The following is a 72,089-nucleotide window of genomic DNA, read 5'->3' on the forward strand; positions in this document are numbered from 1 at the left end:
AAATAGCATAAAAATTATGTATATTGGTGAAAGTTTGAGGAAAATCTGTTAAAGATTAAGAAAGTTGTTAGTATTTTAAATTTTGGATTTGGGATGTCATATTATGGAGCAGGTGCCCCATATATTAAAATAAGGTAACATAAAATGCATGAATTTCATTACTTTAATGGCTCCTGATAACTTATTTTTGTTTTCCTTGCATGCCCAATTTTGTGGAATAGCCTTCCTGAAGACATAAAAAAATGTACCTCTGTCAAAATTTTCAAATATCTTCTAAAAACTTTTTTATTCAAAGGACAAGTCCACCCCATCAAAAAGTTGATTTGAATAAAAAGAGAAAAATCCACCAAGCATAACACTTAAAATTTAATCAAAATCGGATGTAAAAAAAGAAAGTTATGACATTCGCTTAATTCACAAAACAGTTATGCACATCCTGGTCGGTATGCAAATGAGGCGACTGATGACATCATCCACTCACTATTTCTTTTGTATTTTATTATATGAAATATTCGAATTTTCTCCTGATTGTCAAGTGAATCAACGATTAATTCCTCACTGCCTATGTGGAATTAGCATTGTTTAATACTATATGGTTCAGTCAAGTTGGTCCTTATTGTGAAATCTGTAAAAAATTAAATAATGTATAATCCAAACAATAAAAAACAAAAGAAATAGTGAGTGATACACATCATCGACTGTCTCATTTGCACATCACTAAGTTGTGCATAACACAGTTTTGTGAAAAATAAGCGATACTTTAAAATGTCATAAATTTCTTCTTTTACATCCGATTTTTATGAAATTTTCAGCATTTTGCTAGTTTGATTTTTCTCTATTTATTCAAATCAATATTTTTCTGGGGTGGACTTGACCTTTAACTCTTAGCTCTTTATGCGCCTTGAGCACTCTACAGAGCGGATTTGGCGCTTTATAAGTCACATTATTATTATTATTATTATGAGCGGATGTAAATCATTTGTTTATTGTCTATTGATATATATAGATACATTAAAAACCATTTTCATTTTTCTGAGAAAATGACATTTCATTGATTTAATTTTTTACCACTCCCATGTTGCTGTTCGCATATGACGTCACAGATCAAATAGGCCTAATCAAATTTCTAATAACTCAAACCTTCGGCTATATCATTTTCTGCTATTTTCACACAAAAATTTGTCAGGGTGAACTTCCCGGCCCTTAAAGGGGAATCCAACCCAAATAAAAACTTGTATTTATAAGGAAAAGAAAAATCAGACAAGTTGAAAGGTGAAAGTTTGAACAATATTGGACAAACAACAAGAAAGTTATGATTTTTTAAAAGTCATAAATATTGGTAATCACTATACCCATGGAGACTTTGAATTGGCCGCATATGGGAAGTCATAGTGATGTAAGGCAAGGACTACTCTTCCATGTACTCCAATACATATTATGGCTAAAATGTCATTTTCCCCAAGAGTTTTATTTCAAATTGTATTTTTCTTTCATGAGGACATAAAACAATATACTACCTGGGTTATATTTAGATTACTGCCCCAGTGGAATGGGTACTTAGGAGAAAACCACAAATCCCTGATAATAAAGTACATGGCCTATGAGAAAGATGTCCTTGCGCCCCTTGTCATAATTTACTTACTCAGTTGCCAATTTGAAATCTACATAGTATTAGTGATCTCAATTTTAAAGCAGCTATAACTTTCTTATTGCTTGTACGATTTCTTTCAAACTTTCACCATTCTGTTTAATTTATTTTTCTCCTTCCCAACACAACATTTTATAGCCAAGGCTGGATTCCCCTTTAAGTTAAACTGACCGAGAAGAATAGGGTCAAAGTTCACTATGTTAGCTCTGTAATATGTGGAGGAGAGGTTGTGTGCATTTCCACGTTTGATCAGCTGACAGCAATATCAATGGTCACATGATGCCTTCACAATCTGGAGTTGGACTAGTGAGTGACGAACTTCACGAAGTGTAAGTTAGTTGCGCTAGTTTTCCGCATTCTTATTTAACAACTTTAATTACTAGAGGAAGAATAAAGCTGTATAACTAAATGTGTACTGACTACTGGGCAGGTGCAGGCCGACTACTGCACTGGGTCTGGGCAGTTCCGTGTCGGAAAATTGTGGCCGGGCCGTCAGCGCACAGACTGCCGTGCAGAGTCGGTACCCGGTACCTTACGGTAGCCGGTGGGCTCAGGGGCGGGGCGGCGAGAACGTGAGGTTCTGGCAGCGCCCGAGGCCGAGTTGGTTTATGGTGGATCAACGTCTTCTGTTCTGTTATGTGCCTGCTAGACACGTGACTAGAAGTACGATAAAATGAATAGGTCTATTTCTGTCAGGGATTAGACAGGAATAACCGTCGTTTACGTTTCTGGGGATTTATTCAACAATTTCTGACATTTTACTGTAATCCCCATTTACCACAGACGGTAGGGTGTACGTGTGGGCTCGCATGTGTTCTCATTCCCTCCCTTTTGTCAATTCACAGTCCAAAGTTTGATGTAATTTTACACATCGAATTTACAATCTAAGGATGTATAAACAACAAATTTTGAACCATGATATTTCAATATTTAAATACTTTAAACGATATAGATGAAAAAGGCATGAAAAATATACTTTACCGATGTTTAATTGGGTTGAACACGATAAAAATGGTCAAAATGGCAGCCAAACTATATTAAAATATTTACAAACGAACGTCAACAATCACGAATGTGATATCGATATTGCTTTCGATATTATACGATCTGCTCCATATGCGAACGAAACCGAAGATAAACGATACTAGTTATACTAGTACTAGTACTAGTTATAATCGCGATATATCGATTCGAGACATTAAGTTAATAACGATAATGACGTCATTCAAGATGGCAACTTGCAAGAAAAACCGTCAGGTCAGGTGAAAATGTCTTAGATGACAGATTTCTCAATCATCCAGAGGATTTTTTTCAATAACTCCGGCCCAAGGTATGCAATTACTTAAGTTATTTATATTTCCCTGATAATGGAAACCATAAAACTTTCAATTTTGCTTAAAAAACAGTTTAAATCGCGATCTATAAAACGCTAGTTCACTATACGTTGGCTGTAGGTACAGGGCCCCATCCCCTTCAGTCTATGTATGGTGAGTGGAGCCAACGTAGTTCAGCGGAACAACCAAAATACAGAGACTGAAGCTTTTGGTCTAGTCAGGGATATGCTCTGCTGCGCGCTGAGAGTGAGACTTTGTCTGGCTCCGCGTGGCCGCGGCACCCCCTCGTCAACGGACGACAGATTTATTCATTGGGCTCGTTTAATGGTGGAGCAAACAACCGCTGCTTAACTACAGCGTCTCTTATATGGAGAAAGGGTGTGCTTTTGCACCCTCCTCGATTACTCCTAAATTTTGCTTTTTGATGGGGTAAAAGAAGAAATAATAAAGATAAATTAATAGATATAGATCTAAATACATTCAGCTTAATTACCACCTCTCCGAAAAATATGCTAGAAAATAGCAAATTTTTATGACAGACAGAAAAGGATCAATCAGGTTCTTCTTCAATCGCCGTCAGCGCAGCTTCAGCTGAGCGTACGAACGTGCCAGCCAATCCAGTGGCACGTCCGTTTGCTTAGCTGTAGCTGACGGCGATCGAAGAAGAAGTTGGCTGATCCGGATCTGTTAGTCATCAAAATTTTCCATTTTCTAGCATATTTTTCAGAAAGGTGGTAAGCTGAATGTATTTGATATAAATTTATCTCTTTCATTTTCCCCCGTCAAAAAGCAAAATTTCAGAGTTATCGAAGAGGGTGCAAAAATGCACCCTTTCTCCATAGACGCTGTAGTTAAGCGGTGGTTGTTTGCTTCACCATTACGATCCCAATGACCGTCTTCCATCTGTGTAGGAGGACGACATAAAAAATCAGAAAATGTTGAAAAACTCTGAAACGGCGGATTTATCAGTCTACTGCCAGACATGTCAGATGGCCAGATGTGGGCCTCCAGAGTTAGGACTCAGTATTTTAATATCTGGCTATTGTTTTTAAATCTGAGTCAAAATTATATTGAATTTTATGAATTGGCATAGAAATGCAGCTTTTCTTATCAAAATTCCTGAATTGTGTTTAGATCTAGACTAAAGTGAAAGTGTCCACAGGCATTGGATTGGGCACCATTGTTTTTTTTTCAAGCTGAAAATGACAGGCCACAGTTTTTGAAAGCATAGCATTTATTTTTCTCATGAGATGTTTGGTACATGTATCTGCTCATAAAATATCAGCAACAATATTAAATGAAATAATTTTTTAATTTAAAAAAAATTAATATTTAATCTTCAGTTCAATTTCTAGGTGTACAGTCACCCCCCCCCTTTCATGCATAACTTTGTTAACACTGCACATTTTATTTTTTTATATCAAACATAGAGATATGCTTTAGGAATCATCATTGCTTGAATCCCATCTGGAGGCTTCAAAATTGAAAATCAAGAAGACTTTGTTTAATGAAATTTAGATATATCTACAACTATAAAGTATAAGTGAAACATGGTCATTTGAAGTTGGATACAAACATCACCACTTTGGTTGAAGTTTTACGGATTCAGGACACAACTTACTCTGACCAGCACCTTAATTTGTGATATCAATAAACCACTGATCCATATTTCAAAATGAGTCGGAGCAGCAAGAGACTTTATGCCAACAGACTGAATGACTCGATGGATGCATCGGGTTATGAATCCAGTGAGAGCCAATCCTTGTTGGGCAGTGTGACAGTACGGACTCATCCTGCACCGGGAGGAGAGACGTCTGTTCTTGGAGCAATGTTTATCGTGGTGAATGCCTGCATTGGGGCGGGGCTTCTCAACTTTCCATTTGCATACCAAACTGCTGGAGGGATTGCCGTTAGTGCTATCATTCAGTTGGTAATAAGTGAAATTATTTGAATTATGACTATTGTCGTTATAATATTATGTTTGACTAAACAGTATTTTTAATACCATTTTTGTGCTTCTCAGTGAAAATTTCATTACTTTAGCATCATCACTTGTTTTGTCCTTTGTCAGATCACAAGAGTTATTGATATACATGAATGAATAGATTGGTGAATAATATATAATTAATAACAATAATATACATTAATATAGCAAATAATTGAATTTGAATCAATCTCTTAATTTATGAATGAATAGCTAGATTAGAAGATAAAGATTTATAAATTTGTGATTGAATTTATATTAATATATTTATTGCCAAATAACATTCAAACTTACCAACAAACTTTTCTGGTTTTTCTTGTTGCCTTGTTTCTAAGGTTTCTTTACTAGGTTCCCTGCAAATAAATGGATATGACATTTGATATATAATCATGTCATATAAAATGAATACTGTATATATGATAATGACTGGATACTTTTATTCTATTTGACAATTTATCTGTTGCAGGTGCTAGTTTGTATAATCTCCACCACTTTGCTGATTTTGGCCCTGTGTTCTGATGTGCGTCAATCCAAATCTTATCAAGGCGTCATTCAGGAGATGTGTGGTCCCATAGGAAGGGTTATCTGTGAGCTGTGTATCATTGCATACTGCTTTGGAACATGCATCACATTCTTCATCATCATAGGAGACCAGACTGATGGAAGTAAGATTCTAATAAGAACCTATGGCCTGTATTCTGAAGTCAACTTTAACTTAGACCATGGTCTAAAGTTAGATAGTTCAGACTGATTTGAGATTTAAATGAGCTGATACAGTGAACCCCTTGTTAGATATATGTCACAACTGGCTATCCATAGTTAAACCACATATTTAGACCAGAGTTTAAACCTGGGGCCCGTAACACAAAACTTAGCAATGATCGTAGAACATTTTCTACGATTGATTCCATTGACTACACTGTACAATCAATCGTGAAATTCAAGGGTACGATCAATTGCTAACCTTTGTGTTACAGAACCCAGACTTCAGAATACAGGCCTATATGATTAATACTAGATCATGCTAGATGATCCCATATTCTCAAAATCTGCAATTTAAGTTCTGGGGGCATATGGAATTTGTCAGCACAGACTTATTTGTAAAATCTAGCAATTTCAGTGAAAATGTTGGGTTTTTATAGGATGAGCACTTCTGATCGTAACTATAGTAAATGTCAGAGTGACAACTTGTCAATGCTGACAGGTTTCATTAAGTTGTGCCTACTTGTTCACATTAGCAACCATATATTTTTTCTCCCCCCCCCTTTTTTTTGTGGTTACAAAATAATGCAATAGTTTGTTAAATTGATTTTACAGATTTTTTATATCAAACTTTTGTGAGTTTGGTGGAATCAATACTAATTTTACTTCAAAATATGAAAATGAGATGACTTGAATCAAGTTGATCAATACCTTTCTTTACATTGTTTCGTTTACTTTGTCTAGTGATACTACATTTTCTCTTGCGACCATTGCTATGGGCTTTATTTCGTCTAAATTGTAGGATTAGGGTTACAATAGTTTTTTGTGATGGGTCTAGGGTGTGTAGTGTGTACTCCAGGGCTGAAAGTAATCATTCTATTATATGGAATTTATAGCGAGGCAATTGTCGTTGGAGCAAATGTCATAGAATCATTTCGATCAGAATGGACAAGTTTTTATGGAAAGGGAGAACCATGTTCGTATGATCTTGGATGAGAGAAGAAGATAGGCCTATAGGGATTTATTTTATAAATGATAAAAAGAAAGCTTTATTTGACCTACTTTTTTCCTTTGAACAGTATTATCTTATATCTGTGGAGGTACAGACCACTTGGATCACTGGTATCAAGATAGACGCTTCACCATAACCTGCTGGGGAATCTTCATTGTCCTACCTCTGTGTATGCCTAAAATGGTTGACTTCCTCAAATACCCTGGGTGAGTACCCACTCATCATGATATGCTTACGTTTCTTTCATTTTAATGTAATCAAATTTATGGTTACATTTCATGTTTGTTATTCCTCAACTTTGGCATCAATTCCTTGATTTTGTTTTTAGATTCAAATACATGTGCTGCCGTCTACAAAGAAATATAATCACTTGCTCTGTCAGGCAAAAAAAAAATTGTTTATTTTCTGGGCTACTTTCCATAACTTACTGCCTAAATCTGTAACATTGGATAAGCTTTAACATTGCAATAAATGGGGATTTTCAGGCGTTTCAGGGGGGGGGGGGGCAGAATCACCCCAAGCCCCCGTTTAATTTTTTCCGTCCGTCTGGCAAGTGGTATTTCAAATCTTAAATAGTAAATTTTATTGCTTTCCGATCCACTATATTTCTGCTTCTATTTGCTCCACATTTTCATTAGCTTCAACAGGTTGTCCAAAGTGTTTTCTTTTATTATAAAATGCAACAGTGAATGAAATCATTATTGTTATCAGTTAAAAGAATGATATACCGTATTAATAATTACATGTACTTCAACTCTAATAAATTAACATGATTCATGCCGACAAACAATGAATTTGCTTGGATATCCTCTTTATTCTCACCAGTTCCATTGGAGTATTTGCATCACTTTACATCTGTATTGTAGTTATCATCAATTACTTTCGGAAAGTTGGCAGCCCAAGTCCAGATCTTGTCACTCATCCTTCATCCTGGACCCAAGTCTTTGCCTCAATACCGACTATATGCTTTGGATTCCAGGTAATAATAATGATAATGATGCAACTTATTACATGCTTATTTCCACTCTGCAGAGTGCACAGGGCATTAATTGTCACTATTACCCTGGCTGTAGCCAGTCACTATCTGGGCACAAGAGGAGTGAATAGTCCTGTCTGGTAGTGAAATTGAACTCTTTTCGACATTTCAATGTTATTTGCATGTAGCTGTTAATGGTATCCTCGCTCATTTTAATTGCATCGCTTATTGCACAAATATGCCTTTGTATGTTTCATGTATTTGAGTTTGATAATGGCCTCACAGAGTTGATTGAATATTGTAGAAATATTGCACTCTCTTTCTCCATAGACATGGCTATTATGAAATTTATAGGATAGGTAATATTCCAACAATATTGCATTCTGGCAAGCAAACATCAGGAAAGATGTTAAAAACAGATTTTATTGTATCTAAAAAGTGGCTTATATACATGTATGTAATTTTTTTTGGTGCTATTTATGCACTTATTTTTCTTTTTATTAAACATACAATTATATTTTTCTTCCAACATTCCAACTTGACAGTGTCATGTCAGTATTGTTCCAGTCTACTCCAGTCTTCACAAGCGCTCTCTACCTCGATTCTCTCGCGTCATCGTCCCTGCACTCCTGATCAGCTGTACAGCATACACACTCTCTGGTATATTCGGGTCTCTGACGTTTGGCAGCAAGGTCTGTTCAGATATCTTACTCTCGTATCATGATAAAAACATCACAATCATGATTGCCAGAGTCATGGCTTTAACCAACATGCTCACAACATATCCTATTCTTCACTTCTGTGGCAGGTGAGTACGTTTTTTAGCTAAAACAAAAAGACTTTTGTCAAAACTTATTGGATTAAGATTGCAACATTCCAGAGAAATATGGTAGATCTTTGTAATAATTCAGTGATTAAATGCATGTAATTTGCTTGGTTATGTATGCCATGCTTCATCTCATTGCATTCATTCATTTTGCATTGTATTATTTATTAGGTAAAATCTTAAGTATTATGGGAATATTCAGCAAAAAGTAGTACACTGATAGTGGTTCCTGCTCATTATCCAGATATAGGATATTGTATTCCCTTATGTCAGAATAAAATAGTTAAGGTACATTTTCACCAAATCTTTCGTGAAAAATTAATTCCTATGGATTTAAAAACAAAGCACAGAAATATATACCTTTGTATGATACATATATGTTTGTATGTTTTGCTAAATAGGCAATGCTCATAGAGTTGCATTTTAATAATGTCCAACTCTTAATGCAACATAGCCTTAATCGATTATCCAGATAATCGATGTGCAAAATGATGGAATAAACATTATATTTTAATTTTTTGTTATATTCCAAATTGATATGGATAGATAGTAAGTACTTTAAAAAGCAACATGTTCTCTTTACAGGTTAGCCATTGAGACAATGTTACAATCTTCTCTTGGTCGGACGGATGAAGAGTGGGCCTTGAGAGAGAAACGGCGCAGGGTCATTGAAACAGTAACATGGTTTAGTATCTCGCTTCTACTGGCACTCTTCATTCCAGATATAGGGGTGGTCATCTCGGTCATTGGAGGGTTGGCTGCTGTATTTATATTTGTATTTCCAGGTGAGTTGATATAATTCTGTAGAATAAAAGTATTAATTTTGTTAAAATAGTTCAGTAGCTTGGGAATAAGAAATTATATACAATCATTTTTAGCAAAGGGAAAGGGATTTCTGTCAAGTGCTATTTCTCCTTTTCTATATTCCAAATTGAATTTGATATTGAGCACAATAGCAATTTACAGGTCTCTTTTCAATTGTGGGATGCCATGGTCTAGTGCTTAAGACTCTCGTCTTTCAATCTTAGGGACGTGGGTTCAATTCGCAGCCTTCAGCAAGAAATTTACCCACACTGCTGCACTCAACCCAGGTGAGGTAAATGGTTACCGGCAGGAAGTAATTCCTCAAAAAGCTGTGAGCACTGGTGTGGGTAGACTAGCCAGACTAGCAAGGGTAATATAGGAGTGCCTTGAGCACCTAGCAAGGTGAATATGTGCGCTATACAAATCCTGTATTATATATTATTATTTTTCATGATTATTTTCTTATCTTTTGTAAGAAAATCACCTGTTGCCCTGTGGACATAAATGTTTTGAAGAAAAAGACATTATTGTAATACAATGTATGTGCTTCCAATTGATCTATCTAGATTTTGTTAGGATTATGTTCTGATTTTTTTATTATTATGTAATCATAATTTAAACAAGTAATATATTTCATAGCCGAGGGGGAAAAGATAAGGAGGCTAAGGGCAATTTGCCCCAACACATTATAAAATACATGTAGCCTTTGTATGTAGCAAAAGAGCCCTTATAAACTAATATCGAGTTCAATGTGACAAACTTTAATACATAATGAAGAGAAGTAGCCTGGAAAATAGCTTCATATAAAAAATATGCATTTTGACCAATAAACTTTATTCTTATCTCTTATAATGACAAATCCATCCAAAAAACACTCCTAAACCCCCATTGTTGTGTTTTACTGTAGTGGTGTATATTGTGACTCAAACACAATAGTCTATTAACTGCATATGAAAGTTTGACACATGTGACAACACGGTTAGTATAATTATGTACTGTAATATAAAAACACCCTTGTAAGCTATCAGTTGTGTTATGTCAATATAAGATAAGTAAATCAAACAAGATAACAATGAAGCATGTGATAGTTATATGACAAACTCAAGGCAAAGGCTAGTGATATGTAGGTGCTTTGTAAGCCTTTTCCAAGATTAAGTTTAAAGCTGATACTTGTATTTGATTTCACAGAATTCTGACTCTAAGCACTTTAATAATATAATACGTAAATCTACATGGAAGTTTAAAATGTAAGCCAGTATTTTCTGCATTTTTTTAAAAGTGACTTGCAAATTTTAAGATTTTTAGATGATACATGTATTTTGAATAATCCGGTACTAAAGCCAAAGGAACTAATTAAATTTATTTACATTAACATTTTGGCTTAGATTTTTAGCTGCAATATATATTTATTTTATCTATTGACACACCGTATTGGCTGCCAAAAGGCAATAAATAAACAAGCTGGGCGACAGAAACCTAGTCAATAACAGTATGAGAAATTACACATTTTTAAGTTTCGATCATGAGAGCTCATCAGTATTAAGGGTTTAATGGATTTAAGAATGCAACTTCCTGCACTGTCTATATATGTACATGTATAGATTAAAAGCTTTTGTTAATTTCTAAGATTATTCTCCTGGATAAATTACCACAGTCCAATAGGATTTTGATGCACAGCTGAATTATTACAGTAATGGTCTTACATTTTCATAAAGCTCTGTAATGTATGGTAATATATCTGAGTTGTATTATCATTATTTTATTTGGCATAATGAAACATGTAAAGAACACATACAAGCTATTGTGCAACTACATGTACATTTATATCTCAATATCATGCTTATAAATCAAGGTGTTATTTTAATCAATTTGGCATTCTAGATTCTTCCATTGTTGAAGGTACTTGTATTAAAAAAAAATTATTGTTAAGAAAAAGAGTGAAACAAGCTGTTTGCTCCATTCCATAAATCATTACTTTCATATTCAACAGTGCATCTTAGTAAAAAATTATCCATGCTTATTCGTAAGTTAATTTTCATTATAAATGATAAATGACTGACTTATCATTTTGAAGCTTCAGACATTCTAAACAAATATTGTTTTTTAAGTACAGAAAATTACTTTTCAGCAGTGCATCAAATGAAGACGAAGACCTAAACTTTACAATGCAGTTTCAATTAAATTACATGTATGAAAAAAAATATTGATAATCCTCAGTTTGATTTTTTTTCTGAGAAGCATTGTAAACTTTCCTCCAGTAATCTTGAAGCTGGCTGTGTTGCGCATTCGATTCATGTATTTGTACCTGTGTGGAATTTAGAATTGTATTAGCGTGCAAGCATGACCTTTGTTTGATCAAGTCTATTCTTCGTATTGAATTCATTTACCTCAAACCACTTGGTAATGACCTAATTTTGATGCACATACCATCTTGAGAATAGGAACAGCTGTGACAAATCATCATCTCCTTCAAAAGGCCTGTGAGATATACTTATTTGATTAGAGATGTTTGTAACATGTGAATTGATGCCAAGTCACACGTCTGACAAGAAATAGCTTCAGGTATATAAGGGGTTAACCCTAAGAAGAATTGGGGGGGGGGGGCTGATTCTGCCTCCCCCATGACATTTTTCGCGATAAATCTGCAGCGAAATTATTATTTTACTTCGTCGCTCACTGACTTTTTACTTTCAAGTCTCGTGTAAGTTTTGATACAAAAATTGCGATCCCCAGGTACGTGGTTCAAAAATTACACAACATTTTGTGAGTGCATGCAGACACAAACTTGCTCAAAAATGTGAATTTGTGTACAAAACCAATGCAAGTAGTGTTTTTAGCCAAAATTTATAAATGTATCATTATTTTTCCTTTTACTGATTAAAATCAATTATCTCATCTTGTTTATGGTCAGAATAAAGTCCCTGACAATTTCCATTGAAGAAACAATCAAAAACAAAAAACCCTATATCCTACCCTAACCCTAACATAAAACCCTATCCCTATTGCGACCCTAACCCTACCTCCTAGACAAAATTGAGCCCAGAGCAATTGTCACAGGTGCAAATGTTGTGTCACCGATACTATAAGACCCTCTATTTGGTGTCAGAATAGTCTTTGATTGAAACTATTAGTACAACATGTGCGTGTGTCATACTTATACATGGATTGACATGTTGCCCTGTCACTCAGTCATGCATGTATTAGGTGTGATGATTACAATAAGTAAAAATAGATTGAGATTAGGGTCATCAGTGATATGATTTAAAACTGATGATGTTGGACCATTCAATTATTCTTTTCTCTCAGGTTTGTGTCTAGTCCAGTTTGTCCTTCAGCACTCGGCCGCATCCCGGAGGAAGAGATGGTGTCTCATTGCATTTGGTGGATTTCTCCTGGCTCTCGGTGTCTTCATCTTCTCCGAGAGTTTCATCCTTTCTATCATGAACGACATCTCCGGTAACAATAAGAGCGGATGCTGAGAGCTCTTCTGTTTGCTCTTTATTTCTATGATATGCAGGAAGACAAACACTTGAGAACTCCCTGTATGAATTTTGAAAATCTTGCAGTGTACGCAAGTCTTCATTATATGAGGATTCATTCTCTCTATCATGAACGACATCTCCGGTAACAATAAGAGCGGATGCTGAGGGTTTTCCAATTTGCTCTTCATCAAATCTATGATATGCAGGAAAGAAAAAGCTTGACAGTTTTCTGTATGAGTTTTGAAAACCCTGCGCAAGCTTAAGTCTTTGTTATATGAGGGTTCATTCTCTCTATCATGATCTTGCCCTTTATCAATCTATGATATACTGTACAAGAATGAAAAAAACAAAAACAGATGTCTTCCTGTGTGAATTCTTCATTACATCAGAGGCTATCACCCTCTTGGGGAGTATTTCTGGGCCCCGGCTTGCAAAGACTTACGATTGATCCAATCAACCACAACTATGGAAAGCCAGCAACATCAACATCTAACATGCATGTTTGTTTAAATATATTGTAGATATGATTCATATTCACACATCCATTATTTTCTTGAATATTCTGTAGGCTTCTCTTTGCTTAAAAATGACATTGTGCAAATTTCCTGTCGAAAAAAATTATGACATTTTTTTATGACAATTATGAAATAGTTGTGGTTGGTTTGATCAGTCTTGTTTTTTAAACTCTTTTTTTTTTTTTAAACAGGCCCCTGGTAACTCAAATAGATGGTGCCAGGATCTTCACTAAATATGTCATTTACACGAATGGAAAAGCCGATAGTTCCTATATGACTTTGTAAATGCTGTATTGTAATTGAAGCTCACACAACATGTTTGTTTTGGATAACTGGTGCTTTATCTTTTAAAATGTTGTCTCTGTGTTGTCTTACATGCAAAAATTAAATTCCCTTTTTTTCTCCTTCTCCAAATTTGGATTTCACTCTGTTATATTTGTTCACTATTTCTCTTCAATGCTCTTCGACCACAGTAAGGTAATTTGTCCGATTCATCTCGTCTGTGGTGATAAAAGACATATTTTAAGTTCTTCACTTCTATCACAAAGAGATGTCATAAATATATTTCCTACAAGCTTGAATTGATGAAATCTAAAGCTTTTATTTTCTGCTTAATTGGCACAGCTTTCCAATTCTATCTGCATTCAAATTATGTGTCACAAATTTTCCTGACATAGCAATTTATGCCCAGTTAGAGCCAAACAAAGAATTTACAAAAAATCTAGTGAAGAGTTGTAGGTTTCCATCCATTTGAGCACTAAATAGTTTTCAATGCAATTTTTTCTGCGAAGTGAAAAAAAAAAATCGAATTCGGAATCTGAAAAGCAGAAAAATTAACATATATTTCTGTGTACAAACCAATGGAATCACAATGCTCCTAACACAACATGACTGCACGGTCTTGAGGCTGGTGAAAGCACGTATAAGAAAGCCTATTTTCAAAGCCTGATAATTGGAGTTATTCTTAAGCAGAACACTCAGCTGGAAAGTGGTGAAAATGCCTAAAGCTTGCAATTATGTGTTAAGTAGTTGATAAGCTTTCGATTGATATGATTTGTCATTTCACTTTTGGGTTTGGTCTGGGTCTTTAACAAGCATTTCACTCCCATGAAGAGAAATCCACTTGGCGGTTATTTTACTTTTGCATTTGCACCCAATATTTAGTAAGGGTCGTCTTCGGTGCTAGATGCCTTTCCCAAGTTTGAGCCCCATCTTTCCCACGAAGCATCATTTCGCTTCTAATCCACCCATTTCAGCATATAAAAAACAATGGAGAATGTCACTTTCAGATGAATCTCTTTACGAATATTAACTGAATGTGAATGCTTTTTACATTCAAGAAGACGGGGCATAGACCTTTGGTGGTGCCTTAACATTTTTAAGGTCTTCTCATGGGCCCCGTCTTACAAAGAGTTATGATTGATCCAATCATTCGTAACTCTATGGAAATCCATCAGTGTCATAATTTTTTCTACAGGAAATTTGCAAAATGTCCTCTGTAAACAAAGGAGAACACACCAAATTGTCAAGAAATCAATGAATTTATGGATATTCATTCATATCTAGAATTTTTTTGAACAAGCATGCATTTTATATGTTGACTTTGCTGGATTTTCATAGTTGCGATTGATCGGATCAATCGCAACTCTTTGTAGGACAGAGCCCCTGATCTCACATGAAATGCCTCTCTCTCTTTATTTCTCTCTCTCTTTATTTCTCTCTCCCCCTCTCTACATGTACCTCTTTCCTGCCTTTCTATCCCATCTCTTTCATTCTACTGATGGAAAATGACAGATGGAAATTCAATCAATTTTATGTATATTTCATTTAGTTTTTTATCCTCAGTAGATTGGGGAAAATCCTTTTCAAAATTAGCAATCCCGCCCTCTCCTTTACATGTTATTTTGTCTCTTTGTAACTTAGGTAATTGTTATCTGTTTCTTCATTTTGTATGAATATATCTCACACTTGAGAAAGTAGAAATCGATTGTATATGATATCATAGTCAACCCCCCCCCCCTCTACCTCCACCCCCAGAAGGGGTAGACTTGGCAAAACCTGAAGTGCAATGTTCCTTTTAGAATTAAATATTCTTGAAAATTACTGTTCAATTAATAAAGCGAAGTGAACTTAATTTTAGTACAAATCAACTTTGCATACAGATTATGTGATAGAAATACCTATATTATTGCATCTACTTGAATTGTTGTATGTACTTATATAAAGTGTACTTAGAATCTATTTATTAGAATTATTTATAATCCTTTTCAGACATTGAACCAATGAGATGCATACCAGAAATTCTGTAGATTTCTGACAATTTATTCTAATATTGTGTTTTCTTTTTGTGAATTTAAGTTTTCAGAGATTTTGTTCGAAAGTTGGAAATTTCAGGGATTTTATAGTACTTTAAGCAGGTAAAGACCTTGCTTTGTGATTGCAGAATCCTCATAAAACTATAATATTTCTTTATCAGATTCCTTGATCTATCTTGTAAATGTAAATTCACTGCCTACTAAAACCAGGTGTTATTTTTCTATATTTGTTAGTATCATATATTATAATCTGTGACATATTGATTGATTTTTCTACGAGATGACCATCACTTTATACTTTGCTATCCATTAATAATTTTTATGGTGAAAGTCCTTGTACAGAGCACAAAGGGCTTTCTTGTAGAAAACCAATTCCGACAAACAGCATGGTAATTTATATAAAAGAAAGATAATAGACACAAGTACTTTGAATGTATCTATCGGCAAATTTGATTATGAAACCCCTTCATCAAATTTTGGAAGTTAAGTTTGATTTCTTTTTAGCGCATAATTAGTGCTTTGGTTTGTGGTGTCATTGGGAATATGTGTTTACTTGATTCAATGTTAAATAGTATTTAGCCATGGCCCAGAATGTGCAGTATATAAGAACAACGTAATAAGAAATTTTTTTAAAATCATGAAAGTTCATCTGTGTTGGTTGAAAATAAGGAAATTTTGAACTTTTATTCACAACACACAAAGAAAATTTTAAGAGTTACCTATACATTTTTGGCTACTAACTGCAGCCTTCCTCAGCGATGCGGAAGGCTGCAGTTCAGGTAATAGCTGAAAATTTGTATAACATGTAGTTGCAAAATGCACCAGCAAGCATTTGGCTCTACCTAGCCTTTTTTTCTTCTATTACTCAAAAGTGCGACATTCGAAACCATTTTGGTGGGCTTACTGTATATTTTCATCTTGGGATTCCCCCCCCCCCCCTACAGATTTTCTGTAATGCCTCGAGTATCCACCAGACCTAGTGCTCAATATATTACACCTTACTCTGGCTTTGCTCTTTTCAAAGTTTCTTTTTAGTTAATGAAATTTTGAGATGAGCCAGTATGTATGAAATTATGAGTATTACGAGGATTATTTAATTTCAATTATTTATTTCTAGTCAATTTGCAATGGTATGTTTCAGAGATGGCATATTCGATTTTGTGTTACCTTCATTTTCCACGATGCTCTTGTTTGTGTGTCAATAAAGCAAAATGAGGTTCATAAAGGGTTATTTTTCTTTTCCAAACAAGATTTTTTGTGAATGATGATCATGATAAAAATTGTATAAAAATACATAACATTCTTATCAAAGACTTCACCTTGTCATTATTTTTTTTCATTTCTTCTTAAAATTGTCAATAAATTTCTTCGGAAGAGTAGTAAATTAGACCTATAGGCAAATCCTTGAATTAAATTTTCTCATTGAAATGTTCTACCTAGTTTCACACTGTCACCATTCACGAATGAAAATGTGGTCTTAATTGCAGATCATATGAGATCAGTCGAAAAACCGTTTTGAAAGGTTCAATTTTTTTTAGCTATACGTAAAATCAATGGTAGCATTCATAATAAATTGCATGACAATGGGAACAAGGTAATATCGAGAAATTTGTTTATATTTCTGTGAATTTCAAAAACACATAACTGAAATTAATCAAATATCACACTTTTTCAAACACCTTTTATAGATGAAACAAATTTCTAGCATAATTTCCCAAAGGATCTTCTGTGTGAAATTTGTAATTTACACACAATTACAAGTTAAAATTGCTTCAGGAGTGATCCTGAAGGGAACACCAACCTTGGTACCAAAATAAGTTGTATCAAAGCAAAAAGCAAAAAAAAAAAATATATATCAATGGTGAAACTTTGGTGGGACAGGTAGTATGAAAGTTACAAATATTTGAAAAGTTAATAGTAGATCATTTTTAAATCAGTGTAAATCCCTACCCTATACCCTATGGTGGGAATTGAAATCCCACTAGAGTGGTAAATCCTTTTATCTCAATAAAAAAAAAATTATTGCACAGTTCAGAAAAAAAGCTGTATTTTCGAATTACGGCAACGGCGGCAACCTAATGTCTGAAAATGGTCTCCTTATTCATATCGAGAATTCTTTCTTGGCAAAAGAAGGTAGCTACTTGTGTCGTGAGTCTAAAAGCAAGCTTTCTGAACTGTCCCCCAAAATGTCCCAATTATGAGATACAAGGTTTAAACACCCAATTGACAATATGTATAATGATAACCTCAAAAAAAAATAATTTACTAATACCAATTATATGTGTGATGTCAGTCAAGCTTTTGTTCAACGGGCCTGATATTAACTAAAACTGGTATTTTGGTGCACAAAAGGGAGGGGGAAGGAGTACAAATCCCTTTCAGATACAAATGATTTCGAAGTCAACAAATTTTTAATTTTTATATCTTTCAATACACATGAGTATTTACAAACAAGTTTTTATATATCAAATAGAGAACATAAAATCTATTCTTAAGCCTGCTTCATTATCAACCCACGCCATCTGATATCGGTAGAAAATAAGAGTAGCATTTTCACAAATTTGGTTCTAAAATCGCGTGAATACACCGCATAAGGACTTTGTGCCAGGTTGAAATTTAAAAATTTGTTTCAGATCACAACCATTTTAAAACTGCTATGATCATGGAGGTAGAAAGAATTCCTCCATGCTATGCTTAACCAATCAGGCCTTTTCTCAATCAAGAAGGCATGTGATGCCATAATTTGATTTAACTATCTTTTTATGACTACTCAGATCCTCAACAAACCCATTTTAGGAGTTTTAATGGACAATTCATTGCAATTCATTTCTTTAATGCTTCAGAATAAATAGTATTATGTGAGGCAGGCTTTTGATACAGAAATGAACATAAAAATAAATGAGGACATAATTTGCAGAGTGAGCTTCAATCAATTAATGCATGTGCTTCTCCTGTTTATGGTCAATAAAGACAAAGGGCAATTACTAACACTTCTTTTGCTTTCTAACCAAGATTATATTGCAAAACTTGTCACAAATTTACACCTGGGGAGTTTCACAAGATAAGTGTGACTCAGGGTGTGTTCAAAGTTGATTATCAAATATATAAACAGCAACATGAATCATGATTGAAAACGCAATTACAGAACACAGATATATTGAGAAACAAATGGTGTGTTTAATGTTCCCAATACCTGGTCGAAAAAGTAAGTCTTTCAGATCGTGATTTGGAGGAAAATTTGAATGCAAAAACGTACGTTCAGAAACGTGATCAGCTCAGATTTTACAACATTCAGCATCGCGAATGCAACAAATGCAATATTGAACAAGATTGTTTTGAAAACATCTTTAAATTTGCTCTCGTAGTGGAAGCCTACACAAGCACATGCCAGAATTCACCTTTCTTGTGATGGGTCAAGCTGTGTAGTAAGCTGCGCCAACGGGCAAAGGCAAATTAAAGACATTTGACGTATAATCAGCTTTATATTTTCGACACTGTTTTTATTTTAATTCCAGTCAATCATTAAGTCATTTAAGTTCCCTACTGGATCTATGTAGACTATATGGACACAGAATTTGTTTCATCTGTTTTTCTTCATATTTATTTATTCATGTTTATGAATAGTATGCTTATAGTAAGTTACAAATTACGCTCTCAATTTGGAAATGAACTTTGAGCTGCTAGCATTAATTATACATTACAGCGTCAACAAAGCCAATTAAACCTCATTTAATTTTCTCTTTAATACAAATTTGACATATTTTTCATGATAAATATTATTACCCCATAATAAAAATTATTCCATGAAAAATATTAAAAACCTCACAAAATTATTGAATTATTAACGCTTCATAGAACCAATGGCAGTCTTATCAATTGAAATGAGTATAACATTGCACACACAAATACAAAATAATAATTATAATACTCTATGTTCAAGGTGATTTAAATAACATGAGAGTTTCTCTTTATACACTATGTACACTATGACATAAATCCTGTAATGCACTATATATCTATGGGCCTTTCACACAGAAGTAAATTGGTACAAAGAAGTTTAGCCAGAAAAATCTCAATCATAGATGAGTGAAAAATAAATAATTTGATTTTCTGGAAACATGTAGACGGACTTATTGTCCTCGCATACCAGTCATATAAAAGATAAAACTGCATGGATGAGAAAGGTATAATTTTTACTGAAAATCAAATGGGAAATCAGGGCCCCGTCTTACAAAGAGTTACGATTGATCCAATCAATTGCAACTATGGACGGCCATCAACGTCAACATCTATTATGCCTGTTTGTTCAAAATATTTTCTAGCTGTGATGTATATCCATGCATTCATTGTTTTCTTGAAAAAAGTCACTGCGCTTCTCTTTGCATAAAAAGGACATTGTGCAAATTGTGGAAATTTTTTTTAAAAACTAATGGATTTCCATAGAATTATGATTGATCGGATCAATCATAACTCTTTATAAGACGGGGCCCTGACCACTTATAAAACACAATGCCTATACTTTTGTTGTCCTAGGTGAAGTAAGAATCAGAGGACTGGGAAATCAAAAAAGAGCTGAAAGCCATCTCTCACAGGTGTTAACACTGCTACACTACATGTCCCAGGAAAAGTGGAATGCCGCACTGAAGCACTTTGACTAAAACAAAATACTTAACTAAATTCAGAAATCTTCACCTTGTTTGAATTTGTTTTAACCAACCATGCAAATAAAAATAAGACATTTTGAAGGCAAGGGAATAGAATCAACCATGCCGCTTGTTCTTAAACACCTCAATGCATTAAAGCAGAAAATCAACATTCATTATTATTATCATTAAGTTCTGATAATTGGTCCACAGGGCAACATCTGAGAAAGCTGAACATCAAGGAGTTCTTAAAAAATCCATATTTACCAGTAAAAAGACTTCAAGTATAAACATATTGAGAAAGCAAAGTGTCAATACAAATGAGTATAAACATCATACAATGCTTTCTAATCTACAAAGAAATCCACTGTATTTCATACACCCTCTGATGAGTGCAAGGTAGTCCATGCAGACACTGTCCTCTAATTAACCATGATCCTACAAGAAATAACAGCCGAATGTCTACTGTGCAAGTTCTTTTCTTCTCTGCTGTCGCTTGGCGGCTTCGGGATCTACCGCCGAGTAAGGCGGTGGAGCGTTCTGTAACGCCGCCATCAACGCTGCATCAGAGTTTGCTGCTGCAGCTTGTGTTGACTGCTGTTGTGGTGGTGGATTGCTACTCATTGGTTGTTGTTGCCTGTTGTTGGATTGGTCTTTCCATACCAGATTTTCACCCACTTGGAGGGCTGGTCCCAGCTTGCCAGCCGTCTCTGTCAACTGTGAGGAGATACATCAAATAATCAATATACCAGGTGAGTAAAAATTAAAAACAAAACTTGACACCTCACGAATCCCCAGTTTGAGGGAAAAAAGGTGTCATGAACACAATCGTTATATATGGCCTGAAAGAGAATCTCCTCCAAAATCAATTGATATCATATTTTATGTAGTACGTGCTAACGCTTGGATAATCATGAGGTTTCTTTTTATACTGTGATGTAAAGTTCAATTTGCGCAAAAGTAAGACATGGCTGCAATGAATGAATCCAGAATGCCAATGATGTCATAATCCTTAATGAGTTAGTTAACAGTTACAAATCCCTTTTCAATGAAATTAACTTGAGAAATGATACTAAGTGTTCATTAAACAATTCTAATGTTAATAAATGGGTTTAATCAACCCTTGTAGGATAATGACATCATTGACATCTGGATTCATTATTGCAGTCATGCCTTATTTTGTCGCAAATCAAAATTTACATTACTGCAAAGAATACCTCCTGATTATCCAAACGTGAAGACATACCACATAAATATGGTATAAAATTATTTGGGAGAAGAAACTCTTTCTGCCCATATATGATGTGGTCATGACATATTTTTCGTATGGTAATACAAAAGTGCTTTAATAAATGTTAAGTGTTCCCCTATAGTAATTCTTATTCATAAAAAGAGATAGAGGATGAGAGAGAAGGTGGTGGGGACTTGGCAAATAGAATGTATAAATCTATTAAAAATGAATTTGAATAACATAAACCTTACAAATTCAAACTTCATTAACATGTTGCATTCATCAACTATAAGCACAAGACTTCTCCTTTTATAGATAAACCTTTAATCGTGTACTGACGTAAAAGTAAACTGAATTTTAACCAAGTTGTCCCAGTAGATTTTACCTATATATTAACCTTGGCTGTACTTGTAAAACAGGACAATATAATTTCTGGAACTGCAATGTGCTCTTAGTCTGGGTATCAGTATTATCACAAAATTAGTGATATTGCCGCAAATCAGATATTGACACCTCTTCATGCAATATTTAATGTGAAGGTGCTCGTGCTTGGTATATATACCTTGAGTTAAATATAGAACGTGTTTTAATGAAATTACATCCAAATTTAGTACTATTCAGTTCTCAAAAAGAGTTTCACATCTCCATCTCATTTCTTATCTTGCATCTGGCAAAGCAAAATTCACCTCTTGGTCAATTTCTTGAGTTCCTGCTTCTTTCAGTTTCTGTAGTTTTTGCTCAAAGGTTGTGAAGTGCTTGGCCGCATTCTTCCTATCTCCTCGATTGTAGAGAAACACAGCATAGTTCAGCCACACCGATGGATCTTTTCTAAAATAATGAATTAATAACAAAGCATTTAGTGGGATACTTTTTGTACTGGTGCTTGCTTAAATTAACACACATCACAAACTACACTTTTAAGAGAGAGGTCTTTTCTCTTTATTGATGTGAAATAAGAATAGACTTCAAAAGTACAAAGGTTATGGGAATTAAGTTTACTCTCTCCTTTCTTGGCAGTCATGCTTTGCATCCCTAGAATCGGTTTTTGGTTCATGTCTAATTCTTGTGCCTCTCAGCATTGTATCATGAATGTATTTTTATCATGAAGTTGCCAAATAAATAAATGATTGTAATGACAATAACATGTACTGTCACATGCTTTCAGAATTGCCATAGCCATGTGTAAGTAATATTAGAATGAAATAAGGTAATATACAGACAGTGGCCATATTGGTTACTGAAAAGAAGCCAGGATGATTGAAGCACAGTACTGAACTGTTCCTTAAAACTATCTGCTTCAAATGAAACAGATTTCCCTAAGAAAATATTGACTTACTCTTCCAATTCCACAGCCTGCTCATATGCATTATTGGCATTCTCTTCATCATCAAGATGAGTTAAAGCAACTATTAAAGAGAGAGAGAGAGAGAGAGAAACAAAAAAAATGGTTTATAATTCATTATTTAAAAAAAAATCCATCATGATGTGTTGTTGTGCACAAGGTATCCAGGGGCCGTTTCATAGAGCTGTTTGTAAGTTAAGACTAGGAGCGTCTTTAAGAACGACTGGTGATCCTTTCTTGTGGTAAATGATGTTCACCATTATATGTTCATCGGTGATTATTTAGCGTGTAAGGAAGGTTCACCAGTCGTTCTTAAAGTCGCTCTTAACTTACAAACAGCTTTATGAAACACTTACCAGGGGTGTTTCAAACATAAACGCAAGATTAGTAAATGAGTGAATGAATATATGAACAATGTGAAGTATCAAGAACTAGTTAAATGGATGATCAAAATTGTTCTTTTACCTACCAATTTTTAATAGCTACTCTAAGCAAATGGCTTGTCATAAACCTATATTTGATGTTTCAGGACATCAGTGTAATGTAATAATATAACTGGAAAGTATTTCATGAAATACACTGTTAAGATGTGTTTGGCGCTATACAAAGCAGAAATTCATCATTGTTATTACCATATTCATAGATCGTAAGAGGTGTGATTGCATTACAAATAATCTAATAAATAACAAAAAAAATCTAGAATTGCAGTAGAAGACGATGTCCAGTACCAAAACTCTGTACTCGGGTTTCCAGAGTCAACTGCCTTAGGGCATTCTTAAAGGTCAAGTCCACCCCTACAAAATATTGATTTGAATCAATAGAGAAAAATCAGACAAGCACAATGCTGAAAATTTCATCAAAATCGGATGTAAAATAAGAAAGTTATGACATTTCAAAGTTTCGCTTATTTTTTACAAAATAGTTATATGAACGAGCCAGTTACATCCAAATTAGAGAGTCGATGATGTCACTCACTCACTATTTCTTTTGTTTTTTATTGTTTGAATTATACAATATTTCAATTTTTACGAATTTGACGATTAGGACCTCCTTGCCTTAACCACAAAATGTTAAAATAATGGAATTCCACGTATTCAGGGAGGAATGAAACTTCATTTCACATGACAATGACGAGAAAATCAAAATATTGCATAATTCATATAATAAAATACAAAAGAAATAGTGAGTGAGTGATGTCATCAGTTCCCTCATTTGCATACCGACCGGGATGTGCATATAACTCTTTTGTTAAATAAAGCAAAACTTTAAAATGTCATAACTTTCTTATTTTACATCCGATTTTGATGAAATTTTCAGTGTTATGCATGTTGAATTTTTCTCTTTTTATTCAAATCAAGTTTTTATTGGGGTGGACTTGTCCTTTAATCAATCTGTTAATGGTGTTTATATTGTGTTTCTGACACATTATTGCTTGATTTATTTACCCTTACATGTAGCAGTTAGCCCAGTTTTGTTGTGGTTGTTTGGAATATAAATCATAAAACCATACAAATGTGCCAAGGGATTTCAAACCTATATGAATTTGAATATAAGGTTGATGAATTTCAATCAGATGTTTGATTTAAATAACTAAAAAAATTCCTCTCACCAGCCAACAGCATGTAGAGCTGACCCATCTTTGGTCTGAGGTTGATGGCTGCACTGATGAAATGAAAGGCCGATGCATACTGCTGCATGGTGAGATGAACGAGGCCTAGGTTATACATGATCTTCCAGTCAAACGGAGACAGGTAGGACGCCCTCTTGAGACAGCTGATTGCCTGTGCATGGTCAAGGGGATGGTAAACAAAGCTCTCAATTATCATTCTCATGTATGCCTCAGCTATCTGTAACATTCTGGCAATATGCCCCTTCTATTGTCATATACACTGTATGTATGGGGAAGATCAAATGTTATGATATTAGCTTCCTCCTTTTACATGATCATTTTGTGATTTTTTATGGATAGGACAGGATATCGCAAAATAGCAAAATAAAATTACACCTGCAATAGCCGCAAATGTTGGACTGCGGGTATTTTGCAGACACTCACTTTACTGTGCAACCATTTGATTCAACTGTTACGCAATCATCTACTTTTTGATGTATATATTATAGAGAAAGCTTTTTATTGGTAGGAGATGTTCATTGGATGTGTAGATCACAAAAATCTGGAAGCCCCCCCCCCCCATGAATATGTCTCACAAAATATCAACATTCACTGTAAATAAAGTCACAGCAAAGCCAAGTTCTACATATAGCCTTGTGACTTACGGCAACATATTTCTTCTTGCCAAAGAAGCACATGCCAATGTTGTTCCAGATTGATGTGCTCTCAGGGACGGCTGCAGCAGCGATACGGTACTTGGTCAGAGCTACGTCAAAGTCACCATGCTGCTGCATCATGCTACCCGCAGCTAGAATAGCCTGATAGAAAAATAACAATAGGAGGTGTTACATAACAAGAGAGATGATATGAATAGACTGAATATGGATTAATCGTTTGATTGTTTTGTTTGTTTGTTGGTTGGTTCATTTATTTTCATTCACTCTCACTTTAAAAAAAAAAGATAAGTAAAAGTTAGTACCAATATATATATATGGAATCATTACAGACCAAGAGGAATTATAGTATAATGTTCATACAACTTTCTTATATATATTTGACAATTTTTGTAACATGAATTTGATCCATTATTCAGATGTTGCCAACACATGGCCCAAAAGTTAGAGTCACGATGTACTTGTGCACAATTTTTATGCCTCCTTGTTTTTTTTCCTTTCCTATGTTTAGGACAATGAAAATGAATATTCACATCAAAGTATTATGATATCATGACATAATTATTATTGTAAATGATTAATATCAAATTCTTCATATCTCTTCATTCTTAGGCAAAATTAAATTCACTACATATATATCTTTATACATACTTTTACATGACTGGGGTCATATGTCAATGCATTCCCAAGCTGCTCAAAGGCACGTTGATTCTGACCACTCTGTGATGATAAAAAATAAATTATCCATAAGGATAAATCCTTAATATCCACTGTGAGAGCTGTAAATACAAACAATTTTCTAGTGTAAAGAAATATTTCTCGAAGAAATCATTCCTAAGTTCAGTCAGATCCAATGAATAAATTAATGTTCAGTAGCTAACCTGTAAACTTGGTCAACATTACATTGTTTGGATTCAATGGAGGTTAACGCATTGTCATCTGGAATACTTAAAGTACCAATGATTCCACCTCATTTCATCTGAAATTCAGTGAGAAAAAAAGTTGAATCAGGCTTTTATATTCTTATCACATAAAGTTAAAATTGGAACTAATTGAATTACAGAGGATAAATGTTCAATATTGTGCAAAATTATTACACTAAATTAGAAAAATTGTTTAAATTCACCTGGAGGTACAGAAGACCAAGAGTTGTCAAAAGTTCAGGGTTTTCAGGAAAAGACCTAAAAATAAAACAAAGACAGATTATGTTTAATGACTCTGTGCTAACCACCCCCCCCCCCAAAAAAAAAAATGATAATAATAATAGAATAAAAATGAAATGACCAAAACCTTTAAAAAAAATCTATATTCATTTTATGCCCCTAAATAAAAAAAAATAAAAAAAATGATACATCAAGGAATTGAGACAGGGTATTACCCTCTTATGAAATCATAGATGTTCTGTCATACATAACGTTTATGGTATCTTTCTGAATCAATGTATTGTATGTATCAGTCTGACTGCGTTTATCAAGTTTAATTCATCTACAGGCCAGCATCTTTAAAGACTTGCAAAAATAAATTGTGACATTATTTGTATGAGTTAATTAATAAAATTCAGATTAACATGTTACCTTTTACCCTATGATAAAGTTTAAAATAAGATTACATATATATGTTTTCTTTTATTAATGTAACTAACATAACTAGCAAATACAAATACTTCAACTTTTTTTATAATGACCAAAAAATGATTTCAATTGATCCCAGTAACTTCCAACATCCAAACTGCCCATTAAGGTTTGTAGAGGGACCATCATGCTTCAGTAGGCAATGGGTATAAATAGTTTTTAGATGAAAGACTTACTCAACAGCTCTTTTATAAACATCAGTAGCCATTTGGACGTCTCCTTCCATCAAGTATATCTTAGCAAGCATTACATATGATAAATCGTGTCTGTTATACTGGATGGCTTGCTTTAGGTACTCCTTGGCCTGAAATGCATAAGAGATTAAGTCAAATTAGTGCTTTCAAACTTCTCTTGTTAGAATATTACCATTTTTACTAGGGAATCACTGCATAAGATGTTGTTAATATAGATGATAATAGCGCAACAAATATAGGGCACACATAAGTTAAATTTTAATATCTGGGTATCTTTCTGTCTCAAATGCATTTGTGAATGGTTGCGCTACATGGACCTTCTCAAAAACATTCTTTTGAATCTCATACATTACAAAAGATATATGAAATGGAATTGTGAGTGTAAAATCATATTCTGTTATAAATTTCACGTCTTTCAATAATTCTCTCATTCTATGGTGGATACTGGATACCAAAATTGTTTTGTACTTTTTTTCACTACATTGTTATTACCTTGAGGTACTCTTTTAAATACATGTAGCAGACTCCTACATTATGAGCGATCTCCCAGTCTCTCTCTGTCATCCGAGATGCTTCAGAATAAACATCTATAGCTGCCTTGTGCCTTCCTAATAGGAATCTAAGGTGAAAAAAATAATGACCTCATCGGAATCTATGGAATAAACAATTTTTAAGTGGTATCGAACAACCTTAAAACTTATCTCTATTTTTTTTTTAATGGAAATAAATGAAGAATCAAAGTTGTATTGGGAGTGGACCGCACTTCCTTTTTTCCGTTTTTACTTTTGAATTAAAAGTATTCATATAATCATACTTCAAAGTAAATCTATTCTGTTCCTAAAGATGTGAAACATGATAACATCACTAGCTACAACTCGCAATGCTTCAGGTGATAAGTGTGCATAATCTGTTCAAGGAATAATGATGAAAATAATAATAATTAGAAAATGAATCAAAATAGGTGAACTTGTTGATATGGAAAACTTACAGAGAGCGAGCAACTTGCTTCAGGTTGTCTGGATTTTGAGCATTAATTAAGGCACATGTCTGAAAGCACTCTAATGATTCCTGAATCCTGCCTTCTTGCCGGAGGATAAGAGCTTGGACAAAGAGGGCGTACTCACACAGGCCATTTGATTCCTGAAGCTGGTCCTTAATTAGAGCCTGGTTGTTGAAATAATAAAAAAATAACAAATAACAATCATCTCTGAAATGCACTGTTAATGGAAAGGGACAAAGGGAAAATAATTACATTAGTAAATTTAAATAAAGCATGAGGGTAATCTAAAATTCCTTACAAATTATAAATTTTGTAGGGGCACAAGAAAATAGAAAGCATTACATACTTTGATTTTTCCTGAATCAGGATAGTTAAAAAACAACAACAGTATCCTGATGTAAACTGGAATCGGAACAAGATGTAGGGGAGACCGGGGTTAGTTGGAACATGGGGTAAGTTGAAACATTGTAATTTTCTTTAACGTCTTTAAATGAATTTCTGCAATACTGCCCTCAAGTTATTGTCATTATCAACGGCCATCCACCATATTACAGACAACACATGTGCAACAAGCCTGGTGAAGTTAGAAATAAATTTTTGTTTTTTGACCTTCTGAGTAATTTTTTTCTCATTCAGAAATGTTTGATTATCTCAGAGAAGTTTACAAATCAAGTTGGCCAGTTTAGGGGTATAAAAGACACTTATACCAAGCTACAAAATGAGGTTATTAATATGCCATGGTGAAGTCCCTTTTTTGTGCTGTAAGCTTATAAACGTCAAATGAGCCTCCGGGGTTAGTTGGAACAAAATTGAAGGGGCTAGTTGGAACATGTTCCAACTTACCCCAAACATAATTATGAATGAAAATATTGGATATGAGAAAAAAAAAAAGTATTTCACACTCTTCTGAACATGTATTGTATACCATGCTTGTTTTGTTTATCAGTTAGTTCCGAGTGTGCATTTAAGGCCTATTGTAGGCACCTAATGCAATGTTAACCCTTATCAAAGGGGGGGGGGTCAATTTGAGCCCCCCTCAAGAAATTTTGTCACTACGCCGTCGCACAAATTTTTTTGATTACACTGCTAGCTGACTTTTTACTTTCAAGTCTTGCGCATCATTTGAGACCAAATTTGTGATGCCTGTGTGCGCGGTTTCAAAATTACGCAACAAATTGTATGTGCATGTTCGGACCCAAAATTGTTCAAAAAGGTGATTCCATGTACAAGGTCAATGCAAATTGTGTTTTTCAACCAAAAGTCATAAATGTAGGATTATTTTTTACTTTTGCTGGTTCAAATAAATTCATTTTATGCTATTTATGTTCGCAAAAGACTCCTGACAAAGTCCATCGGAAAAAACAAAGTTCGAAAAAAAAAAATACATAAGAAATTATATTTTTTTGCATTTTTTGGTGGATATTTGTTATAAATGTGAAAATTGATACTCTCACCAAAAATTCTATTAGCTTAATAAATAGAGTTAAAGGCAAAAACATACAAAAAAAACAAATTTCTGGAAATTTTTTTAATCAATTATGAAAAAAAATAAAAACAATCAATTTTTGTCTTATATTTTGATGCAGAAGTACATGAAATTGCTGATAGTACACTTAATTGCATGTAAACTCAAACGCACCCAAATATGCGGAATTCTACTACACAGTCTGCTTGCGTGAGTGGCTGTATAATAGAAAACATAAAGTTCAACGAATCCACACTTTAATATTTTGAACTTGAATAAGATAAAGCAAATAGGCTAAAACCATGTAATATTACAGTTTTAAGTAGTTTTAGTATAATTCTTAATTGACCATGCAGTGTTCCAACTTACCCCATACCATGTTCCAACTTACCCCGATATGGGGGTAAGTTGGAACGTTTGTGATAGTCTTGTTCAAGGTGGATTTTTTCAGTAACCATAATAGAGTTAAAAATTTTATGGGGTACATTTGAAGCCCTGAGATATATGCTTCAAGCTGATATATTGATTGTTTCTCGAATAAAATCTATTTGGATTTTACAGCCATTTTTGTCAAAAATGTTCCAACTAACCCCGGTCTCCCCCTATCTCACTTCTTAATTTCTAAAATACACCCTACTCAAATAAAATCCACATTATGCATAATACATACATTATAGTCATAATTATCAGATCTATCTTTCTTCAAAACGTCATACAATTGTGATTCACAAATGCGGTTGGCGAGAATGACATAAAAGACGAAGTTAACAGGAAAAACATAAGGCTTGATGATTTGGTCCCTGGAAAAAAATGTATGAAAGTCTTTATGTAATCAATCTTAGTTGCCTTGTTACATAATCTGTTAAATTCATTTATTTAGAAAAAAAAACCTCTTGTGCACGGAAAGATATTTTACCTATTTTCATTTACTTTAATATACATGTATTTGTAAATTATTCAATACCAGTATACCACAATGATTTCATATAACAAACATATATTTTTAGGGCTCCCAACACAAGTCCCTAATGATCATTACAAAACGACAATGAAAGATACACACGAATAAGTCCTTACGCCATCAAATATCAGCAAAACTGAAAATTAACCCATTTTACCTTGCAGTTCTCAAATTCTTTCTTGACATAGTGAAGATGAATTAACCAGTTTCTCCTTTCAAATACTGGAAGTTCAGGAGCTTCAGAAAAATAAAAAGGAAAATTGTAAATTATGACAAATAAACAACTTCTTTCTTATTTATTTAATATTACAAAATATACTTTAAAAATATATATCAGATGAACACTCATTTCCAGGGTAAGGGATGGTCATTTATTCCCTCTGCTCCAGCAGGCATTCAAACTCAAATTATGTGTATTTTGTTTTCATGTTTATGCTTGGAATTTAGACAACTAAAGAATGGACAATCCATCTTTACACACCACTGAATAAGAATTGTCTTTTGCAACCTTTTAATACTCTCCTTCTGTGGTCAAATAGGGATCTAACTTCAGCAAAAAGAAAGAAAAAATTGTTTACTGTAACTAAAATGACCCATTAAACATTGCCTAGTTTTATTTTTTTCATTTAAAATTGACCCCCCCCCCCCCCAAGAAAAACTTAAAATATTTTTTTTTAAATATATAAATTTAATAAAACTTAGAAATAAAAATATGTAGTGGGAAAAGCATTAGTGACATAATGAATTAAATGAGTACCACATTGTCATAACATTTTGCACTTGGCCCTGTGATATGCAGGTTTGCAGATATTTGTGACAAGAAAACTGGATGAATGAATGGACAAACAATACAAAAACATGCCAACAGCAAGGATCTGTGAGTGGAAGCAGCAAAACAAATCTAAGTGGTAGAACTTTTCAGTCTCTTAGCTTAGATGCTGGTTGACCATTACCAAAAATCATTGAAAGACGTTCATGTCACTGGACCCAAATGCCTGAAAAGGGAAGCTTCTTACCTTTCTTACCCCTGATCCTTGCCTGAGGTTTTGGTGGAGGGTTGTCAGAGTATGGAGCACTTGCTTCAGGGACTAAATCTGAAGGTTTCTTTGGCTCAGGCTCCATTCTCATTGGCGTGACATACTCCTCTTGAGCTAGCTGTAGAAAGGAAAGATTACAATCCTCAATTAAACCACAGGGAAGAACATTTGCACATTGTTTATATCCTTTTTTTCTGTAGAGGAGTATCGTTTCTTCACCCTTAACTTGCACATAGAGCCTAGACTTATCTGGCGATGCACACATTCACCCACAATCTTGTTTCTGCAGAGGCTGATCCCAGACCTTGCATAATTGGACTAAATGCTTAAAATATCATATAACATAATTTTGCATTAACAATTGATCTTTTTCTGACATGAATATTATGAGAATAATGAGGGAAGACATACCGGTAATCTTTAAAATCCTTCTTTTGATTTTTCATATAGTAAATGGAACTTCCCCCAGTTACAAAAGGTCTTTGATGCATAATTAATACCTCAGGCAAGGGTTTGGATAGGCTACACTACACTTCACTACCGCTACCCTCCGCTTCACCTATCCGAACTCTCGGGGGGCAAACATGACAAATGCTCGCTCATCAAAAAAAAAAGACAAACTGTGGCACTTTGTGTTGAGAAAGCCACCACATGAAAACCTAAACATACATTTAGCTTACTCTACACAAACGTCTCAAAATCAGTGATTTGATGCCGAATCGCAGGACCGAGGGTCCGAGCTTAGACTCTTGCGCATGCGATGTTTTGAAATCGGCAGCGAATTATTAATACGTGTGGGGAACTCCATGTTGGCTCTAAATCACCAATTTTGAGACTGATAGAAGCATGGAAAAGTGAAACTTCGTGTAAAGTAAGAATATCAGTTTTAATTGTTTTTAAAGATCATGATGTTGCATGAATTTTATATTTTCCCCATAAAATCCCACCTTTGTCACTCGGAGTATCAGAGCAAGTTCACGGGCTTGATGTTCACTTGAGGTACCTAAAAACATACCTGTATTGCTTTTTGACAGACATTGACTTATTATTCAGACATTTATATGTAAATAGTTTTTGTTGTTCTGCTCTGAAGCACCTTGTCCTTGAGCATCTAATCAAGATGGAGAGTGCTCTATACAAATCTCATGTAGTATTATTGTTGTTCGTTGTGGGTCGTTTCCACACCCAAATGATCTCCTCGGTATACTCTCAGTGTGTTTGTCACAAGGTTGATGAGCTGCTAGGTACTATTTGCTTACATGTATTATTAATATTATTAGGTATGTATCATTATTAGGTCTAATTCTATGTGTTTGATATGCATAAGCAGCATTTAGACCAAAAGCTTCGGTCTCTGTTATGTTGGTTGTTCTGCTGAACTTTGTTGGCTCCACACACCAAGAGAAATTAAAAAAATAGAAAAAATATTAAAAACTCCTCGAAACAGACGGCTGCCAGCTGTCTAAAGCAGCATATGATTGAAAAATAGAAAAATTAAAAATAGATCTAGAAATAATCTAGTATACCCAGTTGTTGTGTGACCGGACAGGTTGTGTGTCCGGACGATCAATTTTAGAAAGTCATCTGGAAAAAATTACAAGCGAAGTTTCATCAATTTTTAGTACAAAATGTTAGGAAATATTATAAAGAACAAAATAGACGATGATTACAAGTATTGAATTCATATTTATAGTGTAATCCAAAGACAATAAAGAATAAACTGTCCGGACACCCGACCCCCCATCCTACTACTACTAGTAGTAGTACTATCTTATCTAGGCCCTATAACTACTACTAGTAACTTTTAACTTTGTTAGATCTATAAAAAAAAGCGAATATCAAATAAAGGACAGGTGCCTTCTTCACTGACCTTATTCCACTCGCCATAATAATCAACTCTTATGATTGTGGGCAACAACTAAGACAAGACAAATAACTATTCAAGAAAAGTGTTACTAAGTGTATGGTAGGGGGTCCTAAAGCTGCGCGGGTCCTAAAGCTACGCACCACTCATCGCGCATACAGTTTTTATGGCAAATGCGCACTCTGTGTGTGGAACTGTGACTGCAGAGTGACGAACGATTCCTGTTCAATTTTTTCTACAGAGTCAGAGGCTGCAGTAAATCTCTAATTTAATGCAGAGAAAACAACTGTTTCGAATTTTGGAGTAATATTCGCCTAACTCCTAAGTTTCATTTTATCCTATAATAATATGAATATATTTTAGAAATTGAGGCACAGGAAATAATTTTTTTGCATGATAAATCGAGTGCGTAGCTTTAGGACCCCTTCTACATCGGGTGGCGAAATCAAGAGGTGTTCGGAAAACACGGACAGGACGGAGGGATTTTCGTATTAGTGAGTTTTGCGATATTTTCTTCTTGGTCCTTGGTTCTTCTTCTTCAAGCTACACTGCCTCCTTCAATCCTGAAGATTCTTGCAGTATTGTAGTACCGGGGACCGGCAGGTGCAATACACCGGGTGAACACCCTACTCTTTGACGAATAGTGTATTGGTTTTAACGTGCATAGGTTGTGACTCTCCTATACACGGGACCAACATTTGCGTCCTTTCCGATGGACGGAGTGTTTTCCAACTGCATTCACACCCGCACTGAACACAGCGGTGAGGCACTTTAACACACAACTCTAGCAACAGTTTTTTTTGTTAGACGTCTTCCGGCATGCTGCGGGACTCGAACCCACGCACGTTGAGATCTACGATCTTATCCGGAACAGGCGCTCTAACCGACTGAGCTACACTGCCTCTGGTTAATGATCTTTAAAATGTTTGCCACAAATTAGTGAAAGATATTTGTTGAAATATTAAAATTGGGATAGTTTTTATTGTTTGAAAACAAAGTGCGTAGCTTTAGGTCCCCCCATCATACTGTTAGTTACTAGTAGTAATACTAGTATGGCAGTGTATCCTATTGCCGGACACCTTTATTACAGTGCTTTAAAAATGACAACTAGACTCTAGAGGAAATACAATCAAGAAAAATTCGCACTTGCTATTCCAAATATTATGAAAATTATTAATATGATAAAATTATTTTATATTTACCAACCATTTTCTTTGCATCGCACTTGCCGCATACCCCTCCACGAAAAACAATTATTTTCGTGCGCGACAAATTACATCATGATTCCGGACGCGCGCCGGACGGGTAAAGATATCCTTGATTATAATGATGTAAGAATAAATTTCTGTGATTTTTTTCTTCTTATATCATATCATGAATAAATTCTAACTTTTTGTTTGCTTTTTTTATATCGAATTTGAGCAGATGTTGGTAATAAATTTGTGTTTGATAACTTAATTTATTTTTTATTTTTTGGTTAGCTGCATGTTTCATGGCACTTTCCAGTGCTCGTTCGTATCGTGACGCTCATCAAGTTCTATCGATGCGCAGCCGATCGTCGACGGCTCTACTCACGGTAAACCTCGCGCACGGTACCTTGAGAACTAGCCGTCGACGATCACCCACAATACACCTCACCTCATCATTCGATCGAAGGAGCCGACGAGATTGAAATTCGGCAAATCAGGCCCATATTTCCGTAAGAAAATATATCAATTCATTCAATTGTTAATGCAAAACTATGTTATATGATATTTTAAGCATTTTCTGTCATTTTAGAGATAAATAAGGAAGAAATTTGATTTTTTCGCCTTGTTTTTGCAATCTTGTTCTATGTATTGATCTGTGAAAATGAATTGCGGAAGTCTTACGGTACGAAATTGTTTTCGAACGCATTTATATGCGCGTCCGGAATCACAATAGTGTCCGGTAATACAATACTTGACTATATAGGCCTACCCAGTTGTTGTGTGTCCGGACGATCAATTTTAGAAAGTCATTTGGAAAAATTTGAAAGCGAAGTTTCATAAATTTTTAGTACAAAATATTAGGAAATATTATAAAGAACAAAATAGAAGATGATTACAAGTATTGAATTCATATTTTTAGTGTAATCCAAAGACAAAAAAGAAGGCTTCAAAAATATAAAGTGTCCGGACACCCGACCCCCCATCCAATACGTAACGATCCACTAGGCACTAAGGCACTATACCATACTACACAATCACGAGCATGTGGGACCGTGCAATTATAATCGCCAATTTTGATTTCACCGACGCTTTTTCGATAGAAAATACTTTCTTTTCGAAAGTCATTAATTTAGACGATTGGTTATCATTTCATGGTTATTCCTAAAACGCTAAAATGTAAATAAATACCGCACAAAATTAGGAAGGAGAAGAAAACATCAAAATATTGGCGTACCTTTTCCTTGGCAACACCAACAGTTTCGTCGGCCATTTCGCTCATAATGTCAACCTCATCTCCAAGAATTTTAGAGCGAGCATGCCAGCGCCATAGTAATGTAAAAATGCCGTAACAAAAGTAACAGCAGTGTGCCCCCCCCATTATTAGTATATATTTCTATGCCCCCCCCCCCCCCTTGAAAGTGAAAACTTGTTTATCTTGCTTGTCAGATATTTACGTGGACGAAATGTTATTATTTTAGGTAATATTGAAAACCCTTTTTTTCTTTTCTTTTTTTGCTTGTCAAATTTTTCCTCGGGAAAATGTGCCCGCCCCCCTCACTTTTGGAAAATCCTGGATCGGTCCCTGGATGGGGGCTTGGGGTCACGGGCGGCAGATTTTTCGTGAATTTGAATGGGCAAAGCCAAAAAAATATAGCACTTACATTATCAAATTGGCATTTTGGTGCAAGGGGTGCAAACAGATTTTCACCATGAGATTATAGATCATTGTGTGAAGTAGTTGTGTGTTTTGATAAAATATGTTGGCCTATTATAAGGCTTTATTTCTTTCGCGAACGAGCGAGAGTAGCGATCGAGTGTTTTGGATGATCTGAAGTAGTGACACTCGCTTTTTGGTCAAATTGGTCCCACTCAGACAGCTGGCAGCCGTCTGTTAATTTCAGTGACATTAAAATGTAATGGTACAAAACGAAAGGGGAGGTGGATATGCATGCAGCAATATAGAATAAACTCAAAAATATTTTTTCATACAGCACGGGAATGCCTCCCCTTTGAGCAGATACTTTGCAAAAAATTGCTTGCTGAAAACCGGGGCTGAAAAGCAGAAGCAATAGCATTGGAGACTCAGAGAGTGACGGCAGTGTTTTACCCGCTCCGAACAAAATTAGAGCCGAAATTTTGTGTCAATGCGATTTAAAATAATATTTTCATATCATTTTAAAATAATATTTTTCATATCATTTTTTTCCCAAACTTTGAGATCAAGCAGGCAGAACATGGCATATTTCTGTGTACAACGTCACGTGACTAACGTATGATAGTTTCTATTTCTAGACCCTTTTCATTTGAAACAATTAATACAGTCCAAATAAACTTAATTAACGCATTTATATGTTAAAAGTAACAATGTTCTTGTACTATAAAGCTTTGCCTACTGATATTTATAATATAGCTACAGTTTTGAGGAGCAAATATCGAGTCCGGAATTGATTTTGATTTGCAAAAGGATCTGCGTAAGTGTACTATATACGAGCAGTCTAGCATCGTCTGCTACGTACACCAAATGAGCGAACATGACCGAAACTAACCATTATGTGTATACTTTATAATTAATGGCAAGAATATATACAAGTCTTGTGGCCGGGGAGGGGAAAAACGTGGAAAGGCATTTTATATATTTTTCCGAAGCAAAATTCTGTATGAAGAGAGAAAACAACGCCTCGTTTAGGTTTTTATTCTTTTGACCCCCCAAAAAAGAAAAACAATAAAGCTATACCCTTCTTCCCCTTTCTCTTGTCGCTTTTTCTTTTTCTCCTTTTCCCCCTTTTTTTTTGGGGGGGGGCGACCACCCCCACCGCCCCCTGGCTACGCGCCTGGCTTTAATAATATTTTCACTAAACGTTTTTGAAAGAAAATCCCTAATATTTTTCAAAAACGTTACTAAAATGTATTTTAAACATATTTTCCGATGTTTTATAAAATGAATTTTTTCAGAAATTCATTACATTTTACTAACATTTTTATAAGGGTATATATTTGATGAAAAACTATCATTAAAAAAATGATGTTAGAATACAATAACATCAACCGTAATAGAAACGTAATAAAAATACATAGGCGGATCCAGGGGGGCGAGGGGCCCAGCCCCCCCCCCCTATTGGCGGAGCAAAAAAAAGAAAAAGGGGGAAAGAAAGAAAAAAAAGAAAAAGAAGGGAGAAGAGAGGAAAAAAAGAAGGGGAACCACAAGAAGAGGAAGACGAGTGAATAAAATAAGATGAGAGGAAGACTAGGAAAATAATTTTAAAAATCTTTCATGTCACTATAAAAAATTTTCGATCGTGCTTCGCGCTCGCATTGCCTGTTAGGTGATTTACATATTGATATGGAGCTTGAAATATCAAAATTTGAATTCAGCATAGAAAACATATTTCAGCTCGGAAATCGAACTTTCATCATTTTGTTTGATTTGCAAATTGATTCTTAAAAAGTGCTCTGTAAAACTTTTTGTTTTATGGTCTGGGGCGGTATTCTGAGGTCATTTTATCTTTAAAATATTTTATTTTATCTCTTAAAACGAAATTGGTATTCTGGGGAGCGTTTCATGAAAGGACTTGTCGGACGTTTTATCCGACAAGTCCCATTTTATCCGACAGTTACCATAGTAACAGTACCTCTCAGCCAATCAACATCAGAGAAAGATGTCAGATCTGACAACTTGTCGGATGAAAATGTTGATGAAACACCCCCCTGAGATGACATTTTATCTCTCAGACAAAATTTAAAATTTTATCTTGCGTATAAATTTTATCTTGCGTATCTATGATGATACGCATCAGAGCAATGGCTGCGTAGACATACCCATCGCGTATCTGGACATTGCAACGCGGATGACGTGCTTGCGCCCAAGTTACTTTGAAGAAAAAATAAAATAAACTTAAAAGAGGGTAGGGGCTATTTTATCTCTGCGACGTTGATTTCGTCAATATTTCTTCATGAATTAACTCCAAATGTTGATATGAAAATGGAGAAAAATTATATATTCATTGAGAACAACACCTTAAAGTTATTCCTGTACAATTAGGAAGTATTTCATTAGACTTTGCTTGACTAATATTGTCTTTGAAATGATGCTTGAAAAGATGCGAAATAGACTTAGAAAAAAAGATGAGAGTATTGTCATTTTTGTTAAAAAGAAATCTCTGAAAGACGCGCAAGCGTATAGTGCAAGCGTATTTGAAGTCAATAAATTGACGCAATCTCACTTCTTTGCCACACCTCCTAGCGGAATGGATTTCCATTGGTTGAGTGATATGAGAGAGCTATAAAAGCGTGTTTCTCATTGGATATAGATTAAAAAATAGGTGTGTCTTACAGAGATAAAATGAAGATAAAATTGTTCTCAGAATACCAATTCGGAGAGATTTTAAGGGTATTTTATCTCACTGATTTTAACGAAGATAAAATATTTTATTTTATCTGAGATAAAATGGATCTCAGAATACCACCCCAGGCTCGCGATTTGCGCTCGCATTGATTGTTGAAAATATATTAACTCATGCATCTTATTCATAAATACAAAGTGCTTTAAATGTCCAGTTTTCAGGTCATAATATTAACAGATTTCGCGCTCTCACATTAGGCTTATTGGATTAATAAATAAGATTTTGATTTAATAATCAAATTGTCCCTTTTTTCAGAATGGAATATCGACAAGTTTCGTCTCGCGCTTAGGAAGAGAAATAAGAAGATATATTCATCTTTCTTGGGTTGTTCTGGTCCTATGTCAAAACTCAAAGTAGTATCAATGAAACATATGAGCCCTTTTTTTAAAGTGATCCATATCCAACTCACAATTTTCCTACAAAGTGCTTGAAATACAGATCTTAAATTGACCCTTTTCAGATCGAAATCTGGAACACGTGTGCGCATGCATATTTAGATATGCAGCTTGTTTACTTGTTCTCTATTCAAATCATTATCCAGTTTCATTTCACAATATCAAAAATTTTCTGCTCGCGCTTTGCGCTCGCAATATTAATGTAAGAAGATTTCTCATCCTTTTCATGATTTACAAAACATGAATAGAGTGTCCCATTTTCAGGTGTAAATCTCGAATTTTTCCGCTCGCGCTTCGCGCTCACATCAATTGTTTAGTTACATACATACCGTTTCACGATTACAAAAAGTGCTAAAAATTTCCATTCTTCAGGTAGATATATCAGAATTTTTAGCTCGCGCTTCGCGCTCGCATTATTTGATTGTTGAAATATGTAACGTCTTCAGGGCTAACTGCAAGCAGCCGTTAACAGATCATTTTTTTATTAGATCAAAAGTCAAAACGTATCATGTAGTTGGATACACATCTCGTTTAGGATCACAAACATTGCCCGGAATGTTTAAATTTTAGGACAAAATACATGAAATAAAAAAAGTAGCTAGCTCTTCGCACTATTGAAATAAGGCTTATACGAGATTGTTGGATATATATATGTTGATTCATAAGAATAAAGCTTAGAAGTGACCCCTTCAAAGAAACAAACAAAAATCAACTTCGAGCGGCCGATCGGGGAAAATGTGGCTGAAAAAATCCGCCCCCTCTATTGGCGAAGGCTGGATCCGCCCTTGAAATATGTTTTTTTAATAGTTCAACAAACATAAAAAAAAAAGCTTCTTCTAATATTTGCCAAAATATTTCAAAATGTATGAGAAACATCCTTATTAGTGTCTTTATAATATAATATTAACAATTTTTTTAAACTTTGCTATCATTTTTATAAAGTTATATATGGGATCTAAATATATTTTTTATATATTTTATATATTATTGCCAAATCTATAAAAATGAAATATTGTATAATTCAAAAAATAAAAAAAACAAAAGAAATAGTGAGTGATGGACATCATCGAATTCAATGACTCACCTACTTGTGCATATCACTGTTTTGTGAAAAATAAACGAAACTTTAAAAAGTCATAACTTTCTTATTTTACGTCCGATTTTGATAAAATATTTTAGTGTTATACTTGTTGGATTTTTCTCTTTTTATTTGAATCAACTTTTTGTTGGGGTAGACTTGTCCTTTAAATAGTAAAAAACCAGTGTTTTCATATGCAAATAAAAAAAAATGATTCAATATTATGAAGACGAGAGATATGTTAGTTCTATATCGGGTTTGTTTAATAAATTTATAAATGGATGTCACTTCATTCTTTATTTACTTGAGAGAAAAGTTTAAGAATTATTATTGTTTGAGTTCATTTTTTGATCGTGTAAAAATGCTTGCTGGTGTATATTTTGATATTATTTTTGACTCAATATAAAAGGCCTTTGGAGGGCTAAAAAGTTTGAAAAAAAAGATATCATAATGAACACCATCTTAAATCATTTTATTACGTTTTCAAAACCCTATATAGTAAATAAATATTCATGTTAAACAAAACCCTTTTCATGATGATTTCTTTTCAGAAATCAAAGAAACATCTTAATAACATATTTTCAATGTAAAAGGTTTACTTTAAATGTTATCAAAATGTAATGACGGCACAATCAAACTAGAAAGGTTAATTTTGATAATATTAATTACATTATGATTAAAATGACATCAAATGTTCTAGAAAGGTCATAATAAAATATTTTGACAATATTATAGGGATATTTTCATTAAAAAAAACGTTGGAAATTATCATGTAGAGGAAAACCATCTTTTATGATTTAATGACATCATGATAACGTTACGACGTTCTAATATAATTGTTGGAAAAACATTTTGCCAACGTTGGAAATACGTTTGGCCATCTGGGGCGGTATTCTGAGGTCATTTTATCTTTAAAATATTTTATTTTATCTCTTAAAATGAAATTGGTATTCTGAGATGACATTTTATCTTTCAGATAAAATTTTAAATTTTATCTTGCGTAGAAATTTTATCTTGCGTATCTACAGATGATACGCAACAGAGGAGTGCCTGCGTAGACATACCCTTCGCGTATTTGGCCCATGATTTGGCCATTGCAACGCGGATGATGTGCTTGCGCTCATGTTACTTTGAAGAAAAAATAAAATAAACTTAAAAGAGGGTAGGGGCTATTTTATCTCCGCGACGTTGATTTCATCATTATTTCTTGGTGAATTAACTACAAATGTTGACATGAAAATGAAGAAAAATTATATATTTATTGAGAATAATACCTTAACGTTATTCCTGTACAATCAGGAAGTATTTCATAAGACTTTTCTTGACTAATATCGTCTTTGAAATGATGCTTGAAAAGATGCAATATAGACTTCGAAAAAAGATGAGAGTATCGTCATTTAAAAAAAAGAAATCTCTGTAAAGACGCGCAAGCGTATATTGCAAGCGTATTTGAAGTCAATTTATTGACGCAATCTCACTCCTTTGCCACACCTCCTGGCGGAATGGATTTTCATTGGTTGAGTGATATGAGAGAGCTATAAAAGCGCGTTTCTAATTGGATATTGATTAAAAAATAGGTGTGTCTTACAGAGATAAAATGAAGATAAAATTGTAGTCAGAATACCAATTCGGAGAGATTTTAAGGGTATTTTATCTCACTGATTTTAACGGAGATAAAATATTTTATTTTATCTGAGATAAAATGGATCTCAGAATACCACCCCTGGACATGATGTAGCAGTCATGAATATTCATGAGAACAGTGAATGACCAAATTGTCAGCTTAAGGACGTTCCACAGTTAAAGTGAAATCCATGTCATTTTCACCAAACTTTGCACATAGATACTTTAGAACCTTAATATTCGAAATAAGCAAAAATTAACATAGGTCCATGTGCTTGATTTTTTGCTATAGAGCTTTAAAGTTCACCCAAATTGATGTTCTTAAGAATTGCGCATTCAAAAGAATTTGGCATTTTTAGACCGCCCAAGATTACTACAATGAGTTTAAACCTCCATTACTCGTTCAAAATACATGAAAAAGTCATCAAATTTCGCAAGAGAGTTAATAATTGTATCGTTAGAATGGAGAATCTATTAATAGTGCTATTTGTTTGCAATTTTAAGTTTAACAGCACTGTCAGTTCTTAAAAATGGCGTAAAAGATAACAAAATCCCAATCTGAAAAATGTAAAATTTCAGTAACAAACTACAAACGTACAATAAATGCTGCACTTTATTCAAAATCCATGTAATTTTCACCAAAATTTGCAGAGTTGTAGAGGAAGGTATACCTAAGAGGTACAAACATTAAAAATAGGGGTTCATGTGCTTGTTTTTAAACTATCAGCATTTTTATTAGAGCAAATGTGCTTTTTAAAACACCAAAAATGGGCCGAATGCTTAGTATCTATGTGAAGAAAAAAAATCAAAACCACTCTACCATTTATTCAAACTCGGGCTAATATTCGTGATTCTTGGCAGCACTGCAGAGTAAAGTATTTTGAATTTGTAGAGAATATTTTTTTGAATGGTCCATGGAATAATTCAAATTTTTAGCTTCATGAAATAACGCATCGGATCTGCAGTTAAAGTGCAGAAGATGAGAAAAATCAGCTCATACCCGCAGCTAATTAATACCTGTTCATCCATTGTGACGTCAGCGCGCAGAGTGTAAACTATGCGCAGATCATAATGCGCACAAATATAACTGTGGAACGTCCTTAAATAGATATAACAAGGCGTGATTATGTTTACGTACTTGTTTCACCATCAAAAGTTTCAAAAAAGTATGTAGCTTGATTACCATATCGTTTTCGTAAAATAAATGATTCGTATAGGTGAAACATCATAAGATATCTTCTTTGCATGCGACATTTCATAATTATATTGAAATAACATATTTAAATCATTAAACGTAAACAACATTATAATGTTTTAAAAGAAATGTTTAAATTATATTAAAATGTATGGTTTCAGCTGAAATGATTATAAGCGTTTTTAGAACATTGAAACATCAGAAAGATAATTGCAACATTTTATTAATATTATTGAAATAGGCCTACATTGGAAAATGTTTTTTTAATGTTGCAGCACTAGCGTACCTACGGGGGGGGGGGGGGCAGAGGGGCAGTCTGCCCCCCCCCCCCCCTGACGAGCCACCACCCATGCAAAGCCACCACCCATGCATGCATGCCCCCCTGACGAGCTTGAAAGACCTTTTTGCCCCCCCCCCCCCTGACGAAAATCCTGGAAATTGTGTTGCAGCTTAACGTTATGAAAACGTTTTATAGCAATGAGAACACCATACATTTTCACATGATTTTAACATTTCCCTAAAACATTTTCATGATGTTTGACCAAACATTTTTATGATATTTTGTCAATGTTTTTGTGTTAGCTATCCAGAATCGCCGACGGATACAGTATCCGCGCCGCCGAACCAAATCTGCCGCTACACACTATAGCCGAGATGATTGATCAGTGCAATAAAAAAAAAAAACGAGTAGGCCCCTACCGGACAGTCCGGTATCTTAATTCTTCCTGGAGGAATCTGGGTCTATGTACGGTTTGAATGGTGAGTTTTTTCTCCATAAAATTATGTCACATTGAAGTCATAAACTAACAGTTTGGCCGTAAAATATCCTAGTTATTTTCGTGAAATATAAAGTAAAGCGGCGCGGAACGGTACCGGTGCCGTACCACGGAATACCGGTACCGTACGGCCCGTCGCTGAGGCTGAGCTTAGCTAACTCAGTCTCGTCTCTCAGACTCGGGGAGCTCCGGCACGCTTCGCGGGCCGGAGCCCAGGGGCGGTATTCTGAGGTCATTTTATCTTTAAAATATTTTATTTTATCTCTTAAAATGAAATTGGTATTCTGAGATGACATTTTATCTCTCAGATAAAATTTAAAATTTTATCTTGCGTATCTATAATTAAATAATGTAATGATACGCAACAGAGCAGTGGCTGCGTGACAATGACAATGACATGATGTCTTTGAATCAAAGACATCATGTCATTGTCATTGTCACGCAAAATCCTTGTCATCATCATCAAAGTTTGATGATGATGACAAGGATTTTAATTTTATTTACCCATGTTACCCTAATTCGGGTATTGGGGACACTATCATATAGAACATAACATATTCAATATCATTTCAATTATATTTACAAAGTTTTGTTTTTGTTTTTACTTGCACGCTGTAAGCAATTTTTTATCGAATAATGTACATACACTTGCACGCTGCACTTCACCAGTACGACAATACACCAGACGGTGGACTGTACTGTTTCCAGAAGAAGAAGAAGAAAAAGTATTTACAAATATATACAATCACATATTTAAAGAGTAATGGAAAAAATTAGTACATGAAAGTACTTTAGAGACGTAATGGTCAGTGAAAGGAATGTGTCTCTAAATCGATTGGTGAGAGAAGGGGGAGAGACAAAAAAGAAAAAGAAGAAAAGAAAGGAAAGAAAGAAGGAAAAACAAAAGGGGAAGAGAAAAAAGAAAAGAGCAAAAAGATAAATGATGGTAATAACAATAACAATGTTAAAAGAAACAATATTTCTAACAACAATGATAATAAATGATATAAATAACGGTAGATTATTATAGATAGATAAATAGACAAATGTATGCGTGTTATAGGATTGAAAAAGTTGGAACTGCAATGCAAAGGCACCGATATGTGAATAAAGAGTGAATATATAATTCTAATATATATTGGACTTTGGCATAGAAATTGATTAAAAAAAAAAAAATTAAATTAGAGAGAATTAAGACTTATTTTCCCTTTACCAAGGCTCGACATTAGCGGTGGCCCGGTGGCCCAGGGCCACCAGAAATTCACCTCGGGCAACCATTATTGAAAAATATTAAGTTTTGGTGGCCCGATTCGGGCAACCAATAATTTTCAGAATAGCGCAATTTTTCTCCCCATTTTGCACGCATTTATCAACTTTCTACAGTTCAAATTGCAAGCCAGTTCGTCATGCGCCCTTTTTGTTGATCTACACACAAACACACACACAAAGTTGGCCTACCGCTATAGCATTAAGTAGCTTTTATCCAGCCGGCCGCGCCGGCCGGCTGGCGTGAGCTTTACATGCTTGAAGCAGTTGTGCGTTAGCAGCCTATTCAGACTCAGGGAGCTGCAATACGAAATGTTGCCACTAAGAAATCTTCCACAGAACTGTGAAAATCCAAGTCAAAGTCACATTTTACACCAATGAAATGCCCTTCTACAGACCTTTTTGCTAAAATCTGGTGTATCCTGATTATTTGCAAGCATTAAAAAGAGGAATCATGACCTCTCTTTTGACTCAAAAAGACCGATTTCCAAATGAAAATAATACACATAAAAACACATCTGAGTACATCACAGTCCCACATGTGCATTTGTATGTATGTTGTTACTTGGTTTCTTTCGAAGCTGTGTCTTTTCTAGCCAAAAATAAACAGACAGTTACTTTCTTTCTTGTTTATAAATGACTTCTAAAACAACTCTTGAGAAAGTAAATACTTTGGAAAGACATTTCATTAATATGAAATGTGAATTTTTCCAACATTTTGGCAAATTTAGGGAAGGAATTTTCTCACACTTTTTTTTGCCCTGTGGAGCCTTGCCTTTACCTTATGTTTATTTACATATATACATTCATGTGTTTTCAAAAAGAAAATGTTAACATAAATATTTTATTTATTTATTTATTAAACTTATCCATTATAAAATAATGCTGCAAAATTTTGATAAATTTATTAATGTCGACATTTTGGAATTGAAAAGCTTAAACATTTTTAATGCATTTGGACGGCTTGTATAGGAACCATCAATTTATTTCTTTCCTGCTTTAAGAAATGCAGGGCACTCGAACAAATAATGAAATTCATCACCCAGCTTTGTTGTATTACATAGTGCATATTCTCTGTGATCGCTCAATATTTGCAAATCTACCAGATGCTATTGGCAGACTGGTTTGCACACTGGAATCTTGTTAAAGTAATTCTGTATTTGTAAGGCAATTTTAGAAGAGATAATTCACAACTGCAATTTTCTTTGAAAATGCGATAGTTTAAGCACAGTGAATTAGAAAACATTTCAGCATGCCAATTTTGAGAATATATATCGTCTAATCGTGTTTTACCGTAATTGTTGCTTTGAACCACCGTGGATTTATTGGCTGATTATCAAACCAAAGGTAGGATAAGCCTAATTTATCCAATGTATTTTTTATTTTTACTAGCCATGGGTTTTGATATATATTCAGATCAAACATTATTTTCAGAATATCGTAAACAGTATGGGACAATTTTGATGTTTTGCTCACGATTATTTTAATCCAAAAGTTTAACATTCCGCACTCAATTAGTTTCTTGATACTGTGTTTGCCGACTTCTCCATAGGTCATGCAGTTTGCAGTAAATTTACTCACATGAAGTAGACGTTTATAATAACGACTTTGACATACATGTACCCATCGCGTATCTGGCCATCGCATTCGCGGGTGATGTGCTTGCGCCCAAGTTACTTTGAAGAAAAAATAAAATAAACTTAAAAGAGGGTAGGGGCTATCTTATCTCCGCGACGTTGATTTCGTCAATATTTCTAGGTGAATTAACTCCAAATGTTGGCATGAAAATTAAGGAAAAAAATATATTCATTGAGAACAACACCTTAACGTTATTCCTGTACAATCAGGAAGCATTTCATACGACTTTTCTTGACTAAATGATGCTTGAAAAGATGCGATATTTGTTAAAAAGAAATCCCCGCAAAGACGCGCAAGCGTATAGAGCAAGCGTATTGAAGTCAATAAATTGACGCAATCTCACTCCTTCGCCACATCTCCTAGCGGAATAGATTTCCATTGGTTGAGTGATATGAGAGGGCTATAAAAGCGCGTTTCTAATTGGATATTGATTAAAAAATAGGTGTGTCTTACAGCGATAAAATGAAGATAAAATTGTTCTCAGAATACCAATTCGGAGAGATTTTAAGGGTATTTTATCTCAGTGATTTTAACAGAGATAAAATATTTTTTTTATCTGAGATAAAATGGATCTCAAAATACCACCCCAGGAGTCGTCCATGTAATACGAGGCAGACATATACTCTCCAAAATGGGGTAGATTGGGGTCGCAATAGCACTCAAAATAAAAAGGGGAAAATAAATTATGCACTTACCTTGATTATATGGATGAAGCCATTGAAGGTCTATCGTGACACAGAAATCCTGACATCGAGGCACAAACTGGACCCTCAAAAAAGGAAAAGTTCTGTCTATACAGTCTTTATAGTCTAGTGTCTCGTTCGTTCTCCTTCTGTCAAAATTGAAAACAAAATGGCCGATCGATACCGAGAACAAACGAGACAGAGGTAAAACTTTTCCTTTCTTTGAGGACAAGATAGGCAGGCCTATTGCTAAAATTCTAAATTCAATTTATAACTTCATTATTTATGACAAATCGTTAAGTAATATTTTTATCATGTGTGACTTACGATATCAATGATCTATTCAAAAGAGAAATAGTTGCGTACAGTTTACTTTTATTCTTAAACATTTGTAGAATTAACTTCTACCCAATTACAGGTAGGAGGGGTATTATGGATCCCGAAGTCATCAAGCAAAGGGAACTCTGAAGAGGATCTTTGTGTCAAATCTCGAGTCCTGCAGAGAAGGCCATACTAAAAAGAAGGGCGACATGGAATTATATCTTGTATTGAGAAGATGTGATGTTTCATATCATATGCACTGTAAAGAATGAGCAGAGATTACATGTACTGGAACCAGAGATAGGAGCTAAGATAATGACGTAGGATTGCATCAGTCGAGAAGCTGAGAACAGTACTCCCAATTCCTGTTCAGTCATGGAAATGATACCATCAGTTCCCATCAATATTTTCATCAAGGAAGAAAGAGAAGAGACCTTGTTGGACACCGAGGGGAATGAAGATGAGACCAAACATATTGTTTCTGGGTACACCATCAAGAAAGAACCTGAAGAAGACAGGGAAGAAGAGGAAGATGGCGTCTTGTCAACAAATCAAGAAGGGTGTAAGTATTGTTGATTTACAATTCAACTACACTGCGAGACTGCTTTAAAAACATTTTAGTAGTCTTTGATGTTCATCAACAGTCATTGAAAAACCTATTTTACAGTGTTTGTTTGCATTCATTCTTTAAAATAAGGATTTTGTTTGATTATTTCACTGTGAAATGATTCTGACCTTGACTTTCATTCAGGCGAGTATTTCATGAATAAAAAAGTGATTTTTGTCTCGCCTGCATAGCAGAGCGAGACTATAGGCGCCGCTTTTCCGATGGCGACGGCGGCGGCGTCAACATCAAATCTTAACCTAAGGTTAAGTTTTTGAAATGACATCATAACTTAAAAAGTATATGAACCTAGTTCATGAAACTTGGACATAAGGTTAATCAAGTATTACTGAACATCCTGCCTTAGTTTCAGGTCACATGACCAAGGTCAAAGGTCATTTAGGGTCAATGAACTTAGACCATGTTGGGAAAATTATTTTCAAAATCTTAACCGAAGGTTAAGTTTTTGAAATGACATCATAACTTAGAAAGTATATGGACCTAGTTCATGAAACTTGGGCATAAGGTTAATCAAGTATTAGTGAACATCCTGCTCGAGTTTCAGGTCACGTGACCAAGGTCAAAGGTCATTTAGGGTCAATGAACTTTGGTCAAGTTGGGGGTATTTGTTGAATTACTATCATAACTTTGAAAATTTATGGATCTAGTCCATGAAACTTGGACATAAGGTTAATCAAGTATTAGTGTACATCCTGCCTGAGTTTCAGGTCACATGACCAAGGTCAAAGGTCATTTAGGGTCAATGAACTTTGGCCAAGTTGGGGGTATTTGTTAAATTACCATCCTAACTCTGAAAGTTTATGGATCTAGTTCATAAAACTTGGGATATAAGAGTAATCAAGCATCACTGAACATCCCCTGTGAGTTTCAGGTCACAAAACCAAGTCAAAGGTCAGTTAAGGTCAATAAACTTAGGCCATGTTGGGGTAATTGTTTAAGTGCCATCATAACTTTGAAAGTTTATGGATAGAGTGAATGAAATGTGGACATGGGTGTAGTTGACAGTCTTAAGTCTCCGTTCAAATGTCACTTATGGTCAATGAACGTGGTATTATGTCATTATATGAATGATTATTTTATAGTAGTTTTCAAAATTAGCACTGCTGCTATATTAAATTGCGTAATGCAGGCGAGACTGCCAGAGGCGTTCCACTTGTTACTGATGAATTTGCTCTGAACAATCGGTCGATCGAATACAAGGATTTAGTAGTTCAAAATCACTCACTCTTTGTTTGATTACATGCTCCTCAGATTGTGAAATAAAATCACTCAGATCACATATCATTTTACTTTGATAAAACCAAACACTATTGTACAACATTTTTATATGAGGTAAATTTGGAAGTAGGAGTTTATTTCAACAAAGTGCATAATAACATCCCCTCAAAAAGCAATTGGAAGTGTTATCTACTTAAAATCATAAGATTTGGTTATTTGGTTTGCGGTATGACTGATCCAGTGAGTGAATCTGTAAATTGCCTTCAGAAAATGCAGGTGAAGGATAGTGTGCCTTACCAGAGAATTTTCATTTATTTCAGGGGAAAGCCATGATGACAGTTTCGAGTCGGGTTCAGATAGAGGTGGAGTGGGAAGCACAGCCCATAGTCCTGAGTCAGGTTCTGATGGAGATGAAGCAGAATCTAAACATTTTACATCAGAAGGTAATTATTAATTTACATTAAGACAATGTGACTAGCCATCCCAAAACCTACAATAAGTCACCTGGGTACCGTAAACACAAAGGTTAGCGATTGATCGTACGCTTGAATTTCATGATTGATTGTACACTTTAGTCAATGGAATCAATCGTAGAAAAATGTCCTACGATCATTGCTAAGTTTTGTGTTACGGGCCCCGGGTGGGTGTTTCATAAAGCTGTTCCTAAGTTAAGAGAGACTTTACAAATGACTGGTGATCCTTTCTTGTGATAAGTGATACACACTAAATTTCCATTGGCATTGATTTAGTTCCCAAGAAAGGATCACCAGTCGTTCTCAAAGTCACTCTTAACTTACGAACAGCTTTATGAAACGGCCCCCTGGAAAGGTTCTCTATAAATAGCTGAAGCAATAATTTGGTCTCCAAAAAGTGAAAATTAGAAAATTAGCTACCGATACTTGAAATGGTAACTGTTCTCTTCAGTTAAGAACTTGCGTGGGTTTTTATTGATCTGTTTTGCCAAGTTGTACATAAAGCTTACGATTTGCTTATTCAAGCTAAATAATAAAAATCTAAAAATTCTTTTTATTTTTTTTGGGGGCAGCTAATTGTTGGTTTATGGGTGGCAGGTCACATATGATTGATGACATTTTATCATGTCATTCTTGCCACTCTTGTGTGTACATTGACTCAAGCATCTGTAAATGTCACATTTTATCAGCTCGCATGCCAACTTTGGGTATGGAGTGACAGTACAAATTATTAGCCTGGGTGATCAGAATACTTGATCTGTATGCTATGATCTATTTCTGTCATTATTGCCATGGTTTTTTAATCTTGATTTAATTAATAGAATTCAAACTGAAGCTCAGATTCTGATTACCTCAACCCAGTTCACAAAGTCGCAAAGTGAAGATATCACATATAGACTATCAAGAAGAATTTGCCAACTCCAGAAGATTCCATATGCAGCTTCTGGAAGACTTATAGTTGTCTGGTGTAACACTAACACTCCTTTGGCTCTATGTGCGCATGAAGATTGTAAATTAATAGCTTGCAATTTGTGATGTACACATGGATAGTCTTCTATGTATGTACATATTAATTGTTGCAGTAATATTAATTATTGCAGTCTCACATGAGAATTATAATGAGAAAAGGATGAAAAAAATTGAGAGATCTGTACAGAAATGACATGAGTTTTGAAAACTTTTGTGTGAAGTACACATACTTTTGACTGTAACATGGATGGAGATTCAATGAAGCCAGGCATTTGGAATGTGTGATACACATGTGCATATGCCATTTATGGAAGGGCAATGTAATCTAACATTTACTTTTCACCTTTTCTGTTGCAATCTCATGCCCACCTTTTTGGCATGCAAAGTGGGATTTGTTCAATGCTTTTTGAGAAGACATTTCTCGTTTAGTTTGCATGTGAATGTAGACGATTATAATCAATTTCGCCTGTTTCTGTTCTGTATACGTGTATCTTGTAAATGAAAACTATACAGATTTACACCATTTGTGTCTTTTTTTTCCACTGTACTGTTTACTATGATTTTAACTAAAACATATGTACCAAAACTATAGTTTAAATAAGGACATATAAAAATCATGTACACAGCCTCTTGACAGGATTGCTCAGATGCTCACTATCCAACCTCTGTAATTTCTGCCACTTTCCCTTTACCTTAATAGCAGCAAGGTTGAGTCATTAGCCTTATGGATTTGTGTGTTTTCTGGTTGATCATCCGTCCATTGTTCTTGAGTCTTGACATGATGTACCTTTTGCATGCTCATAGTTGATTGGTTATCACTTTATAAGTATAAGCAATGATTGTAATTTTGGATGAGAAATTACAGTTAGATTGGTATGACTCAAGCTGACATGCATGCTCACTTAATAGGTGACTGACATTTCAGCATTAATTACCAAAAGATTCTTTGGTTATTTCTCTCTCTTATGCCACCATCAGATATCATTGACAATGGACATGGATCAGTAGGACATACATGTAGTGCTTCAAACAGAAGTGGAGCTATATCCAATCTAGGCATACATTTTGGTGAAAGGCAGAGTCAATGTTCTCGTTTCAGTGAAAGTTTATGCGAGGTTAATCTTTCCAACCCTGATATTATAACATCACACACAGAAGAAAAGCCATTTAAATGTGACCGATGTAAGAGAGAATTTTCAGCGAAAGGCTCTCTAAAACGTCACCTCCTATTCCACACTGGAGAAAAGCCTTTTGAGTGCTGCTACTGTAACAAGAGATTTCCTCAGAGCTGTGATCTTAAACGCCATCTCTTGACCCACACAGGAGAAAAGCCGTATGAATGCCTTTATTGTAAGAAACGATTTTCACAGAAGGGTGACCTCAAGCGCCATATTCGAACGCACACCGGAGAAAAGCCACACAAATGTTTAGAATGCGGCAAAGGGTATGCTAATAAACGCGATCTGAATCGTCATCTCATCAACCACACTGGAAAGAAACCATATGAGTGTACAGTGTGCAAGAAGGGATTCCTTATGGAGGATTCTCTCAATCGCCATCTCTTAACCCACAGCTCTCGGGAAAGACCATATGAATGTTCATTCTGTAAAAAACAATATTCTTACAAAAAGCGTTATAATCTTCATCTCCTGACTCACACTAGTGAAATGCAGTATCAATGTAGCTATTGCGGGAAAGCATTTTCTAAGAAGCAGCATCTTAAGCGCCATCTGCTGATTCACAATCAAGGAAAGCCGTATGCATGCCGCTATTGTCGGGAAAGCTTTGCTCAGTGTGCTGATCTTGAATCCCATATCATGACTCACACTGGAGAAAATCGCTTTAAATGTTTAGATTGTGGGAAAGAGTTTTCTCATAAAGGCAATTTAAACCGCCATGTTCTCACCCACTCCAAAGAAAAACCATTTAATTGTTCAGACTGTGGCAAAGGATTTTCTCAGAAAGATAAACTAAAGTGTCATCTTCTATCCCACACAGGAGAGAGGCCATATAAATGTTCTTACTGTGTAAAAGGATTCACCCAGAAAAAACATCTAGACCGCCATGTTCTCACCCACTCTGAGGAAAAACCTTATGAATGTTCTTACTGTAACAAAGGATTTATTCAGAAACATCATTTAAATCGCCATCTCTTAAGACACTCTGGGGCAAGGACAATGAATGTTCAGGATGTGAAAATTGATTTCCTAAAAGATGATATCTAAATTGTGCTGGCTCTGTGATTTGTTCATGGTGTAATATTAGAGAATAAATCCCCTTTAAAACCATTGACTGTTGCCATTGTTTCCATGCTGGAGCTGTAGGGATTATCACACAGTGATAGAGAATTTAAAGGACAAGTCCACCCCAACAAAAAGTCTACTTGAATAAAAGACGAAAATCCAACAAACATAACACTGAAAATTTCATCAAAATCGGATGTAAAATTTTATAAGAAAGTTATGACATTTTAAAATTTCGCTTAGTTTCACAAAATAGCTATATGCACATCCTGGTCTGTATGCGAATGAGGAGACTGATGATGTCATCCACTCACTATTTCTTTTGTATTTTATTATGTGAAATATGAAATATTCTAATTTCTTCCCATTGTCAAGTGAAACAAAGATTAATTCCTCCCTGAACAAGTGGAATTAGCATTGTTTAATATTATATGGTTCAACTGTCAAGTTGGTCCTTATTTTCAAATCTGTAAAAAATGAAATATTGTGTAATTCAAACAATAAGAAACAAAAAAAATAGTGAGTGAGGGACATCATCGACTGTCTCATTTGCATGTCACTGAGTTGTGCATATCACTTTTTTGTGAAAATAAGCGAAACTTTAAAATGTCATAACTTTCTTATTTTACATCCGATTTTGATGAAATTTTCAGCGTTATGCTAGCATGATTTTTCTCTATTTATTCAAATCTACATTTTTATGGGATGGACTTGACTTTTAACTTAAGTTTTCCAGGTTAAAGTGTTATGAATATTCATGATTTGAAATACACCTTACCAACACAGTCTAGAAAGAATTTCCATGTTAGCCTATGGGAACTCCAGTTGGATTCAAAAGTTTATACAAAAGTAAGTCCATATAACTCATCTATCACCAAATTGTAAATTGTCCTTTATTTTCATAAATATTTTTCCTCTTTATGTAACAAATTTTAAACAAAAGAGTTGATTATGCTATTTTCTCTAATACTGTTTGTGTTTTTGTATTAACAGTTCGATATTGTAATCCATTTTAATTTCCTAAAAGCCTGATGTGTTTATGCATGTTTTCTCCTTGACCTCTAGAAAACCTCCAGTTCAATATTGAAGAGTAAATTCAGATAAAAGAAAAGATGACATTATGATGTTTTTTGAAGGAATTATGATCAAAAGTGTATACTATTTTTATGCTTACTTGACATTTATTTTTCCTAGTCTTATCTACAATATTTTAAAAAAATATCCTATTCAAGTATACAGTGCGTATCAAAAAACACGAGACAGTTTTGAAAAGTCTATCAAAATTTTGTTTTTTGGTGTCTATATTTTGTTGTTCATAGATGATCTGAAGTCTTATCTTTCAAATGCCATTAAAAAATATCAGTTTCGTTCATGCTTGAGCGAACACGGAACACTTGTGAGGGGTTAAAAAAAGGCTTGCGCCAAACAGCAGAAAATGAGAAAATACTGACTTCTTGCTAATCAGCAAACTTCCTTTTAATCTTTTCATTATCTCTGCCATAATTTTCGAATTATGCTGTCAAAATCCATTTATAAATCTATTCATTTACTTAAATTTGTTTATTGTTTTTTTTTTTTTTATATGGTATCTTTTAGCATTGAATGTTTTTACATAAGTAAAAACAAAAAATTGTCAACCCAAGTAAGGGGATTCGTATTATTAATGGGATAGCTTGTAATTTGATCAAATCCTTTTATTATGGGCTGCAAAGGTTTGGTGCCTTTGAAAGACATGAATCCTTCTGTTAGAATTAATATTGTCCTGTCTAGCACACAATTTGACTTTTTCAAGGAATCAATGACCCCTTGACAATAGAATTCTTGTCTGTCAAATGCACCATAACCTTTGTTGTACATAATAAAAGGATATGAATAAATTACAAGCTCTTCCATTAATAATGAATATATCTCCTTGCTTAGGTTGACAATTTTTTTTCTTATGAAAGAATATTCAATGCTAAAAGATAAGATATTTAAATGAAACAAGGTAGTTTGCAAACCATAAGTCTCGCCTGATTTCGCGATAATTAAAATATGCAATATAATCTTTTGACCCCTAGACGACCTTTGACCCCATCATCCTCATGAATATATACATGAAGTATTACCCAAGAATCATATGTGCCAAGTATGAACATGATTGATGTAGAAATAAAGAAATCAGATCAAGTTGAATAAAAACTTCAAAAAAGGATGGACATGACCATGTATCATTTGACCTTTTGACCCCTAAACAACATTCAATCTCATCATCCTCATTGACAGATATGTACATGTAAACTTATCCCATGATAATATTTACCAAGTATGAACATAATTGATGTAGAAATAGAGAAATGAGAGCAAACTGAATAAAAACCTTCAAGAAGTCTGATAATTAATATTTTCTTATTTTCTGGCATTTGGCGCAAGCCTTTTTTTGAACCCCTCACAAAAATGTCTTTTTTGAACCCCTCACAAAAACGTCTTGTGTTTTCTCAAGCATGAACGAAACTATTTTTTTTTAAAGCATTAGAAAGATAAGACATCAGAGCATCTATTAACATCAAAATATAAACATCATAATTTGAAACAAATGTTTTCTAAACTGTCCCGTTTTTTATACGCACTGTATTCAGTAATTATGCCATGCCAGATGAAAATAAGAGCAGGATAAGCTCTATCGTGTGAGGTCAAATTTGTCAGGAAAATGTCTCTGGAGAGAAGACTCTTTCAAAGTTTTCCGAAAGAAGATTTTTTTTTTGGGGGGGTAACATTTTTCAGTTGCATTTAACTTCTATTCCTGAACAACTAGTCGGCCATTTGAAATTATTTCTCAAAGTACATGTAGCATAAATACTGTTTGTAGTGCTCAGTTGGTAAGGTCAAACATACTGGTTCCAGGTTTCGTTTCCATGAGGACTCTGTTTGATGGCTCATTAGCATTTCCTTTTCGTCTTTCTTTGTTTATGATTTTTCACTCAAAATGAGAGTGGATGCATTTCAAACATGAGTTTCTGAGCAAATCCTATAATAATAATAACGGTATAGTTAACCAGGGTAGCCTCTTCAGTTCCGAAAACTATTCTCCCAGCGGGTCCTGCTATTATTATTACCTGGCTAAGCTAGGCTACTTCTTCAGGTGCACACAGCTTTGTGAGGAATTACTTCCTGCCGGTACCCATTTACCTCACCTGGGTCGAGTGCAGCACACTGTTGATGAATTCCTTGCTGAAGGAAACTACGCCATGGCTGGGATTTGAACCTCTGTTTCAAAGTCCGGGGACTAATCCACTGGGCCAAGATGCTCCACAATGCTCTCTGTCATGCCTTAGTTATTGAAGGCGAGTCAAATACAGTCAACGTGGTCAGTTGGAGTCTCCAAATTGAAATATTGATGTCAACATGGCATATAATACAAATAATGCTTTGTGTGTGCATTAAGGACCAAATGAATGATGTGCAAGAAGATCTGGGCCCCGTCTTACAAAGTTACGATTGATCCAATCAAACGTAACTCTATGGAAATCCATTAGTGTCATAATTTTTTATATAGGAAATTTGCACAATGTCCTTTGTAAACAAAGAGAAGCACAGTGAATTTTCAAGAAAACAATGAATGCATGAATATACATCAAAGCTAGAAAATATTTTGAACAAACATGCCTAACATTTGTTGATGTTGCTGGCCAACTATAGTTGCGATTGATCGGATCAATCGCAACTCTTTGTAAGACGGGGCCCAAATTCAAGTGGCTTGTCGAGCAAAGAGTTTTTTTTTTTTTCTATTTTTTTTTTTTTTTTTTTTTTTTTTTTTTGGGGGGGGGGGAGGGGGTAACTATAGGCTAAATGCACAAACACGTGCATACAAGTTACCTTTATCCTACCACCCAGGTGACCCAGTGAGCTCCCCAAGGATCCTACCTTGATACTGTTTGAGCGTCATTGCACGTATCATGTCCATTCCCCCAAACATCCACCTGCGTATACCATGCCACATAATGCTTTGCACAACATTAAAGATTCCATCATTTATAGTGCTGGCACATGAAGTATACCACATGTGTATGTGCTGTACAGGCAAAAAATTAATATTTTATTTTGGGGGGTACTTTTACAACCTACTGCCGAAATCTGCAACATTGGATGAGCTTATGAACTTGTAGTGAATGGGTAATTCAGGGGCTCTTTTGTATTTCCCATGCAGGGCTTGTTTGAGCATTTTAATATGGGGGGGGGGCGAAATCGCCCTGAGCCTCTGTGTTGTAATTTCTTCCCTGTTGCTCTACCTGCAAGCTGGCGAGTGTAATATAGTCATTTTTAAATGCTAAGATACAATCCACTGTATGTGGTATGACGCAATATGAACCAATTAAACAACAAAACATTCTTATAAAAGATATGATTTGCTTTACCCGGGCAATTACAATTTGTAAGAAATTTTCTTACTGTGACCATGGTTATTTTTCCCCTTATGTCACCATCAGATATCATTGACAATGGACAAGCATTGGTAGGACACCATGCCTCAATCAGAAGTGGAGCTGTATCCAATCTCGGCGTATGTTCTGTAGAAAAGCTGAGTCACTGTACAAATTCCAGCGAGATATTTCGACCCAGTGTTCCTCACCGTGATATACACATAGGACGAAAGGAGTGTGAATGCTTCCGTTGTGATGAAAAATATTCCAACAAGTGCGATTCAAACCGCCATATTCTTACCCACTCAGGAGAGAAACGATATGAGTGTTTACAATGTAAAAAGAAATTTTCAACAAAGAGTAATCTTAATGCTCATCTCTGCTATGACTCTGAAGAAGGAAAACCATACGTTTGTTCGGTTTGCGAAAAACAGTTTTGTAAGGATTCTCTAAAACACCATCTCATTGCTTTCACAGGACTAAAGCCACATGAATGCATCTATTGTAAGAAAAGATTTTGTCAAAAGGGTGACCTTAAACCCCATCTCCTATCTCACACTGGAGAAGAACCATATAAATGTTCAATTTGTATCAAGGGGTTTTCGAGTGAGGATGCTCTGAACCGCCATTTTATAGCGCACACAGGAGAAAATCCATTTGTATGCGGCTATTGTAAGAAAGGATTTACTAAGAATTCTGAACTCCAACGTCATATCCTAACCCACACAGAAAATCCATTTGTATGCGGCTATTGTAAGAAAGGATTTTCTAAGAATTCAGACCTCCAACGTCATATCCGAACCCACACCGGAGAAAATCCATTTGAATGTGGCTATTGTAAGAAAGGATTTGGGAAGAATTCTGAACTGCTACGCCATATCCTAACCCACACAGGAGATAAGCCGTTTGAATGTTCATATTGTGAGAAAAAATTTTCTCAAAAGGGTTCCCTGAAATGCCATATGCGAACCCACACAGGAGAGAAACCATATAAATGTCCACACTGTGAGAAGGAATTTGGTGAAAAAGGAAGCCTTAACCGTCATCTCCCACAGCACACAGGAGAAAGGCCATATGAATGCTGCCATTGTAAGAAACGATTCCGTCTGTATAGAGAACTCAAGTGCCATCTCCTGATCCACACAGGAGAAAAGCAAAATGAATGTCCAGACTGTGGCAAAGTATATGCTCACAAACGCAGTCTAAGCCGCCATCTTTTAATCTGCAAAGGAGAGAAGCCGTATGAATGCATGTATTGTAAGAAAGGGTTTTCTCAGAAGGCTGGTCTTAAACGACATGTTCGCACCCACACTGGAGAAAAACCATATGAATGTGCTCACTGTAGGAAAGGCTTTGCTCAGAATGGTGCTCTTAAACAGCATATCAAAACCCACACAGAAAAGCCTTAATATGCCCACCTGTATACAATTTGATAATTACTGTCCATATTCTTTCCGATTATCTCCAAACTTGAGGAGTAATATGTCAAAACTTTATAATTGATAAAATAAGCTTTATATTCATACGGCTATATAAGGGTAATCATTAGTTTACTAATGTATTTAAGGCTATTTATATACAAGAGTCAAACCAATTTGAAAATAGGGGAACATTTCATGAAACAATTACCGGTACATAATAGCAAGATCGTACAGTACATAGACCGTGCAATGAAATGCTCGGGAGGAACGCCCTACAGCGTTGAGTAAGTAACAACGTTTTTTTACCTTTGCGTATCGTGATATGGTTGTGTACAAAACATATGAGAGAAATGGTGAAGGGGTGAAGGAATAGACAATTTCTACATTTTAGGATTTTTTTTTATTCATTTTTTTTCCTTAAATCAAGGATGAATATATTTCAGAGATTTCTGGGTAATAAAATGTGGAATTATTGCCATGTGCCTCCCTTGAGCCCTCTACAAAATTCCCTTCATTTTCCCATGTTTCATACCCAGGTGGTGCACTGATCTGAATAATATCTATATAGTATACAGATCAGTGGTCGCGTGTCGATGTGTTAAGATTTACTTAACTCTAGTGAGCGCCCTACCCCATGAGCATTACTTGAGCGTTAAAAAAAAATCGCTGAAGTGTCTGATCTTCCCCTTGTAGTATCTTTGATAATCGGCAGTGACATTCACTTATGAACTATTATTTGTTACTGAAATCCTTACCTCAAAATTGGCTAGAAACAAAATTACTAGTCAGTGTCAATATCTGATTATTTGCTTCATGAAACATTTCCCAGTCTTCAGATAATTATAATGGAGAGATTTATGAACCTGCCTAAAGTCCTATTCAGAACCCAAGGGATAAATTGAGAAACCTCTATTTAGTCTCAGGTTCTAAGTTCTTCTTACCCATTTGTAGGTCAATTAGATCCCAGTTTGAGGGGTAGATCTACTCCTGCATAGAAAATATGTGCTCTAAACAAAACTGTTTTCATAAATCATTGATCACATAGAATAATGGAGATTACTCGATCAGGATTGAGTCTGACCTAACTGTCTCATTCTGTTGGAATCCTGCTCAATCTACCCCCCCCCCCACCATTTTCAGCATGGACAAATACGATTCCTGTTAAAAAGTGCTTCAATATTATAGATATAAGTCTATGTGAAGAAAGATTTTATAATTGTATTGCCTGTTTTTCTTTGTACATATTAAAAATTTTGCATAGACTTTGAGCAAGACTGATGATTAAAAAGCAGAATGACAATACCATGCATTGTATTTTTCATTTTTGTTAATTTTGTATAACTTTATAAAAATCCTGTAGAATTACTTGACAGGTTGCAATGTGTATTAATAGGCATTGGCCATTGGGCAATATACAGCATGCATTGCAGGGTGATTCCATACGTGTCGTACGGGACATTTAGAGAACATTGACAGTTTTTTGACAAGAAAAACTAAAAATATTCCAGTAACTAAAGGTGATCATCAAGTACTACCAGAGTGTTAGAAAAACCATGACTTAACGTGACTTGAATTCACATCCTATATAATACAGATTTAAAATAGTAATGTGTCGTACGGACGCAGAAAAGGTGGCTTTTTTCGAAACCTCAAGTTTGTACTCTAAAGTCTGTGAGTTGGACAGATAATTTTCATAGAAACTGAACTCAAATTGATATTCAATTACCCAAGAACAAACATCTATGAAAGAAAGCAAAATAAACATTCATGAATAAATAAAGCAAATTACAATTTTCGAGAACATTGTGGCGTACGGGACACTCAAAATGTGTCGTATTACGGGACATCTCTAAATTGAAGCCAAACTTTCTTACTTTATGTCTCTTTGACTTCTTCAATCACTTTATTTGGCTGATGATAATGATTATCCTATCAAACTAAAGACATTCATTATGTTAGAAACCGCTATTAGCTGAATATTTCTGTCAATATATCATAAACAAAATAATGTGTCGTACAGGACACTTCTGTGTCGTACTGGGCAGTCTGAATAAAACAATGAACTTTTTATCAATCAGAAGGGGAGCATTGCCCCTAAATTCTTCCCTTTTATTGAAAAGTCTTTTATTAAGTAGTCATTCAGGACAATATAATTAAGTAACCTCAATATATACAATCGGGAGCAATATGTTATCATATTTTTTTCATGATGGGAAATGTGCAAGGGTTCACAGCATTTTTACGAGCTGAAAAACTTGAGGTTTTGTGTGAAGTTATATTTTAGTTAATTAACTGATGATTTCCAATACACTATTTAAACAATGAATGAATGAAACTGTTTGTGTTAATTATGGGGCTAAAATGTTATAACTTTTCATATAAAATGTATCTATATACATGATATATGTCACAACTCTCATTTGTAATTCCACAAAATATTTTTTTTCTAAAGAAATGCGGTTTTACTTTTTCAAACCTTTCTGCATTTCATGAAACCATATGGTTTGTCTTATTTTCCAGAATTTTTTTGAACAACATGGTTTGTCTTATTTTCCAGATTTTGTTTACAACTTGAAAAAAGTAAGGAGTTTCAATATAAAAAAATTAGTGATCATCAATGGAAATCCAAATAGTTGATTGATATGTAATTTTTTTTTTTACATCTTATAATAATTCCACATTAGCATGGAGAGGAAGTCATCTTCTAGGCTAGGGTGAATCAATTATAAAGGTTTTCTTTTCATGCTCAGCGACAAAGAAATTAACCTGCTCTGACCAGTGAAAATCACCAGTTTAGCTGAAGGGATTCACAAAAGAATACACCTACATGTACATGAAATCAATTAAAATAGTTAGAATCACCTATTTCATGTTCTATGGAGATTAAAAAGTATTTTTTCAGTTCACTTTATGTCAAATCAATTACTTGAATTAAAATAGGCCTACTATTTATAGTTTCTGAATCCAAATTCTGCAATTAAATGCATTATATATTGTGTGTCGTACGGGACAACTTTTAATAGGACAATTATTGAAAAATGAAGGGCAGTGATTAGATCCTTATGGGATAAATCGATCAACCATGGGTCAAAGAAAGAGAAACTGATATTGTGAAATTGCATCATCAAAAAATACATTTGTAGGAAAAACTTGCATTTTCATGTGTCGTAAGGGACATTGCCAAAAATAGGTTCGGAAAAATCAGGGCTGCCCCTATTATGGATCATGAAAATGTTGTAGATATTATTTGGAACCATCAATGATACATTATTCCATTGACCTGCAATATTTTCAATCTTCTCCTGCTTTGCCAATAATTGTTTCAGGCAGTCTTTGTATTTGGCTATTTAGTTAGCAAAATTATTGAAAATTTAAAATTCCATTGTTCCCCCCCCCAAAAAAAACTATATCTGACTTCACTTTTGGTTAAAACTCATAATTTTAATAAAATTTAGGTATCATTGTAAAATATTACACTACTTATGACTTATTGAAAGCATGTTGAAATTTATGATATTTTTGAAGTTCTAGTGTGGAATCGCCCCTCAGAGAAGCAAAAATGAGAATTATCAATGCTTCATCACAACTTGATAAAAAATGTATAGTTAATAATAGACCTATCATTATAAAAGCTTTTAAGAGACTTTTTACTTTCGTCTGGTGCTACGGTGCTACTCATCAATAATAGAGTAAATACAATTTGAAGAAAGAATTGTTGAATGGTATCTGAATTTAAAAAAAATCACGTCTCAAAAAGTTCCATAAGTGATTACAATCCATGTACATGCTAATATAAAGGCCAGTCGCACTGCACTTATGGATGCAAAGAGGATGTAAAACGTATAAAATCTTGCCATCCGTTGTGTACTCTTTGCATGTACATGTTTCATACGCTCTATCCATCGAGCAGCTGTCCACTGTGCATGCATCCGCGCAGAAAGTTTTGAGTTACACAAAACTTAGAGAACCTGCGATAGATTTTCGTACTACGGAAAATGTGATATTGATCACAGACTAATATCGATCTCACTTTGAGTTTGATTACTGCAATCAATATCAAAGTGCTAGTCAAGTGACGTTGTACTCCAAAATGTGACATTTACTGCCTGCTCGATCTCAGAGTTCAAGAGCAAAATGAAATGTAGCCATTGGACCTGTAACATACCATTATACTATTACTATCAAAGTCACCCCTTTTCCGTATTTTGTCAATTTATGGGAAAATCTGTTAATTTAGAGCCCCTCAAGAGGGAAGGCGTCGATGTGCTAACATTTTTTATATGTAGCTGATAGAAAAAAATAAATAAAGTGACTTTGCTCTATAGCATAAACGTCTTTTACCTCAGTGGTGGCTCAACATTTTCTAATAAAAATCGGCAAAAACGTGGGATGACTATACAGCAGCCCCTTAAATAGTATCGTCGATGTGCCAGCAGTTTTTTTCTCACCTGCTGAGCAGAGTGAGACCATGGACCTATTACGTAATAGGTCCATGGTGAGACTATAGGCGCCGCTTTTCCGACGGCGGCGTCAACACTAAATCTTAACAGAAGGTTAAGTTTTTAAAATGACATCATAACTTAGAAAGTATATGGACCTAGTTCATGAAACTTGGCCATAATATTAATGAAGTATTACTGAACATTCTGCCTGAGTTTCGGGTCACATGACCAAGGTCAAAGGTAATTTAGGGTCAATGAATGTTCGGGGATCAACATCAAAATCTTAACCTAAGGTTAAGTTTTTGAAATGTCATCATAACTTAGAAAGTATATGGACCTAGTTCATGAAACTTGGACATAAGGTTAATCAGGTATTACTGAACACCCTGCCTTTGTTTCAAGTCACATGACCAAGGTCAAAGGTCATTTAGGGTCAATGAACTTTGGCCATGCAAGTTGGGGGTATCTGTTGAATTACCATCATAACTTTGAAATTTTATGGATCTGATTCATGAAACTTGGACATAAGAGTAATCAAGTATCACTGAACATCCTGTGCGAGTTTCAGGTCACATGATCAAGGTCAAAAGTAATTTAAGGTCAACGAACTCTGGCTTAGTTGGAGGTATTTGTTAAATTACCATCATAACTATGAAAGTTTATGGATCTGATTCATGAAACTTGGACAAAAGAGTAATCAAGTATCATTGAACATCCTGTGCGAGTTTCAGGTCACATGACAAGGTCAAAGGTCAATTAACTTTGGCCATGTTGGGGGTATCTGTTGAATTACCATCGTAACTTTGAAGGTTTATTTATGGGTCTGATACATGAAACCTGGACATAAGAGTAATCAAGTATTACTGAACATCCTATGCGAGTTTCGGGTCACATGATCAAGGTCAAAGGTCATTTAAGGTCAACGAACTTTGGCCAAGTTGGGGGTATTTGTTAAATTACCATCATAACTTTGAAAGTTTATGGATCTGATTCATGAAACTTGGACAAAAGAGTAATCAAGTGTCATTGAACATCCTGTGCGAGTTTCAGGTCACATGACCAAAGTCAAAGGTCATTTAAGGTCATTAAACTCTGGCCATTTTGTAGGTATTTAGGTTGCTGTCATAACTTTCAAAGTTTATAGATATAGTTTATAAAATGTAGATATAGGGGTAATCAAGTATCACTGACAAGTCTTAGGTCGCATGATCAAGGTCAAATGTCATTTATTGTCAATGAACGTAGTATTGTATCATTATATGTTTTTGTGAATAATTATTTTATAGTAGTTTTCAAAATCGGTACTGCTGCTATATTGAATCGCGCGATGCAGGTGAGACTGCCAGAGGCGCTCCACTTGTTTACATCTAGCTGATAGACGAAACCTATTAATTATTTCATCTTTAAGTGATTTGAAAAATAAAAGTGACTTTTCTATCAGTATAGCAGAAATGGCTGTTTGCCTGAATGGGGGGGGGGTAAAAAATGGCGATTTGTTGTGCCAATACTTCTTTATATGTAGCTGATATAGACAATCTACTTTTTTATCTCTAAGTGGTTACAAAACTATGAAAATGAATTGCTATACAGTGCGTATCAAAAAAAAGTTTACACTTTGAAAACAGCCCTGGGAATTAAAAAATATACATGTGGGTACTTTTTTCACATATATTCTTGGGTTTGGGTCTCATCTATCCAATGAAAGTAAAAGTTTTGACAGAATGTTACACTTGAGTGAGCACTGTTCATTTTTGTAAAGCTTGCAGAAATCTGTTTGCGCAGAAATGCTTGATTTCACGCTGTGTCAAGGGGAATGGGTAGTCTGCAGGCACAGTCCCTGATTGGAACTTTGATAAACAAGTGTGCCTCCACGCAAAGACTAGCACATACAAAACTTGCTGTTCCAATATAGAGCGAGAGAGCCTTCAGTACACATGGCATGAGTAGGCTGCACATTCTGACCCTTAACTTGAGTGAAGGGTTTGCCCAGCAGACTAGGGAAAGGGCGAAATCAAACTTACCCTGCGAAACATTTCTCATACATTTCCCTTGCACTGTTAGTCAATTGAAATAAAACGGATACATTCAAGCATTTAACAATTTTGCCACCCAAATTGAAATTTTAACACTTAGTAAGCACAACCTTTACCCTTTATGCTCCAGCTGGATCTGAGGACATAACTAAATCTGAACAAAAGTTTATATCAGACATATCCAGCATTTTTCACCAAGTTTTTATCATTTCAAGTGGGTTTACATTTCATTTTTCATGTAATACTTGTTTCTCCACACTTTTCCCCAGCTTGACAATGTTTAACAAGATAAAAATCAAGCCTAAGCCATTTCATGTAAATCACAGCTCAGTGTAAAACAAATATCGTCACGATGGCCTCGGTGTGTGGGGGAGTGAGGTTTCAAAAGTAAGTGGTGCTCACTCTAGCGGAAATATTCTCCGACATTTATATCGTCATTTGCTTAAATGGATCAGTACTAATGTTAAAATGTGGAAAAAATCTTCAGGATATTACAAATGTATAATTTTACAGGATTTTTTTCTAAGTGTAAACTTTTTTTTTGATACGCACTGTAAAGCAGAAACACCGTTTTGCCTCAATGTAGACTCCAAATTGGCAGATTTTCCCCATAAATTAGCAAAATACGGAAAAGGAGTGGGTGACTTCAGCAGCCCCCTTAGGGGGTAGGATTCGATTTGCCAGCACTCCATTAAATGAAGCAGATAGGGGAAAGTCTACACTTTCGTCTCCAGGTGGTTTTAAGACATTGAAAGCGACTTACTACAGTGCGTCCCAAAAAAAGCTATACACTTTTGAAATGGCTGCCAAATAAAAAAATATATCACTTTGGGGGAAAAGACTTATATATATATATATGGAAGGCCAATAAAGTCAACTTTCAAATGACACCATGAAGTTGGAAAACTATTCATGCTTGAGCGAGCAATGCCCACCGAAAAAAAGGGTATGAAAATTAGGCAGGGCTGGAATTAGCCTTCCAATTTCTGTCAGTTTTTGAAAGGCAAATCCTTTGGAAATTGCAAAGTTAAGGGTGTTGTGATGAATTAATTATCAACCGTGACCAGTTTGGGTTATTTAAGCAAATTTCATAAATTATTCAATTGAACTTTAATGCATGAGTGAACACAAATTACACTTTTTGGGCAGCGCATTTCAACTATATCATGTGGATCTCATGTGTTCATGGGAGTCGGGAGAATAGGGGGTGAGGACTTAAGTGGGAGAAGTAGGTTGATTGAATGAGGGTCAACAGAACATTTAGCCCCCCCCCCCTTCCCTCTCTCTCACCCTCCCCTCCTGTTGAGAGACTGATTGCTATTGTCATGTACACTTTAAGTCCAGAGCAGAATGTTGATTTATGAGAAATTCTGAATTGGGGCATCAACTTTTTCCCACCAATCATTTAGTCAACAATTTATCAATAAATCAACTCATTCAATGTGCAATGTGATCAATCAAACATTCATTTTTTTCAATGAATTATTTCATAAATCATCATAATCAGTCAATTTCTTGGTAATCATTCAATGAAAAAAAAAACTGACCATCAGCCACCGGTCACTTGACAGTTAAAGGTCAAGCCCACCCCAGCAAAATGTTGATTTGAATAAATAGAGAAAAATCTAACTAGCATAACACTGAAAATTTCATCAAAATCGGATGTAAAATAAGAAAGTTATGGCATTTTAAAGTTTCGCTTATTTTTAACAAACAGTGATATGCACAACTCTGTGACATGCGAATGAGTCAGTCGATGATGTCCATCACTCACTATTTCTTTTGTTTTTTATTGTTTGAATTATACAATATTTCATTTTTTACAGATCTGACCATATAGGGACCGACTTGACTGAATCATATAGTATTAAACAATGCTATTTCCACATGTTCATGGAGGAATTAATCACTGTTTCACTTGACAATGAGGAGAAAATTAGAATATTTCATATAATAAAATACAAAAGAAATAGTGAGTGGATGACGTCATCAGTCTCCTCATTTGCATACCAACCAGGATGTGCATAACTGTTTTGTGAAATTAAGCAAAACTTTAAAATGTCATAACTTTCTTATTTTACATCCGATTTTGATGAAATTTTCAGTGGTGTGCTCGTTGGATTTTTCTCTTTTTATCAAAATCAATTTTTTGTTGAGGTGGACTTGTCCTTTAAGTTTTAAATATCGGTAGGCTACAATTCAGGGAGTGGGACAGAGAGAGAGAGCCGGGGAAATGGAGGGGGGATACATATGACTTTTTAATTTGTAAAAGGAGACAAAGAAGAGGAATGCCCTCTTAACCAAGTCATACCATATCTCGCCTTCTTGCTTGTAACGGGTACACATTATTCTGACTCTCTCGAGCACATGCACTGCTGAGGTCCACAAGATGAATATGCCACACTAAAAGTTCCTTTCCTCTTCATTCATGCATTAAATTTCAATTTAGTAACTCATGAAATTTGCCTAAGAAACCAAAACTGAACTCACTCATTAATTTAGCATAACACCCTTAGCTTTGCAAGTTCCAAAGGACTAACCTCTCAAAAAACTGTAAGGCCAATTCCTGCCCAGTCTAGCCAAGCTTAGTCACTCAGGAGGAGAGAAGTGGGGGGGGGGTAGAGATGGAGGGAGGGGTTGCTGAATGTTCTGTTGACCTTTATCCCATCAACGTACTTCACCTAATGAAGTCCTATCTTAATATCTTATATAATTTTAGTGTAAATTGTTAGGCACGTGGAATTGAAAGTGAATACTTTTTGGGGGTGGGGCTTGTCAATTTTTTTATAAACAAAATGTCCCCCTTGAAAATCCTGGGTTGGATATAGATGAGAATTGTTCGTCGGACGTCAGTAATCGGTACTGATGTCGGTAAAGGCCTATATAGCTATACCCCTGCTTACACATTTCTCTGGTTATTACCGTCCCCCTTTCTATCCTATGTACCCGATCCCTTCGTCCTTCTATCTACCTTTTTCCAATTTCAATTCCCCCAACCTTCTGACATTCCTGCCAGTGAGTGAGTGATTTTCCCCATATCTAGTGATATATCATGTTACTGTCGCATATCTTTTCACTTTTATATTTATATGAGTGAATGGATGCATTTATTTTTGTTTTAACTGTGTAAATGGAAATAAAACAAATGCAAATCAATACATGAATACAACTGATTTCAATGTCAAATACCTCTTTTATAACGTCTCCAAATGAGCAGAAGTGGGAACATAATGTAAACACCTTCAAATAGGAATAAAAGAAGTATTTTAATATAATGATTTTGACAATAAAGTGCATTCGCCCGATAGCAAATATCAGTAGTGCAAGATCCCAACTGTTTTATTGGGCACTCAACCTTTCCCACCTTCAGTGCTACTTCCAGACCCATCCAAACGTGTATTGGGGTGGGCTGCAATATGCATGACGAGGACTGCGAGGTGCCCAAATATCAGTTTCATATCATGTAAAAAGGCTAAATAATAATTGAAAAAATATCCGCTCGCTTCGTGAAGTTGATATTTGGGCAATGCTTATCAGCCCCCTTGAAAAATTGTGCCTATACGTCCATGCCTACTACCCCCCCCCCACCTTGCTCATTATTGTCGCTTGCCCCCCCCCCTGACGAAATATGCCAGGTACGCCACTGGACATGTACATAAGAAATGCTGTATACAGTACATTTTTTTTCATGCACTATACCTTGCAACTCTTATGCTAAACTGATAAATCAGAAAATATTTCTGAACAATGTGCAAGTTTGTGAAGTAAATCATATACAGAGTGAGTCAGAAAAAATGTCCCACTTTTGTAAAGTTGAATTGTTTAAAATATGAATATTTAATCATTAGTTTCATGATATGTCTTGATAGAGGTATCCTCCAAGTACATTCAGGTAACATTTTCATTTGATCCCGTGCACGCATGGCTGAACATCGGACAATCTTTAGAAGACTGTCAGATCTCACTTGCGCCAAGTTACTGGGTGATGAATAAAACAGTGCTTTAGACAAAGACAGTCTGACAGACAGACAGACTGGCATGCTCACACGCACACACACACAAACACACCCTCACACACAACACACATGGTAATAACTGGTTCATAATTTTCTCTTTTCTGATTAAGCATTGATTTTTAGCAAGATCGCTGAATGTTTAAGTGGCAATTCCCGACAATCTTTCCCCTTAAAACACATTCACTACCACCATCATATCATCATCCTCATTGTCATCATCTTGATCTTGATCTTGATCATCATCATCAAGTGCACATAAATCCAATATGCTGGTTATGTCTTTTGTTGGTTAACAATGGAAATTTACAATGGATGTCTGTGCTTTTGTTGCACTTGCCTATTGTGGGGGCACTTGAAGTCAAGGATCTTCAGCAGCCCACCTGCAAACATCGAGGAGCTTCGGAGGAGAATCGTGGACGAGACAGACGTGGTACGCCAAGATGGGAACCTGATTCGGCGAGCTTGTCAAGGAATGCTTCGCCGAGCGCAACTGTGCATCAGGAGAAATGGCGGACATGTCGAGGATTGAGTACGGAGGATGGAGACCATGGAGAACTTTGGGGGAAACCGATTCATTGTTGAACCACAATAAACTACCTCAACAAATACAAAAATTCCCTTTTAATTGTTTGTGTTTTTATTCACCGACGTTTGCAGTAATTGTGTGTCTGTGTGTGTGCGTGTGCTTGTGTGTGCATGTTTGAGTGGGTCTGCCAGTGCGCGTACATGTGTGTGTGTGTGTTTGTGTGTGCGTACGTGTGTGTATTGAAAAAAAAAAGTGTGTGTTTGTGTGTGTGTGTTTCAGTCTGTCGGACTGTCTTTGTTCAAAAGAGTGTTTTATTCCCCACCTTGTAACTTGGCGCAAGTGAGATCTGACAGTCTTCTAAAGATTGTCCGCTGTTCAGTCATGCGTGCAGGGGATCAAATGAAAAAGGTACCTGAATGTACTGGGAGGATATACCTCTATCAAGACATATCATGAAACTAATGATTAAATATTCATATTTTAAACAATTCAACTTTACAAAAGTGGGACATTTTTTCTGACTCACTCTGTTTAGCATTCCACAGGACAACATACATGTATGGATCCACCAAAATATAAGTTTTCACAATACTTGCCAAATGAAATCACAGCCTTTGTATCAAATCAGTGTTAAGTCAAAAGGAGCGAAAATACATGCATGTATATGTCAATTCCAATTATGTAAACTTTTACAGTCCACTACTTGGTACAAGAAATTAAAATTTCATAATTTTTTTTTCAATTACATATTAATCACTTGCTATAACTTTTACTAAAATGATCTCATGTCAACCTCACTTTATGCTCCATGTAATATGGAAATCTATAATCTGACTGGAAATCTGATCAATTGGGCTATCAAAGTTCAAGTCCACCCAAGAAAAATTATTATTTGAATAGAGAAAAATCAAATTATTGATGAAATTTTCACTTCAGTGTTATGATTATTAGATTTTTCTATTTTTATTCAAATAAACTCATTGTTGGTGTGGGCTTGTTCTTTAAATATGTATATTATCCATAAATAAGATGGAACTCTGTTGAATAACTTGTCCTTAATAGAATTCTAAAAAAGTTATTTGCTCCAATCCAAGTTACAATGCTCACAATAAAAAATGCATTTGGCAAGGTTTACAAGGTGGATTTCTGAATAAAAGATTTAACAAATAATCTACACGACTTTCTCGGACTCGGTATGGCGATCTCCACAGTATAGTAGTCAGCCATTCTTGTAACAAAAAATAGCTGAGAACGTCAACTACATGTTTCTAAACGCTCGATGAGTAGATCGACTTTATAAAAATAGAAGATAACGCCAATCACACAACAAACATGCAAGCATGCTTTATTTAGGGGATCACACACACCTGACAAAAGATACTCTTATTGGGATGAACGTTTACCAATACCAGTATCTATCGATTGGGAAAAGGTACACTATACACAATTTTTTTTCTACCATTGATACTAAATTAAGATCATATTATTTTAAGATTTTTCATAAAGCTATAGCATTAAATGATTTTTTTATATAAGATTAAATCTAAGGATTCACCCAATTGTGTTTTCTGTGATAAAAGTGAGGAAACAATAGTCCACCTTTTTTGCGAATGTGAAAGGGTAATTCCTATTTGGCAATCCCTTTTAACGAAAATTTCCCAAAATAATGTTCAAATAAATGGTTCTAATTTTGAAAAAAATGTTCGGACTCCCAGCTAATTAGGTCATTTCAAACCTTTTCTTACTTTTGAAGTATTATATTCATACATGTAAATTTAAGAATAATCCTCCAAGTTTTGCTCTTTTTAAAACATTTGTTAAAAACAACAGGACTTGGAATATTTGATAGCTAAGAAAAAAAAGTTGCCCGCTCACTTTAAGAAGTGGCGATTCACCTTATAATTTGGTT

The 72,089-nt window shown here is 35.0% G+C and overlaps 3 protein-coding genes across 7 annotated transcripts; 2 read left to right on the forward strand and 1 right to left on the reverse strand.

Moving 5' to 3' along the window:
• Positions 1-1,881: 1,881 nt before the first annotated feature.
• Positions 1,882-16,911, forward strand: LOC129253992 (sodium-coupled neutral amino acid transporter 7-like). 2 transcript variants are annotated; one of them, XR_010292653.1, is made up of 9 exons: positions 1,890-1,977; positions 4,413-4,912; positions 5,433-5,631; positions 6,748-6,886; positions 7,506-7,659; positions 8,202-8,464; positions 9,068-9,267; positions 12,593-16,255; positions 16,378-16,911. XR_010292653.1 is itself a non-coding variant. In XM_064095142.1 (8 exons), the coding sequence occupies exons 2-8, from the start codon at positions 4,658-4,660 to the stop codon at positions 12,763-12,765; spliced, it is 1,383 nt and encodes a 460-aa protein (XP_063951212.1). In that variant the 5' UTR covers positions 1,882-1,977; positions 4,413-4,657; the 3' UTR covers positions 12,766-16,911. The 2 variants fall into 2 exon arrangements, 1 of the variants encoding a protein (XP_063951212.1); XM_064095142.1 differs by having other exon boundaries at positions 1,882-1,977; positions 12,593-16,911.
• A 287-nt stretch (positions 16,912-17,198) lies between these two features.
• LOC129253991 (Bardet-Biedl syndrome 4 protein-like) lies at positions 17,199-35,720 on the reverse strand. Its single transcript, XM_054892435.2, has 13 exons — positions 35,674-35,720; positions 31,365-31,503; positions 30,506-30,585; positions 27,911-28,086; positions 27,415-27,541; positions 26,905-27,032; positions 26,224-26,278; positions 25,749-25,817; positions 25,089-25,241; positions 24,424-24,595; positions 22,809-22,878; positions 22,159-22,300; positions 17,199-20,958 (listed from the first exon to the last, which is right to left on the reverse strand). Exons 1-13 carry the CDS (start codon positions 35,716-35,718, stop codon positions 20,704-20,706), a joined length of 1,611 nt encoding a protein of 536 aa, XP_054748410.2. The 5' UTR covers positions 35,719-35,720; the 3' UTR covers positions 17,199-20,703.
• An 8,028-nt stretch (positions 35,721-43,748) lies between these two features.
• On the forward strand, positions 43,749-60,463 carry LOC129277767 (gastrula zinc finger protein XlCGF57.1-like). 4 transcript variants are annotated; one of them, XM_064095143.1, is made up of 4 exons: positions 43,749-43,889; positions 47,912-48,376; positions 49,978-50,100; positions 57,809-60,463. In XM_064095143.1, the coding sequence occupies exons 2-4, from the start codon at positions 48,190-48,192 to the stop codon at positions 59,149-59,151; spliced, it is 1,653 nt and encodes a 550-aa protein (XP_063951213.1). In that variant the 5' UTR covers positions 43,749-43,889; positions 47,912-48,189; the 3' UTR covers positions 59,152-60,463. The 4 variants fall into 4 exon arrangements, with proteins under 4 accessions (XP_063951213.1, XP_063951215.1, XP_063951214.1 ...); XM_064095145.1 differs by lacking the exon at positions 57,809-60,463 and adding an exon at positions 52,078-53,387 and having other exon boundaries at positions 43,771-43,889; XM_064095144.1 differs by having other exon boundaries at positions 43,776-43,889; positions 47,889-48,376.
• The last annotated feature ends 11,626 nt before the right edge of the window (positions 60,464-72,089 follow it).

This window comes from Lytechinus pictus, chromosome 2 (genome assembly GCF_037042905.1).
Source record: "Lytechinus pictus isolate F3 Inbred chromosome 2, Lp3.0, whole genome shotgun sequence".
NCBI classification, from domain to species: Eukaryota; Metazoa; Echinodermata; class Echinoidea; order Temnopleuroida; family Toxopneustidae; genus Lytechinus; species Lytechinus pictus.

What these genes read in the sequence shown, in the direction of transcription:
- LOC129253991 (XM_054892435.2), bottom strand. Translation starts at nt 35,718, where the DNA reads ATGAGCGAAATGGCCGACGAAACTGTTGGTGTTGCCAAGGAAAAG. An exon ending in AAGCAAGTTGCTCGCTCTCT is followed by an intron (nt 27,542 to 27,910) that starts GTAAGTTTTCCA and finishes TTTTCACCTTAG; the next exon opens with ATTCCTATTAGGAAGGCACA. An exon ending in ATGACCCCAGTCATGTAAAA is followed by an intron (nt 25,242 to 25,748) that starts GTATGTATAAAG and finishes TTTTTCTATCAG; the next exon opens with GCTATTCTAGCTGCGGGTAG.
- LOC129253992 (XM_064095142.1), top strand. Translation starts at nt 4,658, where the DNA reads ATGAGTCGGAGCAGCAAGAGACTTTATGCCAACAGACTGAATGACTCG. An exon ending in TTAGTGCTATCATTCAGTTG is followed by an intron (nt 4,913 to 5,432) that starts GTAATAAGTGAA and finishes TATCTGTTGCAG; the next exon opens with GTGCTAGTTTGTATAATCTC. An exon ending in ATTCTTCACTTCTGTGGCAG is followed by an intron (nt 8,465 to 9,067) that starts GTGAGTACGTTT and finishes TTCTCTTTACAG; the next exon opens with GTTAGCCATTGAGACAATGT.
- LOC129277767 (XM_064095143.1), top strand. Translation starts at nt 48,190, where the DNA reads ATGGAAATGATACCATCAGTTCCCATCAATATTTTCATCAAGGAAGAA. An exon ending in GTCAACAAATCAAGAAGGGT is followed by an intron (nt 48,377 to 49,977) that starts GTAAGTATTGTT and finishes CATTTATTTCAG; the next exon opens with GGGAAAGCCATGATGACAGT. An exon ending in TAAACATTTTACATCAGAAG is followed by an intron (nt 50,101 to 57,808) that starts GTAATTATTAAT and finishes TGTCACCATCAG; the next exon opens with ATATCATTGACAATGGACAA.